Source organism: Ixodes scapularis, unplaced genomic scaffold (genome assembly GCF_016920785.2).
Source record: "Ixodes scapularis isolate PalLabHiFi unplaced genomic scaffold, ASM1692078v2 PGA_scaffold3__209_contigs__length_174095766, whole genome shotgun sequence".
Lineage (NCBI taxonomy): Eukaryota > Metazoa > Arthropoda > Arachnida > Ixodida > Ixodidae > Ixodes > Ixodes scapularis.
In genome coordinates, this window is record NW_024609868.1 from 173,797,994 (window position 1) to 173,870,082 (window position 72,089).

The 72,089-nt window shown below is 47.8% G+C and overlaps 1 protein-coding gene across 1 annotated transcript; it reads left to right on the forward strand.

The window, feature by feature from the left end:
• Positions 1 to 6,701: 6,701 nt before the first annotated feature.
• LOC8035450 lies at positions 6,702 to 30,773 on the forward strand. The gene is made up of 5 exons (XM_042292674.1): positions 6,702 to 6,797; positions 13,618 to 13,633; positions 23,735 to 23,879; positions 26,601 to 26,985; positions 30,382 to 30,773. The coding sequence occupies exons 1-5, from the start codon at positions 6,747 to 6,749 to the stop codon at positions 30,700 to 30,702; spliced, it is 918 nt and encodes a 305-aa protein (XP_042148608.1). The 5' UTR covers positions 6,702 to 6,746; the 3' UTR covers positions 30,703 to 30,773.
• Positions 30,774 to 72,089: the final 41,316 nt, after the last annotated feature.

A 72,089-nucleotide genomic window follows, 5' to 3' on the forward strand; every position in this document is an offset into this window, starting at 1 on the left:
CTCGGGGCGGCCGCCCAGGGAGGCGTCAACACCGGGGATGGCCGAACGGCGGAGCGGGCCAGCGCCGCCCGGGCTCCGCAGGTACCGCGAGCCCGGCAGCCGGCAGGCCTGCGCGGCACGGGGCAGGGCCGTCCGCAGCAACATCGCGGCACCAGGCAGGGCCGTCCGCGACGGAGCCCCCGCACCACGGAGCGGGTCCGTCTACGACCGGGGGACCTGCCTGGAGTCGGCCCCCCTGCCACACCGTGGCCACGTGGACGGCGTGGGAGGAAGGAGGGGCGGTCCATTTCGTTTCCCGCCGGCGTTGGAAGCATCAACCCAGACCAACGCCTGGCCAGCCCGACCACCAAGTCCCACTCCCGTCCCGTGGCCACACGCAGCCGGCGGCGCCACGGGTCTTGGGAGCGCCTGACACCTGCTGACTGTGCGGGGTCCCGATAATACATCTGGAAACCCACGAAGCAGGTCGACTCCATTCTGACCTGCTGGAGGCACAGCCCCTCCCGGACAACGTGGCGGCAGCGGTCCAGACTCTGAGGGCAAGCCGCCCGGACCTCCTGGCTCCCGCTGCCTTGGCCTCCGTCCAGCCAGCCCGGCCTCCCGAAAACCGTGCCGCCGCACCGGCTGCCGCAGCCGCTGTTATCGAACCCGCCACCACGACGGCCCCCACAACATCGGCCGCCACCACATCTTGCGGCCCAAGCCATCGGGCCAGTGTCGTCCACCAGCCCCCTCCGTCCCCCTCGACTTCCGACGATGCCATCATGGCCGAGGTGGAACAACTCCTCGGCCAAAACCAGTGAGCACCCGGGGCCCCCCGAAGACCGGGCCTTGAGGGGGGGGAAGTGTGGGAAGCCGAGGAGGACGACGGCGCGTGAGGGGGCAGGAGCGGTGGCCGGCGGCCCGGTGCGCGTGACAGAGGGCACGAGAGATTCCTCCAGGCACTGGGGCAAGACACACGGACGAGGACTGCAACGGCAAGGCTACAGCAACCAGCCGAAACAGTAAAACGTTTTGAATTCATTCTTGCTCGTGTGACTTCTTGGGAGGGCGGACCAGGCAGGGACCGATTGGGCAGCAGTATAGTAGAGCGACCCACAAGCTTTAACTCTGCCCATGTGAGCATGATGCTGAGGTGGGCAGCTGATATGGCATGTTTGGGGTGTCGGGGTGTCGGCCTCTTGTCCGAGCCGCTACTGTCTCAGGGTGACGAAATTACAGTTAATTTGTCATCAAATAAACTTCTCTTGCATTGCCTGATACGGTAAAAATATAACTAAGTTATATTAGAAATTACCATTGAAAAAACGTAATTACTTACCACTGCAAGTTACTTCGAAAAAGTAATTAATTAACTTACCACTGCAACTTACTTCGAAAAAGTAATTAATTACCATTCCAAAATAGTCATAAAGTAACGAAATAACTATATATTACTTTATATAAAATGGAATAAAAAAATTAAAGGAAGATTCCTTGGCGGATCCTTAAGGAATGCGTTAGCAAGACCCTCGATAAACGCCACACACGTCCCACTTTAGGAAACGCTAACGTTGACCTCTTCACTTTTCTGTTGTGGCTTTCACTTTTGGAATTTTTTTTTTTGGCTTCCTTTATTCCTTGCTGCCTCGTTTTGCCTTCGTTATGGGGTCAGTGTCAACGCTTCCCAAAGCGGGACGTTTTGGCGTTCGGAAGGGCCACGCTAGCGCATTCCCTGAAGATCCACCAGGAGATCTTTTCGCGTACCTGGGGTAAGGCAAATGCTCGGTTCACACTCCATCTTGTAGCACAAAAGACGGCAGACACGCTCAGCACACCTGCAAGTTCAAACTCGTCCCAGCACCCGCTCGCACATTGGCTTCCGCATCGTAAAGTCTCCTCTCTGTCGCCTTTGACCTTCACTCATCTGCTCCTCTCTATACGGTGCGCTTTCCTTTCCAACGGTTTGTACACAAACGGGCGCTGTCACAATTTCCCTGTCATGTAAACCTACGCTAAGGCATTAAAATATTTTCTTAATATAAAAAAAATTATTTGTATTGGAAATACTTTCAAAGGATCAGACGTTGTTTGAAGTATACCATACCGCTCCCGAAGCATTGCGAGGTTGATTGTGAAGAAAAAAAGTGAGTTTTACAGGAGAGAAATGTCGGAGTTCAGCTTTTTCGGTAATTGATCCACGTGTTAAAAATATATGATGTTTAAAATTTGTAGAGTAGGGGCGCTTGCCTTGGTCTTTTTTTCCATTTCCCACGATTCTCCCTTCAATAAAAGAAACAACAAATTTACAAGTCGCGCTACTACTAAAGCAAGAGTGGACGTTTTAACGCCACAATCGACCACATGTCTGGTTGGTGGTTGCCCTATTCTGAAGACTTTTTATCTGCAACCTCTCATACTGCACCTTACTAATCGTCTTGTGAACGGTTGATCATGTTCTGGGAAGAGAACGCGCAAATGTTTCATTATATTAAAGGCGTACTCCGGCGATTTTTTAATGGTCGCTGGTTTGCCTCAAAATTGGCTCAACACATCGATAGACATGACTCTACGAGTTCCCCAAGTATTTTCTGAAAAGAAAAAAAAAATATTCGCGAAGTTATTGAATTTTCGAATTTCGATTTCATCGTGTTTTTCAAACCGGGAGTCCCTACTGGCAACATTGAAGTGTGACGACAGAAATGGTGCAAAGTGGGCAGTAAGCCATGTTCTCAGCTGATTACAAGAAGTTTGATTGTGGGAAAAGAATGTTTGGTAACTGATTCACTGAGAAGCACGCAAAAAAACAGTCGACATACTTTGTTTAACTTTGTTTAAAACTACATACACGACCTGAAAGTCTGTATCATGTGTGACGTCGCACCACTGAAGAGCGCGTGAAAATTTCAATGCTGGTTTCGGCATCATCTTCACTTACGGTTTTCTCGACTGCTATTTTGAATTTAGAGAAACTAAATAGCATACCATGACGACTGAAGTCCGCGTAGTGAGGAAATTCAATTTGTTTAGGTAGCTCAAAAAAGCCGGAGTACACCTTTAAGAAGACCAACCTCACAAGAAAAGCACCATAATTGTTTCGGGAAAACAATTCCTGCCTCCTTTTGAGGTTTTTCTTTCATTATAGTCGTAGCGTTGGAGTGATTCTCATCTATTGCACGCTTCAATCAACTTCAAAATTTTTAATTCGCTAAGGCGCGTCCATGACTAGATTGGTGATATTTCTTATTAGAGGATCCCCCCCCCATTGTGTCCTTTTAATCGATGTTGAAGTTTGTATGCACTCGGACAAATATCTGAAACCAAAATCTTAATTCAGTCTTTTCATTGCCCTTACGATTGCAGAGTGACAAATTGCATTACGAAACTAGCTACACAAAAACAAAAGAATTGCATTGCTATATCGCAGGAAAGAAAATACTTGAATTACTGTAATTTGCTACAGTAGTTCCATTGCTGCGACCTCAGTTGCGGAAACGCTGACTCGCCTTCTACAAGCAGTTCCGCTGCCGCTACTAAGGCTCGCGCTCGTTAGCGGGGGCCGTCGGCAGAACATTTGTGCCCGGATTGTGATTATCAAAGTCTATTTCACGATACATATCACATTAGATGCGTGATAAGCAACTTAAACTGCCAATACACGGCGTTGGCCGTCATATCATTTGAAGACGTGCAGCCTCCGCTGACGTTAACCCATCGGACCATCGGACGCACAGAGCAAAGATAATTCGTCGTCATAGAATGCGCAATGTGCGCATATTGAGCGATAAAGCAGATTAGCACTTGAACTTGGTGGAGTCCTATATTATCTTGTTTGGTCAATTTCAGCTTTGTGGTTATCTATGCCAAAGGCTGGAAGAAGAAAAAAAGAGAGGAAAAAGAACAACGATTGCATCAAACTAAAAGGGCATTGGATCAAACGACACCAGAATTGCCGCGGTCACTGTATCGTATTCTTTTATTTGTACTTATGCCAATGTCCCCCCTATAACACAGGACTTCAAACGTAGCTCTGACATTGTGTTTTCGCCTCTCGTAACTAGAAAGAAGGAAGTGGCAGGAGCCGCCGACATTACATTATCAACATTCGAGTGAAATTCTATTGACGACTTGCCTGTGGGGCCCAATATTAATAAATGACATGTGTTGATGGCACCGTCAAGGCTTTCCGTGGCGACTGAGTAGTCAACTTTTTTTTTTTGTAATTAATTAAAGAAAAACAAATTAGAGGACGACGCCTAAACTTCGTCTTTAGGAGTAAAACGCGAATGCTAAACATATGAACCCCCGCTCGTTCCCAAGCCGTACAAGCGTGTCTGAGTGGCCTAGTCGGTAGCGTGTATGACTCGCAACTGAATGATTTGTAGATTCAAATACCGCCTAAAATTCTTTGAATTGTTTCGTGAAGGCAAATGAATTACTTTATCAGGGGAAACCATTTGAGATATGCGGCGACTTTTATTTCGCTGTACATGTCACGTATTTATCACTTTCATTGCACGCGTGACGTCACATTTCACGTGAGCATTGTGGGTTGTCTGAAATTCCCGCTAGAGGTCATTTCGTTGTGACGTCAGGACCCTAGCGACCAATCAGTAATTCCCTTTCCACGCCACTGACGCCACGCCGCTTTGTTTGACGACACGAGAAATCTAAAGTCTCTTTAAAAAAGCTATTTGTTGCAATCGCGTTGAGCCCGTGTTCCTCGGGCTTGTCCGAGTGCACTGATTTCCGTTAAAGTAGACTCAGTGTGGTTGCTGACCTCTGAATATTTGGTACATTTTGTACTCCCGTGCGTAGGGATAAACTTTGCCAATGCCTCGCCCACATTACGGGGACAATTGGGAGCGACCCAGCTCTAGGTACAGCTGAGTAATGCTGATTCACGGGCGATTTGGTACCGTAACTTTGAGAACATAATAGCGTTTCAAGACAGGGACGAGAGTAGGAACGAGACAACACATTGCGCTAACTTCAACTGGTTTAATCGTCAGAAAATCAAAGGTATAAATACTTTGCATCATTGTACCATTCAACCGATCTTACGCCACGCCAATGTTCGCAAGAACTGTGTCTCTTTGTCGCCCAAATGGATCGACGCCATGGTGAAACATCGATCCTCGTAGTTTTTTTATCAGGTCTGCCTCTATAATTTCCCTATCATGTTCTCAAAGTCTATGTAGTGGTTTGACCCGCGGGACGCAGGGGCATAAGGTTTATCACAAGCAGGAATCTTGAAATGTGTGCTTGTCCCCGCTATCTCCGAATGTTTGAGTTAAGATGTTTTACGTTTTACCCTGCTTTGTCATAATTTCAAGCGCATTTAAGTGCACAGTTATCTCTCTTAAATAAATCTAGATAGGAGACATGTACAAGGAACTAAAGAGAATATTCCAAGGGATTAAGCAAGCGAGTCACGTTGTGTTCGTTCTTGGGGTTTATAGGGTTCGAAAGAACTACTCGACTATATGGCGTTAAATGGACATGATTAACGATAATTTAGAATTACCTTGTGCACATCTTTTTTTTTTATATCTGGGCGTTTCCTTCGTGAATGTCACAGTCGCGAGCTGGCATGAGAACCAAGTTTGATATTCGTGTTGTGCACATTCCTCTCCTGAAATAGCTCCATGTTGTTACTTGTTAATTAATCAAAAAGTTACGAAAATAAGCTATTCGTTCCTTTTTGTGTGTACGTGGAGCACCACTACCAGTCTCACTCTTGGTTTGCACTTCTCTGGGACAACAGCAGTCTCCCGAAGACCTTGCAGCAGTGATTCACCCACTCCTGTAAAGAGTGCAAATGAATAGCCCCTTTCTTCAGCGTCTTCGCCTGGAATGTGAAACACTCCATCATCCTGTGTGGACCAGACTTCGCCAAGGATTCTCTGAGACAGGTAAAGATTGTGGTGCCCTACGTACACAAGGTCAGCCATAGGAGTACGAAGGTGTCGGAAAGACACCAACTCCTGGTTATTTTCTCCGCTCCCATGAAACTGAAGATGTTGTGTGGTAGAACTGCTAGAAGAGCAGCACACGTCACGTGATGCGAAAAGAAGGATTAAAAGTATTTCGTAGCGTGCGAATTGGGAATAGTGTATAGAATACGGCTATCGTGTGGCAAACAGGTATATTGGACAGTCTGGTAGATGCGTCAACGATAGACTGAGGGAGCGTGCATTATCTGTGAGATCATCCCATGCCGGTCATTTGGCGATTAATTGCGACAGGTGAGGGTGCACCCCTATGTTTCAAGAGACAGTACTTAATAATAATGCGGCACAACAACAAAAGGACGAGGAAGATAACAGAAGCATTTTACATACTACGATGTAAGGAGGCCACGTGTGTCAGTGCTCCCTTTGTGACTCTCCATCCAAAAGAGATACGATATATCGGCTAATGGGAATGTGGTGTTGTTTTTTTTTCGCGGCCTTCATGTTATTTCTTATTAAATTTCAGTTGCAAGTCAGCGCCTTCTCTGTGTGCACACTCTTCTTCTGACCCGTCGTCTGTTTGAGCTGTATTCTTGTTCCGATGCGTCACCAACTGGCCCAAATTTCTACGCTGCTATATTTCCGAAACGACGCTTAGCAATAACCGAGGTCAAAATGCGTTCCACGTTTTAAGTTTATCTGTCAGTGGCGCCAATATACTTATCTTCTGCATTGGCGAGCAATCCCCGGTATAAAAGGGACTATCCTATCTGCAGGGTTTACACGCGAATCTCATTCTCCAAGGTATCAGATATGACTCCCTACATCTTGCTTCTTCTGGCAACATGCTGCTACTCCCGTTTAGTAAGTTTGCCCTCTCTATATGTTGTCTTCTCACACTTCTCTATATATTGTCTTCTCGCACTATGTCTCCTAAAAAAAAAAAAACAGAAATATTTTCTTGCTAAAGCTTATATTCGTACGCTACGTGTTCTCGCAAAAAGATGCAGTTACGTTTCAACCGCGGTAACGGACTATTTTGTCGCTAGCCTCAAAGAACAAATGCAACACAAGACAGACCACAACATGGATCAGTCTGACTGCGCATGATGTTAGAAGTTCCTAAGCGAACGTCGATGGGCGCCATGCGCGATGCTACGATTCAAGCTTAAAGTGATATATAGAAATACATCAACATTATACAAATAAATGCATCTGGAAATGCAAACTCCAAAGATATAATTTTATGCAGAGCGAATATTTTTACGAATAGAATCAGCAGATGAATGCAAGATAAAAGATAAATGTTTATTGAGGTGAAGAGGCGCCTCGATCTAGAACAAAGAACAACAGTACATTCTACGTCGGCGATAAAAGGGCGACTGGTTTGTACTTGCTGTACTATCGCAAACAATATGAGCGTGAACGCGCCTCCGCGTGTCGCAGCTACCTGAGGCGCCGCAGGGCGGCGCCTCAGGTAGCGGCGACTCAGTCTCTCGACTGAGTTGCGGTGAGCGGACGTGTTTCCTGGTTCTCCTCGAGCATCCGAAGCTAAGTGCCAGTTTTTCTTCTTTTCTCTCTCTTTTTTTGAGAGTTGATTGGAAGTGACTATGCGGTAGCAGTATTAGGTTTGAACAGCAGCAGTTAACGTTAGTTTCGCAAAGTAGGCTCTGTTTGAATTTTTGGCGGGAAGGGACGGTTTGTTCCCGGACTAGACATGGGTCTAGATTTGGGTCGGCATGACAAGGGTGGGGACGAGTTGGTGCAGTGCGAGGGGTGTGGGAGGTGGTGTTACCTGGAGGAGACGGGTTTCGGGAGCCTGGAGGTGGCGGCGGAGGTGAGTTTCGAGTGTCGGCTTTGTGTGAAGCTTCAGCAGGTAACTGGGGAATGGGAGGGTAGAGTTCGGGAGATTGAGGCCCAGCTTAAGGCAGAAGGAGAGAAGCGGGTGGGTCTCGAGGCCCAGGTAGAGGAGCTGACTAGGCAGCTTAATCATGAGAGGGAGCAGCGGGTCGGCCTCGAGAAGCAGGTGGAAGAGCTGGGGGAAGTATGGAAGGCGGGTTTAGAGGAGCGTAAGGGAGTGTGACAGTAGGGTAGAGCGCCTGGAAGGGGTAATTCGAGCGAGTGAGAGTAGCGAGGGAAGAAAGGAGGAAGTGTCAGTTCTAGCGGGACGAACCACCAGTCTGCAGGCTGGGGTCCCTGGTGGTCGGGAGTCCGGCCTGTTGGCAGGCGGGCTCGACGACGCTGGAGAGCTGATTGAACCTCAGCTCAATGGCGCCTTCGAGCAGCAGGCGTCGGGCAGTGAGGTGACAGGAGATAAGTCGCAGGACAAAGGCGCGCAGGCACCAGGGGGATCTAGGGTACTGGTAGTGGGGAGCTCTAACGTAGCACGGGTTAGAAGGGGTGTACATAACAGGGTGAAGGGAGACCAGAGGGTAACCGTAGAGGTCCAGCCAGGGAAGTGTATGGTGGATGCTATGACCGCAGCACGTGAGGGGGTGTGGGATGACCGGGAGGGAAGGAACCTAGTAATAGTTCATGCGGGGCTTAATGATGTGCTGAAGGGTAGGAGCCAGAACCTCGGAAAGCAGCTAAACGTGGGAATACGTAAGCTGAGGGACGTGTCTGAGAATGTGCATGTGGTTGTGTGCACCATTCCAGAAGTTCGGGGGCAGTCCGGGTTAACGGAGAGGAGGGTTGTCGAAGCCAACGGAGTAATTAAGGGTATGAGTCGACAGCTTCGGTACGACGTAATGGAAGTAAACAGAGAAGTGTACGAGGCTGGCTCCCGCCCTTTTGCAGATGGCATTCACTACAGTGAGGCCACGGGTTACAGGGTGGGGGATAGGATGGGCCGCACGGTGACTGCTTTTTTGGGGGGACCGAGGGCCCTGGGGGCACTGAAGTAACTGAAAACCCAACAAAGTCAAGAGAGGCACCCAGGGTTAAAAAGAGGAGAAAACGTAAGAACAGGTATAAAAAATCAGCACAATCAGACATTGGATATATTAACATGCAGGGTGGTAGAAATAGGTTAAAATGGGAAGAGGTAGAGGAGCAACTAAGAAAGGAGGATTTAATGGTGTATGGGTTTGTGGAAACACATCTCAGAGACATGGAGCAGCCACCTTGCAACCCTGACTATGTGTGGGAAGAATGCAACAGAATGGAGGGAACGAGGAAGGGAGGTGGAATTGGAGCATTCATTAAGAAGAATATGAACTTTCAAAGGATCAGAAAGGAGTGCGCCGAACATTTGTGGCTGAAAGGAAAAGTCGCTGGGGAATCAACAGTCCTTGGAGTGGTTTACTTATGGACAGGGACAGGTGCTAAAGAGGAAAACAGAAAAATGATTGATTGCATATCAAGAGACATTAGTGAACTAGGGGAAGGCTCCGAAATAATTATTATGGGAGACATGAATGCCCATATTGAGGGTCTGGATGGGTATACGGACTCAACTGGAAGCATATTACTAGAACTGGTGGAAAAACATGACTTAGTTTTATGTAATACCAGCCAGAAGTGTGACGGGCACATAACTTGGGAAACTGGCAATCTGCATTCAACTATAGATTACGTACTCATGTCACACAAAATATATGGTAAGTTACAAGTAATGAAAATAGATGAAGAAGGTTCCAAAAGTCTTGGTAGTGATCACAAACGTATTAAGCTGAATTTTGCCAGAGAAGTAAATGCTGAAACTAGACAACATAATTCAAAGCAAACTTTCTGCAGCGACAAAGAGTTGGAAATAGTTGTTGAAAGAATAGAGGCAGCAGTTTCAGGGCAACGGCATACAGATTGGACCTATGAGAGCCTAACTAGGCTTTTTTCTCTAGAACTAGACAAAGTTAAGAGTAAACGAAAGGGGAAGCAAGGACATAGACCAAAAAGTTGGTGGGACAAAGAAGTGAAGCAAGCGATACAAAAACGTCAGGAAGCCTCTAGAGAACACAGGTATTCCAAGCGTAGTGGGGAGTCCGAAACGGAAGTGAAAAGAAAATGGGACAATTTTGTAACATGTCGCCGAGAGGCATCCAGTTTGATCAATGCGAAAATTCAGAGAAAGGGTGAGGAATGGATGAGTAATGTAAGTAAGAAAGATAGAAATGCTGCCAAGAAGTTTTGGGAGCACTTAAACTCACTCGGTGAAACAACGCAAGCTAGACAGAGGTTTATACTCTCGCATCAGGGAGATCAATTAGAGGGAGATGATGCGATACAATATATAGGAGCAGTGATGGAGGAGAAATTTCGGGAACGGGTACATGTGGAAGATAGGAGAACCGAAGGAAGTAGCAGTCCAGTTTGTGACATCGCGGATTTTGGACAAAGAGAATGGGAAAAGGCGGAACGAAGAGTCCCTAGTGGCACGTCGACAGGCACAGATGGTATCCCTATCAAGCTGGTGAAGAATTTGGGTCCTAAATCTAAGGCAAAACTAAGGGAGGTAGTGAGTACCATGATAACAAAAGGAAATATTCCAGATGAATGGAGGCTTAGTAGGATGAGTATGATATATAAGGGAAAGGGAGATAAGTCTGATATTAGGAATTATCGTCCTATAACCGTGACACCGGTTATTTACAGGTTGGTAATGCAGATTATAAAGAACAGACTGGAGGAATGGGTAGATTGCGAGGGCATACTGGGCGAGTTACAGAACGGGTTTCGAAAACAAAGAAGGTTGGAGGACAACTTATTTTCTCTTACACAGTGTATAGAAATAGCGCAAAAAGAAAACAGACAGCTCTGGCTGGCATTTCTGGATATCAAGGGTGCCTATGACAATGTGAACCAAAGAAACCTGTGGGACATAATGGAGAACTTAAACCTAGATGAAGGACTAACAGCACTATTAAGGAACATTTACAAAGATAACAAGGTGATTATAACATGGGAAGGAATGGCGACAGGGAAAATAGAGATAAGACGAGGCCTTAGGCAGGGGTGCCCGTTATCGCCTTTGCTGTTTATGTTGTATCTGAGAGGATTGGAGGATAGACTAGAGAAGAGTGGGCTTGGGTTCAACCTTTCTTACAGTAAGCTAGGCCAAAAAATTCAGCAATCCTTACCGGGATTGATGTATGCGGATGATATTGTACTAATGGCTAACAACAGGACAGAGTTGCAGGAATTAATGAGCATCTGTGGTAGGGAAGGAGAGGAATTAGGTTTAGAATTCAGTAGCGAAAAATCGGCAGTCATGATTTTTAACGAGGATGAAGTTGAGAGGCTGAAGATACAGAATATTACAGTTGAGAGAGCTAGTAAATACAAGTATCTAGGAGTATGGATATGTGATGGTGCAGAATATCTCAGAGACCATGAAAAGTATATAATAGGTAGGGGCAACAGAAATGCAGCTGTAATGAAAAATAGAGCACTTTGGAATTACAACAGGTATGAGGTGGTGAGAGAGATTTGGAAAGGGGTCATGGTGCCTGGCTTGACTTTTGGAAACGCAGTGCTATGCATGAAATCCGAAGTGCATGCGAAACTAGAAATAAAACAGCGCGGAGTAGGTAGACTGGCTTTGGGGGCGCATTGCAAAACGCCAAACCAGGGAGTACAAGGAGACATGGGATGGGCATCATTTGAGAGCAGGGAAGCGGTGAGCAAGGTAGAATTTGAGGATAGGTTGAGGCTAATGGATGGGGAGCAATGGGCACGAAAGGTTTTCAGCTATTTATACATGAGGAGTGTAGACACGAAGTGGAGACAGCGCACTAGGAAATTAAGAGGAAGGTTTTTGGGCTATAGCGAAGATACAGAAGAGCAAGTCTCAGTTAAGAAGAAAGTTAAGGCCACAGAAAGAGATCGGTGGCTAGAGGGAATGCAGACAAAGACTGCTCTGGAAAGCTATAGATTAAACAAAAGAGTTATTGCCAAAGAAAGCATTTATGACAATTCTAGGGGAAGCTCATTGCTGTTTGAGGCAAGAACGGGTGTTCTGCGAACCAGAACATACAGAGTGAAGTACCAGGAAATTGATACAGTGTGCACTGCTTGTGGAGAGGAGGACGAGACGGCTGAGCACTTGATACTCTACTGTAAAGGGCTTCACCCTATGCCTACCGAAGACAACATAGATTTAATAAAGTCATTGGGTTTTAGAGACAGCGAAGGGAGAGTGGATTTCAAGACTGTAGAGATTACCAAGCAAAGATTAAGTGAATGGTGGCAGAAATCGAGAGAAAACTAGGTATTTTCTTAATCACTGATGGCAAGGGGGTTTCATAGCCTCACTTTCTTTGCACTACGGAGTGAATATAGATTTCACATTTAAATATTCTAAGCTTAAATGGTAAAACAAAATGGCTAGGTGGCGTAAGCTACCGCCCGATCCAAAGGGCTCAGCCGTATTCATCCATCCATCCATCCACACGCGGAGGCGCGTTCACGCTCATATTGTTTGCGATAGTACGTTCAGGGAAGTTCTGAACTGGAAAGCACGGTGTCAACCGAGAAGGATCTGGAACTTTACTGAGGAGAAAAGATCGGGGGGGGGGGGGGGAAGAAATGATGAGCCATTGCACTCTCTGAAGGTGGATGAGCAGCGATGCTGCTTAGCACACGACACAGACCCGCACCGAGGAGCCGGAGGAGACTAGACACGCGCGACTGGACCGTTACCATGGGAAAGCGGAAGGAGAGGAAACTGGTGACTCAAGCGCTTGGAATGGCGATAAAGAGAGGGCGGTGCGAGCGTAGGCATAGCGGACACTGGTCGCGCTGCGCAAAATCTTTAAAAAAACTCGATTATCTGCGTAAGAGTCTACTGATCACGAAAATAGTGCCGATTGATAAATCCACTGAAAACACCAATTTCTGAAATCAATGAGAATGCAGGGAATGGTGTTATACGCACCGCAGTTGCCGGCGTCTGCACGAGTAACTGTTCTAAAGCAAAAACACAAAATAAATGACAGCTTGCACGCGCTTTTGTGAAAGCTTTATTTTGGTTATTTACTCGGAATATTTTTTACAGGGACCGCGTGCGCGTGCGGCGGTACGAGCGTAGAGATTTTGGATACGAACACCAAAAAACAACGAAACCCAAACCATAAACAGCTTCGCTGTGAAGAAAAAATACCAACAAAACCGGGTTTGAACTTTATTCTACGGTGTGTGGCAGCCGTGTGGGTTGCCGACTGCGCCAAGCAACGCGGCAGTATTGATTATCAAGTTTCGTGCTTTTGTCACCTGTTTTTAGCTACCTCATAACGATTCAGTATATGACTTGCACGTGACGCCGGTCTTCCCTTCTTTCTGGTGGTCAGAAGCACCTCGATAACGCAGCGAAAGCTGCCCTTTCATGCGCCCTTTTCCCCCAGTGGCAAGACGCGTATTGCTAGTGCACAGAAGCTAGCCTGTCACGCGCCGTTTTCCCCTATATATCTGATCAAGTGACGTCAGTGCAAGCTTGTATAGACGTTTTGCCTTCGAAGACAATGTGCTACTCAGAGATTTGTAGAGCTTCCCTGGAATTGCTGACCACATCTCGTGTAACAGATTACGTTCATCTTTTTTGCTCAACGCAGCAAAGTGGGGAACATTAAATGTGGAGTAAGGGTAATAAAGTCTCGTCAAGATAGAGTTCTTATTTGCAAAAAAAACGCATATTATTTGTTGTTCCATATGGTGCGTCTAATTCTGTTGTTTCCCTTCGCCCCCACAGGTGCTTCAGGACGCTGGTAAGCATAAGAATCCCATATCTAGTCACCTTGTTCACTAAAGAGTCAAAAGTGCAATGTCGGTTTTCTTAAAGAAAAATCCTGTTAGCGTACTTGTCTTCAAAACTACAGCGATTCAAAATGAGAAAATGAGAGGCAACCTAAGGAAGGTGGTGAATGCTTTAGGCCATCTATGCTCACAGGGAAGGGGCATAGAAACACTTGAAGGTACAGCGAATCCCCAAAAATTTTAACTTCCGAGATAGCGCAAGTCCTATACTATCACAATTTTTTTATTCCAAAGTTATATATTTGTCTTCAAATTTAGAGTTTTAAAAGTCCCGAAAGTGTCAAGGTAGAAAAAAACTTGTCTGACCAGAGTCTTGGTATATTGGCCTCAATGTGCCAGACAGTCGCCAAAATTGGGCTTCACCGCTGGTTCTTTGGTTGACGTTTTTGGCTCAAGTCTGCCACCTTGCAAAGTATATGATGAGCCAGAGAAAATCCAGAGAAACGCCGAAGGAAATTATTATGCCACTAATTAACGCCTTATTGCAAAATCGTGTTACTCTAAGTTACACCCAATGGAGGGCTACTCTTGAGCCAAGTTAGCCGTTTCTCTGGCGTGATGGCTTGGACATGTAATAAAAAACATGTCTAAAGAGAAGATAAAAAAAATAAACCCATTTTTTTACTTCGCGAGCCACATGTTGAATAAGAACCGATTCCGAAACAAGTTTCTATTTTGAGACCCTGAGCCTCGAGAAAGAAGCACGTTTCCGAATCGCTCTTGAAGCAGAGGACTGCCCCGTCTCCCAGAAAGAAAAATAACTACTTGGATGGGACACGTCTGTCACGCAATAAAGAATTGCCCTAGAAATAATTGCAGAACAATGTTTACATTTGTTTTATTCTTTCCTTAACAGTGTATGAATACATAACGCCAAATTGTGTTGTTTCAGGGGTTGTACTTTTTGTGGCATAACAGTTCTATTCGGCATACGTTTATGTGTAGACACGAGCAAAACAAACTTTTAATTTATTGGCATTATCAAAAACAAATTTATTTTTGGAGTTCAGTAGACGAGGGATGAAGGAAGAGAAGGTAAATGGGACGAACGCCAACTTTGCAATGCGAAATGCACGATGTGTTCGTAGCTTGGGGAGAAACCTTCTAAATTAGGCATTTGGGTCAACGTCTGCATGCTTCAATCCAAAGCGCTTAGGCGGAAAAGAGCGGGTTGGTGAAAATACAAAAAATGAATGAAAGAATAAAAACACGTGTGGTCAAGACGGTGCAAACCAGTTCTTTCAGAAGAAACAGCACCAATATTTGAAAGAACTGAGCTCTCTTGCTCTCGGTCCTTGCCCCTAAGTGTTTTGTATTCTGTCATTGATTCTTGTATAGGAGCGGAGCGGAAGCACCCAATGCAGATTCACAGATCGGCTTCAATCACGACTGCGCTTGTAACAACATTAATCATTGCAATGACCACTGAATGGTGCTCGTGAAAGTCGTCGCGTGAGCAGAACTACTGAGCTTGTCAAAGTTATTTTTGTAGCGGTGACACGAAGCGCCATGTTTTTTTCATTTCCTCGTGTCTAAATACTTTTACGTTCGATATTCAGCGCAAGAGAGCTACAGCGCATGCGCAGAACGCGGTCCAGGGCTCAGTGGACGAATATTTCAGAGCGCCGAAGGCGATTGTACAAAGGGTCTCCTGAACTAGTCGACATTATCTAGCGGAGCGGTCCTTGTAGTTCAGTGAACCGACTGACCCGAAGAGGAGACGTTAGGCAACTTAGATACAAGCTATGGACCGACAACGTTGTCTGATAAACATGACATTACGCTAGAAGAATTGCAAGCAGGCCGATAGTCGGAACACCACCTGCATCGGAGTGCGTATCCAGGAAGGCGTGCCTCCGGGTTATCGGTACCCCCGTACATTACAAATTACACAAATTAAGTATACAAATTTTCTAGTTCTATTAGAGTAAAAGTATATTTTAAGTATAGATTAAGTATCTGAAGTATAAGCTTAACATAGCATTAGACTATTTTGTATTTTAACGCAAGGGTCCGCGCGCCCGTGTCTACTCGCTTGTGATTGTCCCTTGTGTCGCGCAAAAAACCTCTAAACAAAGAAGTAGTGTACAATCTAGTGTTTAATTAACTAATTGTTTTTTTTTTCGCGCACGGAAACAGCTGATACCTTGCTAACCATGCAAAAGAGAACGTTATCCTCATACACGCTTAGTAATTTAACTAAATCTATATATACGTTTAGTGCATTACTTTTTACTAAAGGTAGGCTTGGCCCGCACACGATGAAGGTAGAATAAATCAGTCACCCTTTGTGCGTCGTATACACTCCGTGCGGGAACTATAGGGGGCGCTTTGAAAAACGCGCGCAGCGCCGCTAGCGGAGGAGCTGGCGTTCGACAGTGAGGCGCATTCAGCAGCCTGCGGCGCCTTTTCGCATGCCAAGCTGTGGCGGCGGAAGCGCGCACGGACGAAACTTTTGCTTTTTGAGCCGATACGTTGAGGCTGACGTTGCACGAGTGCTGGGGCAGAAGGGCATTTAGCTGTTCTCTACTTCTTATATATTGAGTTTGAGTCGTTACTAAGGGTAATTTCTCTAGTTGCAGCCGAAAAAGGACTTGGAGCAATTTTCCGAAAAGCAAGATGGCCGCCACCATAATTGCTCTGAGTGGGAAATTTATTTCGCTCGTCGCTGTAAACGTAGGACTGTTGGAACGATAATATTGGAGGCGAGTGAGATGTTTACTAAGTTTGTGCACGAAGTGTGCCAAGTTTCATTAAGACAGCAGGTGTGAAAGTTATGTTTCTAACGAATAAAAAAATAAAGCTGTACGGGATATCCAATATTGGACCCAAAATGTTGTGTTATAACCGGGCTCTGCGAAGTGCAGATTTGGGCACACAGGTGCTTGGACTTGACAGTAACATGATACAGCACTTATTGTACCAAAAAGAGGTGGCAGCGGGAACCCAGGAGGAAATTTGGTTTGGGCGGCGTAACTCAATGGTAACAGGTTTTGACCATGAAAGGGCTGTCAAGAGAATACCACTCGTTGTTGGAGGTGGAGACTTTACCGGTAGGAAGGTACTAGTGGACTGTACTCCCAATTGAAGCAACTTTACGAAAGGTGGTTCCAAAGCCGAGAAAACAAAGTTGTCGGCCAACAGACGGTTTGGCCGCCAAGGGCTTTTGCGGTCAGCTGTTGTGTAATAACCTGTTGTGCGAGGTGCTGATTTTCGGCGCACAGGTACTTTGACATGACCATCACTTGGCACAACACTTGTTATAACAAAAAGAGTTGGCATAGCGAAACCTGTGGCGGCGTAACTAAATGGGAACTGGCTTTGACCGTCAAAGGCTGTCTGATAATATCACTCATCGTGGCAGGTGCACGCTTTAGAGGTAGGAAGGGACCAGTGGACGGTACTCCCAGTTCGAACCACTTTGCGATAGTTGGCTCTAAAGCCGAGAAAAAAAAATGTTGTCTACAGAACTGGGGATATCAGCGTTTCGTCATCTAAAAGGAGGCTGATCAAGAAAGAAAGCACACCACATAAACTTCCATACTCAAACGTCGATTCTCCAGTGATTTCGAGTTTCATTGTTGTTTTCTTTAGACTTATATTTGTCACTTTTTTACCGTTCGAATCTTTCTTCATGAAGTACAGATTGCGTGCCATACTTGTCCGGAAATATCATCGACACGTACGATGGGGACGAAACTTCTTTGGGGGGCATTCCTCCAACGAAATTGGCACTGCATACCCGCGAGTGTGGGATGGCATTTCAGTTCGTCCCATCGGCGCTGATACATGTAGGCGTTACTGGTACGAAAACAAACGCAGAGCGCCAAGCGGCAGTGTAGAATATGTCAGCCGTGCCGACACAGTGGCAGACATGATCGAGAGACCAAATTTCTCGCGTCGTACGGCACGGCTCCATCGTTGTCGCTGTCCCACAAAGCCTCGGCAAGCTAAAAAACTGTGAAACTTTGTCCCCACGAGATACGACGCATAACTATTGAAGCACTTAATGACGCAGCACAGGCAGCACTTCATGCTGTGAACCCAGCGCAACCGCACCGATCCGACTTCAACGCGTACCAACGTGCGCGGCGTGGTTTCGGTTTCGTTTTCTCTGGGGTTCTCACTGCCTACCTTCGGTACCGGCCGCGCGGCGGCGCGCCAGTCGCGTCGCACGGAGTGTATATGAATATTCCTTTGTGGAGGAACTTAGCCTGCTTTCTTGAAGTTAAGGTATTCGCACGATGATCTTTCGTCATATCAAGGCCACTCTACAAGTTTAGGAGCATAATACAAACCAAGCTTTTCTTTCTCTGACCACCGAGGAGGCCAACACTGAAAAATACACTCGGTTGTCTCTCGGCAACGTTCTAATAGACCAAGTCAATGACAACTAGCACCAAGAGGCAAACCTCCTCTGCTCTTCCACTTTTAGCGATAGCAGGCCGTTTACTGATTGACAAATATAAGAAGGGGGAATGGGAACGGGAAGTATAGAGCGCCAGCGTCTATGGACAGTTCCACAATCGAGTTGCTTTCAGCTCCAGTGTTTTCAGATTTTTTTCTGAAGATTCGCAGTCGTGAAACTATCTACTAATTGGTTTCTCGGGACATTTTTATTGAAAGGAGAAAGGGGGCCAGGAACAGAGACCTTTTGAAGAAAGACAACAGAAAAAGAAAGTCAGAGCGAACGAGGCGGGGCGGAAGGAGTGCGGGTTTAAAAACCAGACTCTAAACAAATTCCGCAAGTAGCCTTTCCTACTGGACGCGGAGGAAGACACACCAGAGCGAGCAATGAAGGGTCCCAGCAAACACGAAGCTTAGAATTCGATTGAATCTGAAAAATGCCATATGCGCGCAGGGACAATGAGCGAGTCAAAGGTATTGCTTATCATCCATGGGGCACATCGCAATTTTAGGACATAATTTGTTTTATCAGCCGATTTTCATGAAGTTCTGTAACCTATGGCTTTAGCATCGAGCTGCAACGAAAAAGCGACACCGAAAAGGGCTATGCCCACAGAAAACCATACAAAGCCACCTCAGTGCCCCGGCAGGATTTTAGCTTCAGGTTGTGAGCCGAGTGCTTCGCCGATTCAGCTATCTGGTGTCGGGGATCCGGGCATATATAAGATAAGTCCCTCGCGCGAGCACGCAATCTTGCGTTTTGCGGCCTTTCCTGTCACGCTGCGCTATCTCACGGCGTGTTTCAGAAATAAAAGCGCATTGTTCTTTGGCGCTGCCGATCAGAGGTCATTCCATTCTCATTTGAAAGGCCTACCCACATTCTATGCTTACCAGTAGCTTTGAGCATGATCACGCTTTCTTCCAAGTTTATTCGTATTCAAAGCTTCGTCATTCGCTCAGGTTCGTTTATTGCTCGCAGTGATTGGCTGCATACGTGTTCTGCAGGAAAGTCAGCTCAGTTTATTTTTTATAGAGAACAATGCTAAATGACATTTGTTCGTGTTACTTGCGAGATGGTCAGGTTAATTTATGGAATCGACCGTATTTTCCGTAAAGTGCGCCGTCACTGCACTTAACTGATAAAGAGTTTTTCTTTTTGAGCCAACACCCTGATAGACGGTATTAATAGTCAATGTTGTTTTCAATAAACCTTCAGTTGTGAGTGCGCTTCGTCTCTGTCCCCTTCTTGGTCCTTGTTTATTCGGCGCTTTCCATTCAATTTCCGTAAACCTTTGTTTTTTTTGTTTTTTTTCTCACAATATACCAAAAATATTTCTTAGCGCATTATCATCGCCTGAATGTAAATTAAATTTGTGGACTAATTTTAGATATAGCCGAAAAATAACAGTCCTTTCTTACTTTTTGTTTTCGTCAAAATTACACACCAGTTGGTTTCATTAAAAAAAAAAAAAAGCGATCACATGAGCGGAGGCTAGTAATTTGCCCGTAGGTTACTGGGCAATAAACTATGGAGTATATCCCGCATCAATATACAATGGCATCCGACGTTTGGAAACATTCAGATGCTATTCCAAAAAGTTTAAACGCTGCTTGCCTCTCATAAAGATGTATACATGATTCGGGTTCATTTACTTCATCGTGGTTCTTGCATCTTAACCACTTTTTATTTTTTTTTATTGTGGAAGAGATCGGACTGAGACATCAGTTACTTTGTGAAAATTCACACTATTGGACTCACCTTTTGTTCTTACTTGTCGTAAGGACATTTTTTTAACAATAAAAACATATGGAATTCGCAAAAAAAACAAACTTCGATTGCCATAGTCTATCAGTGTTCTTAAAACAGGTTTGTGACACGTATTCGTCGTAAAGAAGAACTCCGCCGATTTTTCGGTGGACTTGGATTTTGCTACAAATTTGCAGACAACTGATAACCAAAATATTTTATAAAAATGAAACTTTTGCGTGAAGTTATTGAATTTTCAAGTTACGCCGGCCGCGAGGGTTCCAGGAGGCGACTCTCCACTGGCAACAATGAAAAATCCCTGCTTTTCCCTACCCGTGTACGTCATCGGTGGGCAGGCGGAGGAGCGACTCGGGCAGCCGCCAAGTAGCTTTCCGGGGGCCAGAGATTTGTTTTTTTCATCGCAGTTTCAAGGTTGAAAGTTTCTTTGCAATGGACAGTAGTCTGTGGTCCGCGATAGGTTGTAGAAACAGTGCCGGGAAAAAGCTTTTTTTTTTATCCTTGTTTTCGTTGAGGAACAAAAAAAAAAAAAAAATGCGTTCTCCGCAGCAATGGAGGCCAGCCACATCAAGGTCCTTTTGGGCGAGCAGTGTGCCGAGAGAACTAATGTCACGTGAAACATTTTCACTTATGCTCGGAATACTTTATAGCCGCGTGCTGCGAGTTGAGTGTCCCACAGCAACGGGAACAGCTTCAAGAGCGGCAAGCGCAAACTCAAGCCGGTTGTGACCGCTACGACATCCGTCCAAAGGCTCATTTTCGTCTTCTGCGCATGAGAAAGGGAGTAGCAGTGACGTCAGAACGCCGAGCCCTCATTGGCTGATCGCGACTCCCTATCTGAGCGTCGTCTGCTACTTCGCAACGTCGTCTGCTCGCAGCATCGTCTGCGTCTATCTTACCTTTCTTGCGACTTCCGGAAATCGAGCGAGCTCGACTTCGCCTTTTAGAGAGGGCAGACGAAATAACTCGAGCGGTACGTTGTTTTTGTCTAACAACTAGCAGGCGCGCATTAAGGAGGGAAGTCAAAGGACTCACTGGCGAGGTGTCCCGAGGCACCGAGGTTTGTTTGCTAAGAACCGAGAGTGAGCGTGTAAGTGTCCGCAAGTTCCCTCCCAAATGCTTTTTCTCGCCTTTCGTGTGCGGCGAGACTCCTCACTGTTTAACGGCGTCGGCGGGTTGGCGCAGTTAACGTCGTCTGCTAGTCAAAGCGACGGCTGCTTTACCCTTCCTGCGTCTGTCGGAGCTTCACCGCTTTTTTACCGGCAAGAGTCACCGTTGCCTCGGAAAACAAGGAGATGACAAGAGGAAGAGATTGACCTCTTAATATAAAATTGAGGTCAGCGATCAAAGTGTAAGACGGGAAGGGTTCACAAGGGTCGCGCGAGCATATTCCATTCAGCACGCCAGCCGGTCGTGGGCAGACGGTCACCGAGTCGGAGTGCCTGCTAGGCCTATCTGCCGAGCTCACTTGGTCGTTGCCGTTGGAGCTTTTCCCGGGTGTTTGTGGGTCCAGCGTTCTTGTTCGTCGTGGTTTGTTTCAAGTACTTTTTACTTTTTTCTTGCTGCTTGAAGTCGAAACGCGTGAGAAGCGCGCGTAGAAAAATAACCGTCCGTTGGTCGTCGCGACCGCGACACTGTCTGTCATGATGATTTGATCGTAAGAAGTGCGTAAGACAGCTTCGGAGCTGTCGTAGGGTTTCGTCGTAACCTGCGCAAAACTTGCGAAAATTTTGTTTCGTGAATACGAATTTGTTCTCAAGTTTTGTCTTACGCATATTTTTGGCGTAAGATCGTTTTGTGAACCTAGCCTCTGGCCTCTGCACTTCCGAAAGTCGAAGGAAAGGTAAGACAGACGCAGACGACGTTGCGAGCAGACGACGTTGCGAACGAGCAGACGACGCTCAGATAGGGCGTCGCGATCAGCCAATCAGGGCTCGGCGTTCTGACGTCACCACTACCCCCTGCGCAAGAAGCAGACGAACTTGCCCTCCGCATAGCTTGTGCTACTCTCGGAGTTGCACTCGCGCAGCCGATATGTTAAAGACGAAAAGTGAAACGTCTAAACAGGGTTCAAATCTGAATTTTGACATTGTCGACAAATTGCTATTCCTGTCTGCTATTACAGACGTTTATGAAGCAGATGTTGAGCTCGATAAATATATTATAGATCCTTTGCCTGGTTTGTAAAATGGTTGGCGTGCAATGTTCTCTACAGAAGAAGTGATAACGCCTTTAATTTATTGAACTGCGGAGAAATTTAACATAGGGCTGAACATATTGATGTGGTTGAAGGGAGGAATGCATTTTACGGCTGATGAAAACTGTGCTATGCCAAAACTTAATTAAAAAGAAATCTGACATAAAATTACCCCCTTCCCATATGCTCTCGTGGAGGGGTGTTTGAACGTGTTGCGTTATTATCAAGAATAAATAAAAAGGTAAAAAAAAAATGCGGGTACATATTTTTCTTTGGTAACTTTTGTTAACTGAATGATTTTGAATTAAAAGTATATTGACGTCTTTCTGTACCTTACGCACTATTGTATCTTCAAGCAAATTTTCTTTACTGGAAGATGAAGAGTGTATTTCTGTATTTTACACGCATTCAATTGCAGCTTGACGTTTGGCTTGGTGGTTCCGGAGTTCTTTAATTGTCATTGTAACACGATCTTCATTACCGGTAATGAAGATCGTGTGTGTGGACCATCTGGTCCACACAAATTCAGTTAACTTCGTCCTATACATTTCATTGTTTATTAGACTCACAGTCTACATGTGTTAGTTCCCAGCCCAGCGTGTACATGTTCGTCGCGGAGTTCCCCTTGAAGGAAAGCATATTTTTTTATTTACGCCCTCTCATTGTTTTTACGAAGGCCTGGACCATTCGGGTTTACATTCCCTCAATCGCTGAAGATGTCCGCTGCTGTGTTCAAGTCCTGAAAACGGCAAAGGGAAGGATACGAGGAATTCCTGGGAAGGGGTGGGGGACAGGCAACGTGCACGCCGGGCACACCATCGCAGGTGTCATGCGACCTCAAGTTTGAGGAGCACCGACGTCAAGGAAAGAAGGCAGTGGAGGCGAGGAGGAAAACCGTGCTGTTTTCCTGGCGGATGTCCGAACAGGAGACAGACATTCGGACTTGAAATTTCACTTCCGATGGGGAAAAGTGTCGCTTCACGCATTTTGAGAGTATCAATGTTTGGCCACACCTTTACAATCGTTATAAGTTTTAGCATTAATCGAATCACTGAAAGTATAAATCTGCCAATATAAACATGAGCGAATCATGTTGAGAAGTATTGAATAGTACAAATATTTGTTTCCGGCGCTTATGTTTGGTCGTGCCTGGCCAGGCTTACGAGGTGACCCCCTATTAAGAAGAAACTTATACCAATTTCTTGAACTTAAAGAAAAATATTCAGCCGTCGCCGTTTGTTTTAAATAGTGCCTCAATGTGAGCTAGATACCTTAAGACAGAAGATAAAAGGCGGCACTCTTTCGTTCACACCGGAAAAAATTGTAAAGTAAAAAAAATATAAATAACAAGTTGCAGATATTTGATCATATTTTTGTGTTAGTCCTTTGCACGATCGAACACAACACACTGTTCGCTGAGGTGCCAAAACGTAGCAGCATCTGTTCACAAAACCAAAGTGTTCGTGAAGAAGGTGCACTGCGGAGAACTGCTCGGATCGGTAAAACGCACGTACGTTTAGTTATATCACTGAGCGAACTTATTTAGTTGAACGTGTCTACTGCGTCCAATGAACGTTACTTACGCTGCGCTTTCCTCAAGAACTCTCATTTAAATGATCTCAGAGTGCGGGATAATTTCTTGTTTTGTTTTTTCTTGTGTATTTGTTTGCATTGCACCAACAGCGGCTAACCCACTCCTATTCGACCTCGAGGAAAAGATTCAGGCGTTTGTGGACGCACTTTCGGTGAAGCACGGCGTCAAGGTTTCCTGGTGGGACATATACGGGAACAACTCGGAACTCAAGTGGTTCAACGTTAGAACGCATCCGTAAGTTGACAGCACGCCTATCTTGCATTTGTTTGTTCAATTTATTGATTGAGCATTACGTCTGTCTCTATGTACTTAAAGATAATTAATCAGGCATTTCGACACCCCGACGCTTCGATTTACTTTTACTATAGGCGATACTTTTCATCGTAATCCAGCTCAGCGGACAAAATGAAAACGCTCGCGCTGCAGAACTCAGATATCAAAAAACGGTGCAGAGCACCCGTTTTAATCTGGACGAAGATCGTACCGGAGTGCGATTGTATATGCTACTGCCATAGCCTCCTCTATACTCACCAAACCTGGCAGGTCGACGACGGAGCCATATATATGCATAGAGTGTGCGGTCGCAAATTCTGAGAGCGAGGGTCTTGGAGCAACGAGCATCAAAGAGCCATTTCTCGGGGAGCCTGGACGTCAGCGCACAGCTTTTGCACCGGCGAGGACCCGAAACACATTTGTTCGCTCGGGAGACGTGTGTTTCGGCGTCTCGCCGCAGCGAGGCGCCAGCCTTGTGGCTCTCCTCTCATTCGTTGTCTGCCGCTCCACCTTTCCTTTTCGGCGGCCGCTTCTCGTGGCGATCTGGCAGGCTTTGTCAGTATATAAGAGGCTATGCTACTGCCTAATGCACGTCCATTGCTAGTGCAGTAATGCTGCCAGTCGTAGTTCACTGTCTAAATCTTTCTGATGCAACGGTGACACCAGACGCACATTGAGGCTGACTAACTTGCTGCTGTGTAACAGCAAATGTACGTTTACATCAATATATCTTTTATGGGCTCTTCCGCCACTCAAAATGCCGATGTAGGAAGAAGTAGGGCGTCCGTTGCGTGATATCACGGCCTCAGGTCACAACACGTCGTCTGACGTCGGAGTCACGGGTCGTCACGAGGCGCCACGGTGTCACTTCACGCTACCATGTCCCAGGAGGCCACGGTGTCACGTCAGGCTCCCACGCGAGACCGTGATGTCACGTGACGCCATGAGATCGCGTGACATTATGATGCCATGCGACATCGCGCGCACCCACACCACAACACGCGCACAATCCGTTAGCAACGGAAAACAACAACAGTAAGAAAGAGACTGGATTTGGAGTCCGCTGTGTTTCTCATTAAATACAATTAGGCACATGACGGTTTGAGCAATCGCAAAAAAGCAGCAATTTCGGGAGAATGACATCGCCAGTGCCACTCTCCGAGCGGACATTCTTGACAGAAAAAGCGAAGCGCGAAGCCTGACTTGCCGCTGCAGCGATAGCGTCGGGCTTATACATCAGTGAAAGGATACATACTTAAAAGTCGGATAAGGTGTCGGTGGATTCACACAGGTCTGACCTGTTTGTTTTTTTTTTTGTATCAGATTTGCTGAATTGACGCGGCACCGCACGGACGCTCCTCAGAAAGTTTCTAGTCCAATGTCGACTGAAAATTAACTACAGTGCCCATGCTATAAGTTCGCCTAATTGTACTGCAGCGGACAGGAATAAAAAGAAAGAAGCTCGGTAATATTTTCAACAATGTTGCGAATGAACGCACATAATCAGATCAGAAAGTCACCAGTAGTCGGCGAGAATAGTTGTTGGGACGTTGTAGTCATCTTAAGAACCCTCGGACCGTATTTGAATAGGCCGATCTCATTAAGCGTTCGCTGTATTCGAGACGGTTTAATTCACAGGAGGTTGACAGAAGTGCAAGGGAGGCTTCCTGTTGTCTCATGCTCTACACGTGCAGAGCTCCGGAGAAGTTGCGGCGCGTCTAAGAAAAACTAAAGTTCCCCGATTCATTGCGGTAGTGGTGGCGTAGTCAAACTGGCGGGTGTGATCGGCCTATTAAAAACTTGCAAATTTTCAAAACCATTCTCCGTAGCATTTTTCAGTCTTTCTTTTGACCCGCGTGCCCTTTGCTGCAAGGCTACAATCTCGACCTCCCGAATACTCTCTTTAGCGAGAAAATGTAACTATACAAGACTCTTTGACCAGCTGTTTTCCCACAGTACATGGTGTTTAGTATATCCAACGAAAGGCCTGTAGACCAGACTCTTGACGTCATCTTCACGATCAAACTCACAATACAAATTGACAAAGGATGCTCAGTCAGCTTTCTGCTGCCACTCGTGTACTTTGGTTCACATTAAGTTCAGATGCAGCCGCCGCTGATGCTGATGGAACTCTTCAGCGTCAAAAGTGCACCAGTATGGTGCTCGTCATGTTTCTACACGGGATATATAATGGCCGAACTAATCACAAACAAAGCACACCTAGTGAATTTCGCTTCTGACGCTGCTTGATTGGTCCCATTAGCCCGTAGCGCGGGCTGGGCCTGCACTTAAGCTGAAACGAAGTTTTCTAAAAAAGTGCTTCACTCACTCAACAAGATCCTCAGCTGAACGCTGTCGCAACTTCAGCGGGGTGATGCGTAGACAAGTCGAACAAGCAGTTCATGTTGTTTACGTCCCCATGGCTTTGGTTCTGAACTTGGCCTCTAGGAACGCGACGGTTAGAGATTCTCTTCCTTGAATACGGTCTATCTTAAAAGAAGGAGGTTGCCAGACTCCCCTTTGTTTCGAATTTGCCAGACATATTATGCTTTTGTATTGAAATAAATAGAGCGGAGATTTATATGAATATTTAGAGGCTTTTTTTTACTGACCTTACTTTAATGAAGTCTACCCTCGACCACCCGCAAAGTTCTTGACACATTGGTAGGTGCCATGTTGCAGGAACAAGATACTCGTCCGAGCCAGTGCCATCAAGTATGGCGAGGTGAAGATAAATTCCCTCCAACCAAAGGTGATCTACACAAACTGGGCCCACAACGAACAGCCCAACACCTCAACGACAACCACGGTGAAGAGATCCACGATGCACAACACGACCCACATGCACAGCACTGAGAGGGCGTTCAGTTGCGGCTTTAAGTTATCCGTCGACGCCAAACTCCCCGCATCTGCGGGCATCACCGCCAACGTATTCACAAATTTCAACCTGAGAAACCTCAACAGCGAATCTCACACCGAGACCGAGAAGTACTCCGTCAAGCAGGTTGTCACTGTGCCTCCGATGAGGTCCGTGAAGATCGAGTGGCTGATCACCGATGTTTCCAGGGTGAGTGAACGAAGTTTTAGACTTGTCGCGTAGTTTTTAGTCTCGCGTGCCTAGTGTCAATATGTCTTTTCAATATGTCACTGACATATTGAAAAGACCCGGGCGTCTTTTTGAGATGCCCGGCCTTCAGCAAGCTCACGTCGTCTTTCGCCGTGATTGGGCTCTGCATCCACGATCGAGTCCTTACAAAAATATTTACCCACTTTCTACAGAATTTCTATAACAAATAGTGTATACAAGTTATAAATATAAAGAAAGTGGATCCATTCTCCTATCCACTGTCTGTAGCGTTCTGGCGCTTCTATGGAAATTAGTGTATGTGCGAAGATTGAATATATAAATTGTATAGAACGCAGATAGAGATTCTAATGGCAACTAACGAAAAACGGAAACAGGTCAGTTTTGTTACGACAAAAACCATAAACAAACACTGAACAATCATTCGAGTTTTGTCATGATACATATATAGAAATATGCACTCGCCACTTGCCGCGTGAAAGTACCCAGAGATCACAAATAGGCACGCCACGAAGCACTAATAACACTGGTAATTCGGTGGCTTTGACTGCTCCGCGTTTGTATGTACTCAGCTTTAAAAGTAATCATTTGACCGACGACCATCCCGGAATTTAAAGAAAAAAAAAAAAACGATTACATGTAGATTGCTCTTTTTTTTTTGTCAATAATTTATATGAAAAGTAATTTTAAGTGTTGTTGAACTGCACGTACAAATATAAAGCATTGCGAGAGGTGATAATTATTTGACACAGTCGAAACAAAAACAGCCTCCGCAAGGAGGCTCGAACAGGGTGCGACCTGTCTTCACCGTACTGTATTTTATTATTCTGTCGAGTTTAGTCTATAATAATTCTATAAAAGTATGACGAAAAGTGTATTTAGTCGTGGCGATAGAAATTCGACACAATTTTTTTTATCTTCTGTACTCGATAGATTTGGGTTGAAAGTAAGCCTATAGAAAGTGTTTAGAAATTTGTCGGTACGACGCGACTGGAACGGAAGTTGAAAGAGTTGTTAAAATGTGAATAGGATGTCTATAGGCTGCCAGAAATATTTTTTTTTTGTAAGGGATCACCTGCATGTTGTCCCCACCCTTTCGGCGACAATCGTCAGTCGATGCCAGTGGCAGATTAAGAATAACAACTAATCGGGCAGCCAAAGTTTAATAAAAGTGCCGGGGAGGTACCAGAACTCCGACGCGCATTGTGGAAAAATTTTGCACGCTACTAATTCAAACGAATGACAGCATGGAGGGGCATTTTGCAAAAACAGCTTACATTTATTTAACAAAATGATCATATTTCTGAAATTTTATGTTGCTCTCAGTGTGTGGTTCGCTGAGTCGATTTTTCAGTTGTGTTTGGCACAAAGCGCGACACACGCGTAAACAAAGGAAGATCTTTTCTTTGACGTGATAGATTGCATTGAGAACGTGTAAGGTATAGTAATGATCTTACATTGTGCGAGAGCCTGGGAAGCAAACTTTGGTGTCGAACACTGGCTTATAAAAATATATAGAATCAGTCGCTGACGTCCTGTTAAGCTGACTGTATCACGAGGCAACTGTATCAACAGCTGTTGCGTGCTATCTCTATTGGCTAGTTCGTAGGCTCTAAAAACTTTAAGAAAACATTAATAATACTACTATTATTATTACCCTGCCGCATCCTATATTCATATGCTCGAAGATCAGCGACGGTTCAGGAATATGCAAATCAGCACAACCCATATAGAATAAAGGGGACAGTAATTAGAGTGAATGCCAAGTAGAGAATAAGGCTGAGCTTACCCCCCCCCCCCCCCCCGCCCCCCGCCCCCCTTTTCCCCCAAAAGAAAAGTAAAAAAGAATATTTCTGATAGTTCTTTGCATTTCCAGAAAATCGGCGTATGAAGGCTCACCCATTATATCCATAGTTTTCTCTGACATTTAGCCAGCGAAAGCATGTATGACCCCGTGTCTTAGGTATATATTTAACTTACATAAGAAATTTCGTATGATTAGTGTTTAGCAAAGTTTAAAAAATGTTTCTAATCCTACTATGGTCACTCCTAAAAGCAGGTTCGAAACTCAAATGTTCATTGTTTTGCCCAGTCGGCTGGTATCAATTTAACGGAATGTCAAAAAGAAGCCGTGTAACCGACTTTACGGTCAAGCCACCCCACATGGTAGTCGATATTGATAGTCAATCCTTCGCTGCGACTGGTCAGATGTCCTTCGTCGTTTTGGCAACAAAACTTCGACTTTCACCCGTATTCACCAGGCGCGAGTAGGGCCTGTTTAACCACCAACTAACGACGTCGTCGACTAAAATGATCACGTGGCGTGCGATAGTCGCCGCTAAGTGAGCGCTTGGTATTCACCGGTCATGTTTAGGTCCTAGTCGCCCAGCGAGACTAAGAAGTCGACTAACAAATTTTAGTCTTGGAGTAGGGCTAGTTTAGCCGGTGTTACGCGGGTGACTAGCCGCTCAGCGTCATGGCCGCCTCGTATCACCGCTGACCGCCAGCGCTAACGAAGCACTTACTTTTTTCTGAACGCTGGGGGACACATGTACAAAGAATTGGAGGAGCCAATATTGTGTAACTAGCCATGTTCAACGGCCAGAGATACCACTAAAGCGATCTCAGCAGGGCGCCGGACGGCGAGAAAAAACGCATTTACGGGAGCTTCCATGCTTGTTTATGCCGCTGGCAATGCGCCTTCCGTATTTCTTCCTTGCGCTTCTTTTAACTTCTCTTCGTAAAACTCTGTCTCGGGCAATTAGTCTCTCATTGTAACTTTTTTCTTCCTGATAAACATTTATATATTGGCTTTTATACGATAAAATACCCATTTGCGCAGCGACGTTCAAGTACGCGTGCGCGTGACATCTGTTTTTATGTCATTTCCGCTTGTTAGTTCTGACTAGATAGTCACCCGCTCGCTTCGCGCTCGTGAATACCACAGAACTAGTCGATCCTTAGTCGCTGATTTTTTCTCTTAGTTCGAGACTAATTAGTCGCGATACTAACTTTAAAACAACGCTAGTTAGTCACGACTGATGAGAACGAATGTTTGAGTTTTGACATGCTAGCGTGATTACGATGATCGGAAACACAATTTAAATACTTGTTTTTTGGCTTTAACCAGGATCATTCAGAAATTTTTATTTGCAAAATTAATCCGCTTTTAACTTTTTCCGTGACAAAGTAACTGACAGCTTGAGAAAAGCGGGACGTGGTGAGTCCCGAGTTGTCTGAAGACTGCTTCGTATTGCGTAAAACTGCGGCACTCGCCGATGAGAATGCCCGGAGACGAATCACCGTGGAAGAATCAAAACTGACCCTGCGTTCCTAAAGCTGTTTATGTCTATATTATACAATGTCTTCTCCTTCCAGGAAATCCCCTGGACGGCCGACATCAAAGTGACCGGATCTTTCGGGGTTCGATTCGAGAGGCGAGTCAATGGCGAGTTCCTGTGGTACTACCCCGTGACCAGACTGCGGGATCCGCTCTTGAAGCGCATAGGACCGAAGGTGATGCAATTCACCGCCAACGGAACCTTCGCCAGCGTCTACGGCGTCGACGCTCACCTCAGAGTGTCCGAATACGAGCTGATGGACAAGAACGGGGAACCCTTGGTAATCACCAACCGAACACTACCTCTGAATGCACGCCAAGGGAACGCCGCTGCACCCCATAAATTGTTTTATTTTTGAGATGTCGACGATGGTTATCTTTTGAGTCACGGACAAGTTAATAAACGCATGGCGTGGTTTTTACAGCGAAATCGGGCTCCTCCTTCCCCTCATTCTGATGACGTAGGCGTTTATCATCGAAGGCCTCAAGTGACACCGTGACGTCATAAAGTCAAGTGACGTCGTTACCTTCATGACGTCGCGGTGTAACGTAACATTAGTGTGTCACGTGCCATCCCACTGTCACGTGATGTCACGTTGTTACGTGTCTAAACGGTGTCACGCTGTCATACGACTTCAGGCTGTCAAGTGTCCTCGTAGTGTTTCTTGACGTCATATTGTCCAGTGTTGTTATGATGTCCGATAACGTCAAGGTTGCTGCGATGGGATGTGACGTCATCATGTCGCGCGGTGTCATGATGTCAACAGCACGGCGACGCTTGGCGAGTATCGTACCAGTGCTGTCCATAAATTGGTAAAAATTCCGGCTCAATGTCCAGGTTTGCACTGCAGCCGGCAGGTATTGGCGAACCATCGCTTCGGCCCCGGCCTAGTATCGGCCCGATATCATGCGAGTACTTTACGTAACTTCGAATCGGACTGTCGCTCACGTATCGACCGGACGTTGCATATACAACTTATATGCATCTGCGGTTACATATTAATCGTTGCATATCAATCGCAAGAACGGACAAACGAATTTGTTTTCCATCGCAACGAACCGTTTATTAGACTGCAATCATTAAGCACAGTCATTTCTCGATAGATTTACGGAAGTAATACTGTTCTGTGGAACGGAAAGCATTTTATTGATTACAATTACACCAATCTCAAGCAAAGCAAAGCTCATAAATGAAACACCAAGTACCGCGGAGATTGCGAGGTAAGCAGGTATACCTTCAACAAGCATGTTTGCAAAGTAGTTAACAAGAAACCGGCGATCTTCTGTAATCCGTGATAGATTCAGTAGCCGACTTAGACAGTAAAAAAAGAACGAAAACAAATGGTAAAAAAATTAAAAAGGTCGTTCACTCTCAACAGGAATGTCACTGGCGACTATGAGCAGCTCTTTGTTGAAGCACGTTCATATATAAAATAATAAGAAGGGACAATAATAATAATACTTTATTTACTGAAAAGAAATATTTTACACAAGATAGCGTACTGGCCCGCGAAAGCAGAAATGCTTGTGTGTGGGTCCAGGCAGCCAACAAAACACTGCATACATCATTACACATAAGGAAGAACTGTGCACTATGCAAACGATATCAACCTTTTATCCACAGGTATTACAAGCGAGCGTTTGACACCATTTTTTTACTTTTAGTTTCACCGCGCAAATGGATGTTAAATTACTTAAAGTTTCAGGCAACGCGTTAAATAATGCAGGGATGTAATATTTCCTTTCTTTTTTATCATAATTTGTTAGAACTTTCGGCAACATAAATCTCTCTGTACGCCTTAGACTTCTTTTCTTAACCTCGTATTTGAAATCATTTTTCTAATAATTACTTGTTATTGCTACATATTTATGAAATTGATCGAATGAGAGTATGCCAGGCGCCTTCATTTTTTCTTCCAGTTCTAAGCCATCATGGACTGAACCATATGAAACGTTATTCGCAATATGCTTTATGACCCTGTCAATTCCATTTCTTTTGTACCCTGAACAATTCCCGTATATCGTTATTCCATACCGTAAGTTTGACTCCCCTAGAGCTCTGAAAATAGACTGTCGTAATTTTACACAGCATGCACTTTTTAGTTTGTGTGTAGACGCTTTCAGCGAGTCAGTTACTCGAGCTGCCACCAGTCGGCGCGCCCTTCGCGCGCTCTCCGGGCCGCCATAGCCGACCTTCAGTTTCTCGCCGTTGCTCCGCGTTGTGTGCTACGCAGGCCACTACCGGAGCTTCTTTTTCGTGTTCATTTACGTTCCGCGTTGAAATCTTGCACTTTCTTTGGGTCTTTCCTCTATTTAGAACTTTCATTTAATCATTTGATATTTATATTTTGATATAGCTCTTGTATTTTCTTATTTATGGAATGGAATCGGACAGCAAATGGGTCGACGATACTTATGAGGCTTCAATGACCATGTAAGTTCATCCCATTCTTACGTTTTTGTCGCTAATAAAGGGCAGCCAACACTATTGCGACATATGTGAATTGCAACTGACGCAGTAAGGCTATCGCAGTCGTGCTTCTCGCTGCATGTGCGCGCTCGTTTACGTAAAGCCGACCCGCATGTCAGCGATTTAGCTAGCGTGCGACAAAACGAGCAACGGACATTCTTTTTTTTTTTACTTGCAAATACTGTCGCCTGTTGCTTCGCTCGTTTTTTGGGGTTTTTAGAAAACGTCGCTCACCGTCTTGGTCGCTTGCTCCGTCACTTCCATGCGGTTTTCCTCGTCGCGCGACTGACAGAGCGACAGCAAAGCGGGTCGCCGTCGCTTATCTGGTCGCTCGCCAAATCGCTTACATGCAGTTTATACTCAATTAATTTCCATGCACACAGCAGTGAACCATTGGCGCCTCGATATTAAGTATAAACCGCGTGGGAGCGATTCGGCGAGCAACAAGACAAGCGACGGTGACCCCCTTCGCTGTCGCTCGGGCAGTCGCGCGCCGAAGCAAACCGCATGGAAGCGACGGGAGCAAGCGACCAAGACGGTGAGCGACGTTTTCTAAAAACCGAAAAACCCGAGCGATGCAACAGGCGACAGTGAGAAATCTTCGTCGCTGACTGTCGTCGTTGTCGCCGTCGCTCGTCTCGTCGCACGCTAAATCGCTTACATGCGGGTCGGCTTTACGGAAACAAGCGCGCACATGCAGCGAGAAGCACGACTCGATAGCCTTACTGCGTCAGTTGAAATTTGCGTATGTCGCAATGGTGTTGACTGCCCTTTATTAGCGAGAAAAACGTTAGAATGGGATGAACTTACATGGTCTCTGAAGCCATAATCGTGTATCGTCGATCCGTTCGCTGTCCGATTCCATTTCATAAATAAGAAAATAAAAGAGATATGTTGAAATATAGATATCAAATGATTAAATGAAAGCCCGAAATATCGAAAAGACCTAAAGAAAACACACGATTTCAACGCGGAACGTAAAAGAACGCGAAAACAAAGCTTCGGTAGGGGCCGGTGCAACACACAACGCGGAGGAACGGCGAGAAACTGAAGGGCGGCTATGGCGGCAGGGTCACGTGACGCCAAGATGGCGGCGCCCATGAAATGTTGCCTGAAAGGGTCTATATACGCGGATACTAAACGGAGCCTTTTAGTAATATGTTCTAACTGCTGTTTCCAATGTACGTGCTCATCAAAAAATATACCTAAATATTTGACTGAAGACTCATATGTTAATGGGTTACATCTGCAGATTGATTGATCTTGCTCATGAAGGTGGAGATATATGTTTGTCTTAAGTTCAATGCGCTTATGAGGGTTATGAGGGTAAAGAAAACTGTCATTACCCGAGCGTTCAAAGTTACTTGGATCGTGGTGGCTTGGTGCAGTAAACTTGCACTTGAGATTACGGAGCTGTAAAGCGCGAAATATTTTATATCGAGCGCCGATTTTAAAGAGCCGCAATTTAGAATGGCGAACTTGAAGGAAATTGGAATGAACGGAACTTCCTTTATGACGAAAAGGCACGGTCGCGACTGCAACGCACGAAAGCAGGAGAACACTTAAACAACGCATGCCGAAGACCGCGCTTATGTCTCTCTCTACTTTTTACCGAAACTTGGCAAATGGCGAAGACTACAGTCACAGCCCCAATGCGACGAAGGGAGTCACGTGACCAATATTCACCCAAGCTGTATGTAGTGCGAATAGCTGCCAGGTGTGTCGCTCCGTCCCTCTGATTTCCTCACAACGAGCGTCACGCTCACTCACTTCCACACGAAGATACAAATGATGGGGCGCAGTAAAAAAGGGGCAAGGCCGGAGAGGGATGAACAAAACAGCTGAACGTCCTCTGGTTGCTTTGTCTGCCCTTCTCGGAGTAAAAGCAAGCGCATGTTGGTTTTCCTACTCTTTTTTTTTCCTCATTTATTCAACTTTGGTTTTGAGTCTGACGGGCAATGGGAATACCTCACCCGTATAACCGAGTCTCAAGAGCCACTCAGGTGACTCAACAAAAAAAGGCTGAGGATACTGTATGTCAGATGGCGTCGGCGCGACCTATCCATCACATCACAAATGTCGGCTGCATCAAAATGGTATCGGCACAAACTCTCCGAAATGATGCCAACATCAGCGTAATACTATGCTGCCTGGCTAGGATCGGCATCATTCATCATCACCGTGACATCTACCTATGGTTGGTGAGGAGCTATGAAGCCAGCGACGAATGTTCCTCAAAGGGATCCCTTCGCGAGTCAATCGTCTCTTATATTCTTCGCGTCACTGAAGTCAATACTTGAAAAACTGTATATATATATATATATATATATATGTTTAATTTGGCAGCTAATGCGGTTACGGATGACGAGGGGACTCGGGAGCATAGCAGGTTTCTCGTAATTAATTTACAGCTCTTTGCCTTGATAAGTTTACGTCGAGAAGTTCCACCGGTATTCGCTTTTCTTCGTTCTAGTTTTTTTGTGCGACCACGTGAGGATCCAAGGTCGTATCGACAACGAAGCGTGCAATGTGTTCGTCAACAACGATGCCTTCCTTCTCTTCGTAGGTTTGATGCTGACCCGTTACTCATGAAATTGTACACAGTGCTTAAGTATTTGCGCTCGTTAGGTCTAGGGAGACTTCATACAGACAAACGTCATTTTTATTTTGATATATAATGTCCGGATATTGAATAAACTAGTCCGGGGCGTGTTTACGAAACTGCACACCGAATCACGCCATTGTCAATGGTTGACATCCTGCCGCTAGGCGTGACGTAACATAAGGCATAAGTTCGTCGGCTAGGCAGGCGCTTCATGAACGCGGGCGTTGAAATATGTTCTTCGATGAGTGCTTTGTATTTTATTTCTTCTTATACTCTATTTTACGTTGTTCTGAGTTCAATAGAGTTCCTTGTCATAGCAACAAGAAAAAAAAAAGTGACTTTTATTCCAAGATGGCCGTGAGCATGGAGCAACTCTCCGTACGTTCCTCAGATTGACATATCATTCTTTGTAAGGAGTTACCACACCTTTGCGAAAAGGATTGCCGAGGCTGTCTATGTTTCTAGTGGTATCTGTAGCCGAGCATTGCCATTAATAGTAAAGATAATCCGCAATTCCAAGCCTTTATATGTCTGGCGGTCTCAGCGCTGCGGAAGTGTTCAGGGAACGTTTTGTGACTATGTCGTGGGAAATGTGGTCTCCGAACGTTCGCGTAACCGCCTTGTATTAACGTTTATTTCTGAAACAAATTTTGGGAACCGGTAACCTCCGGGGGAGCCGCATTTGCCCAAAGTACACGTTATTCACGTATCACGTTTGTGACGTCACACCAACCCACTGCAATGTTTACGCAGTGATGTCGCTGATCGACTCTGAATTGAGGAGGACAAGTTCCTCGCTTGTAGGTTTTGGGGAATGTTTAGCGATTAAAATCTTTAATTTTCTTAGAAACTAAAACCTTCAAAACGCTAGAATGGGAAGTGCTCTTCAGACCTCCGGAGAGCGCTTCCCTTACTGTCCTTTGGAACATGAAAAATAGTTTTCTTTGAAACTTGATGGTTGCTTAAGCGTTCCACAAGCAAGTTGTGAAATGAACTTTTTCTTTACATATTTTCGTGGCTGGAGGACTTCAATTTTTAGTTATAAAGTTAGACATGATGTTGATCAGAAAATTATATGGCTGAAATGTTCAATGTTCCAGCCCTGATGAGTTGTATCGAAAACAAAAGTGTTGAAACTTGACAAATATGACGCTGCCTGTTAAATAGTTCCCAAGACGTCTGAAATGTGGGAAAATTATTAACACCTGTTTGTTATAGGAACATCAGCATGCCTTCAAAAAATAAAAAAAAAATATATATATAAATAATGAAGGGGCACACCAATTAATGGACAATGTAAATTGCAGAAAACCATGTCAGCCAGGCCAAAGGCCTTGATTCTTCGAGCGTATTGAAGGGTAAATAAACGAACGAGATGCGCTCAAAATATTTCCCTCGGCCTTGCTTACTAGCAGGCGTACTTGCAAACCATATAACTTAGTGTTGAGTACAAAGCTGGAGTCCACAAGATCAGTCACATCGATTAGAGTCATCTCTGTGGGAGACAGAGGATTGAAAACATGCTCTACCGTCATCGTAGACATTTGAAGGCAATGTCTTGCGAGATCATGGGGAATTGAGCGTAGAGCAGCCGCTCCACACAGAAAAAAAATGTAAGCGGCGTAACTAAAACCGAAACCATTTTGCATACGAATAGCATCAAAGGTGAGCTTTATCGTGAAATTAGACGTTTACACAATTTAAATGCCTTGGAAGTTCCTGAAAAATTGATGCTAGAAGAGCAGTTGTATTTTTAAAATATATTTATGCGGCGAAACCGAAACCAATGTGGACCCTTCATAGGTCACGGCCACATTCGCACGCGGACAGCTCGATTCTTTTTCACTCGGCGGCAGGTAATCCTTTGTCTACAGTCGGAGGGTTGTTTCAACCAATCCCACAACAAAAGTACCCTTAAATCCACCAAGATCTAGTCTGACAGAGCAACAAGGGTAAGCGAATACAGTTACTCTTGTTGTTACAGTGCAGTTACAGTGCAGCAGCCGAAGACATCCCAACGCGGTTCTGTTCCTGATGTTACGTCAGAGCTTGCGCGGTTGCCAATGTTGCCAACGGAAATGCCATTTTTTGAGGACGCGTTTCGGGAAGAGTTTAAAATTGAATTTCTCGCGTGGAGGAAGATGAACAATTCGGATATTGCGCGGAGGGTGTTCCTAAACACAGTTAAAACAAGATTTAAGTGTTTTCTTGCATACAACAATTGACCGGACAATTACGATTTTGCTAACTGATCCACGCCTTCTATATTATCACGAATGACAAGTCACGAGGAGATAATAACTGAAGAAACTAAACGTTTAATGGGACAAACTTGTGCCCAAAAATAAAAAGGAAACAGAAGAAAGCAGAGCGTCGCGGGCGTCGAAGTCGGCGTGACAGCAGAGTCGAACGATGGAACGAAACTGACTCCGGCTCGCCACGCGGAGCCCCTTTTGTACCTGCGCGGGCTTCCGGAACATTCGGCCTAGAAGATTCGGCGCGCAGAAGATTCTAACCTAGAACAAGCCCAGCACGGCTCTCGAGATTCCCAGAAATCTAAATTGGAAGAATAAATAAAAGACGCGGCGCTCCCAGGGATTGAACCCTGGGCTACCGCGCGAGAGTCAGGTTTAAAAAGGCATCGACTCATCGAGACGATGCCTTTAAAAAGCATCGTCTCGATCCCTCATGAAAACCAGAGCCAGACGAAGAAAAGAAAAGGAAAATACGGAGGCTGGCAGAACACAATCCCAACAAGCGTTGCACACGATCACAGTTCACAGCCTTATCGCGCGTAGTACGGCTTGAGGCGCACGACATGGACGACTTCCGGTCGTGGAGGGCGGCGTGACGAAGTCGGTGTTCCGTCAGGCATCACCTCGTAGTTCACATCCCCGAGCCGAAGAAGCGCTTTGTAGGGTCCGAAGCAGCGCTTCGGGAGTTTCTTGCTTAGACCGCGTCGTCGTATCGGGGTCCAAACCCCCACACAGTCTCCGGGCTTGAAGCGAACGTCGATCCGGCGAAGGTTGTTCCCGGTAGCGTCGACAAGTTGTTCATCTTGAATTCGGAGTCGTGCAAGCTCGCGAACTTCTTCGGCTCGTTGAGCACCCACCTTTAAGTACAGGTGAACGGTGTTCGATAGCCACAGCCAGTAGTACTTTTCTCGAATCCTGGCGAGCGTCCTGCTGTAGCCAAGGTGTCCAGCCGTTGGGTCGTCATGGCATCCTTGGATGATTTTTTTCTTGAAGACTGGCAGGAATAACCAACAGCCATGCTGTGTTGTTGTTGACGAAGTTCTCCTTGTACGGCACCCCTTGTCCCATGAAGAAGGTACGCAGGATTCTTAAGAACGCACAGGGAACCGTAATCGCTTGTCCCTTTAAGTAATCGATGAGCGGTCGCAGTTCAGGCAGGCCGGCGCAGCCGTAGCCTTGGCTATTGTAACCAGGGTGTCGAACCGAAATTTTTATCGGTTCGGTTTTAGTTCGGGTTCAGGGCTTTTGGTTCAGCTCCGGTTCAGTTCGGAGAAGCAAAAAATAACGGTTCGAACCGGTTCGAACCGTTTCGAACCGGCTTGAACCGCAAAATTGAGACTATTTTCCGCGTTTTTTTGGCCGACAGGCACTAGTTCAACAGTAGAACAAGTATCTATATATATTTTTATCATTCGTAGTACAATGAAATTGCCTTATTTAATTTAAATGAAAGAGTAAAAGACTCCTGGGGTACATATATGACTCAACATGCTTTTTTTTTTTACCACAGTCGCATATATTTTAACTGAATCTATAGGTTATCAGTCTGGTAGGTCGCCTAGAATACCCGTTAATGCTACAACTTTTCGTCGCAGTATTAAACGTCAAATCTTACTATGCTCTTGAACTTACGAATTAATTACAGTGCATAAATTCTGAAATGGGAACATGTTCACCTTATACTGTATATTTGCGTTTGTTCCCGAACGCCGAATTCGCGAACACGCCCGCTTCCACATGCGATCAAAACATAACTACAAGTCCGATTCGATTGAAATTTCGATAGTAGCCGTCTACGAGAATGTACTACACGACAGTAAATTTCTCTTGCGACAGTGGCGCCATCAGGCGGTGAGGCTAAGTACTTATTGAAACGCCCTAGTATTTATATTTTAAATCACATTTAGACATCGGATTGCACGAGCTCGAAACTTCGCAGAATACATTCTCGGGAGGCTAAATTTATAATCGGTTTTACGTGTTCTTGTTTTGGGGGCTCATTTTACAACTCTGTGCCTTATCAGTCATGTGCGCTGTAACATTTTATTCGGCTGCCGCATATCATCGCGAGACTGCTACACTGCGCAACTTTACAATTTGGACATGCCCTTTTGCTATACTTCGTTTCAGCTTAAAGGGACAATACAAAGGGACGAAGTTGACCAAATGCTGCATCGAAAAGCGTGCCTATCAGTGTCATACACGAGCGTTCTTTGACGACATTGGTCTAGAGCATCAGATAATGACGACATAGAATTTGAGAGGAAGGACTGGCTGAATAGACGCAGGTAACCTCTTCCAATCCCTTCAAGAACGTGACTCTCACTCAAATGTTTACTCGGAACACCCGTTAATTTGTGGGGCGTTCATATCTTCATAAGTGGATGTTGATTTCCAACATTTAGGAAGATCGCGCATGGTTGTTGTACGCTCTTGTCGTTTAGGTCGTCTGTTGGTTCAAACCAAGTACGTTTTACACAAAAGAAATTGTGCTCCAAATTCTTAACTTATTTCGCCTATTATGTGAAAAATACGTCAGACTTTTTTTTCTCTTTATTTTATGTTTAATGTGTTGCTAGAGTATAGAGCCTCTCGCTAGTTGAACGAACGCGATGCAAAAAAAAAAAAAGGCCAGACTTTTTGCAGGGCCTCTTCAAGCCCAGACGCAGCCGATGCTACAAGCGCGATAATGTGGTCCTGACCAGTGCTTGCACTGCACAAGCGCGCGTTCTTGGCAAGAGCGCTGAAAGTCCGGAGCTCGCTCTTTTAGCTACTGCTACGCTCACACTTGAAGTGAAACCAAGTATTGTGTTGAGAACATCACATTTCACCAGAAAATTAAACTGTTTAACATGGCTTGCACGTGACATCATCGTACCATATGCTAGAGGTCAGAGATTTCTTTTTGCTGAAAAAAGCTAATCCCGTGGTGCACAATGCACGCTGGAGATGGTTTGCGCTCAGTGCAACTAATGGATTCAGATACAAAAAATTATTCTTTCTTGGTGTAGCGTCGTCAGCAACGGCGCGAGTGTCTGGCACGACGAAAACGCGGTTTCTGGCAGGAGGGATCTTGCAAATGAAGTAGTTTTGTGGGATCACGCAGTCTGGTCTGCGCCCAAGATGCGGAGCAGAAGAACATTTACAACACATGGTGAATTCGGGTGGTCGCCTCTCTCCCCTGACCTCGATTCAGCAGAGCGCCCCCCCCCCCCCCCCCCCTCGCCGCCAAAGCTACTCGGGATCCTTTTCAGCCGATCACAACATCTGGCTTCAGAGGGCTCCGAGATTCTCAGACCAGTCACGGAATTAAAATTTCTGGACATTGGTATTGCATTAAAAACAACACGATCTTACAGCATACGGGGGACGATTAAGCAAAATTTACGCTCGCAACGTGATGAAATAACGGTTTTGACTTAAATTGTTTTACTCATCGGCATGTTAAAAAAGAAAACAATAGGATGCGGATTGATTTTTGCAGAACGGAACAAAAGCCAACGCTTGGAAACAGTTGTCAACTCATCGCGCTTTCGACAGTGCACGCGCTGCGATAACGGTCATGCGTACGACTAAGCAGGCGAATATAAAATGGCTAATAAACCGCATTTTTCTCACGGCGCATTTTTTTCACGGCAAGTATCGCAATGCGAAACAAATCACAGTGCATTATATTCGACTCTCCCTTTATTTTACAACACAAACCCTTGAACGCACTTTTACCAAACCGCAAAAATTTCTTGAAGCGACTACAAAATCCAATAAAACAGCGGCGAGCTCTGCGAGCTGTTTCGTCGTCGGTTAGGCTTAGTGGATTCACCGCCATGAGATGAACGGTCTTGTGAAAGCACTGGGAACACTTCACACGTCGGCTTTTCCTGTTACGGTCGCAAACGAATGTCGTGCCGTCCGTTGTAATCCTCGCAGCGTCGAATGCACAAGCGCTTTGTAGAACCACACGTCAATCACCTTCATGCCGGACCCCGCACACCACCACAGACCGCTGCCGGCCATCGTCAACAAAACCACGTGATCACTGTCCAGCTACCACGTGACGCCTGCGCCGCTCCGCGCTCCGACGGCTACAGACGGAGTGCCAGAGAGCGCTCTGAGAGGGAGAGGCGCCCTCGGAATGAACCACCCGATCAGGCAACAGCACTCCCTTTCAACCACCCGATTTCGCGCGCTCTGGAAAGAGCGCTCGAGAGCGCGCAGGAAGAACCACGTGAATTCGCCAACAGTGTGTTTGTAACCCCTCCCCCTTTTCATTGCACGATGTTATTCCAGCGAATACTTTTCATGTCCGAGGGACTCCCTCCTCGGTTTGGGGGTGCCAATTCGACAATTATATTTGTGTAATTTGTTAACAGTAATCCTCCATTTATCTTATTTTGTACCCAAAAACTGTGAAGTTTAAACAAAACTGCGAGAATTTAAGCGGCTGCCTCTATGGCCACAAGGATCTTTCTTTTAGGTATCCCTGCCAAACAAACTTCTAGTTTTATTCATCGTCAGATTAATAAGCCACATTTAGTCCTTCCAATCCTTCTATTCTCAGGGACAACTTTCATGAGAGAGTTCAGCACAACGAAAACATGTTTAGCTGCCTCAATGATGTGTACATGTAAAATGGTTCATGCAAAAACGTTTGTACATTTATTAAATACCACTAAGAGCTAATCCCTGACGTTGATAGCTTGCAAAAACGCCCATTAGTTTTTCTCCGCTCAATGCCAGACGTAGAGAAAATAAAGGACAGAAATAACTTTCCCCTCCTCAACTTGCTATGAGAACAAGCGGCGATGTGATCTGACGCTAATTGTATACCGCCGCTGTTAGAGTTCAGCTATTCTTATCTTTGATTGAACACGAGCCATTTCCCGAATGTTTGGCGATGGTGGTTGTAAAGAACCCGAGCACTCGATTCGGGCTCATGGCAATCAGGTACGTCATGGTGTCACGTGACTCTCGATGAGAAGTGGTGATGGCATGTGACGTCACGGTGCCAACAACACTAATACATCCATAGTTCGTTGCAACTGAAGAATGTAGCGCGAGTGTAAGGAAGGCCGGGAGCAAGAGGCAGACGGAACGCTGGAGAAGAAAGGGGTAAACCACCTTCTTTCTCCAGCGTTCCGCCTGCTTCCTCCTTCCCGGCCTTCCTTTCCCTCGCCCTACCTTCTTGAGTTGAAACGGACTATAGGGACGTACTCAATTTAAGTCGACTTCACGCGGTGAGTCACGCGACTACGTCACAAGGCCACGTGACGTGACATTATTTCGCAGCACATTTTGACACCATGACGTCACGTGACCACCTGATACATAATTAATCGTAGTGGCAATACAAAAGCGCCACGAAAACCCATATTTTTTCATGCATTGCATTTCGGTAAGTTGTCACATAAGAATGGGGCATTTTTAGACTCCGTTCGATTAGTCCAAATAAAGATTTATTAAACAACTGACATAACGTTAAAGATTAGAATACACAGATCAGAAATGAGACTTTTGGGGGAAATAATTTTAACCCAAGGAAACTTTCCCTGCCGTCCTCCCCGACCACACACACCCTCAGCGGAGGCCCCGACCACAGCCAAACTCGACAAAGACAGTTCCACACAAAGGCGGGCGAGGCGGACTCCTCTACAGCCGTAAGGGGGACCAAGTTTGCGAGCTAGCGGGCGGACGGCTCCACAGCCGAAGGGGGGTCGGACGTGCAGGTTGGTTTCCCAGAGGCAGGGAGATGTCCAAGGCTTAGTATCCAGGAGCCAAGTGCCTTACGGCCCCTCGGTGGGCGCTTATATTGGATTCAGCAGCATTGAGGTCCTCTATTCCACCAATCAGAAAGTTTTGGAAGGATCAATCAAGAGGGGTTTTCCTAGCACCAATCAAAAGGCTCGGAGCCCAAAGCAAATACGAACATTCCAAAAACAAGCGCGTACACGAGACAGGGCACATTCCAAACGAAGCTCACAAGAGCAGCCATAAACAATAGAAAACACATTCCTAGACACAGAAGTTATACATACGCAGAACAAAACCACCTTCGAGTAGAGATCCCAAATTCAAACATACACAAGACAAAACATTTCCAACGCGGGGTTCTGTAAACAAAGTGGTGTTAGAGCGTGCGTTCACATTCGCCTCCATCTGGGGTGCCCCGAACCCGGCAGAGGTCATGAGCCGTGCCGTAAAGACGAGGGAACCCCCGAAGAAGGCTAGAACAAAGTAAAGCTAGACTAAAAACTCGCGCGAGCAAAACTTCTCGACAATATGACAATTCGATCACTGCATAGAAATACAGCTACCAATTTTTACTTGTCAAACACTTATTCTGTAATAAAAAAAAAAAAAGATCCCCGTGAACCGTTTTGTACCGGTTACCGTTATATTTTTTTCCGGTTCAGTTCCGGTTCAGTTCCAAGATGGGGGCGAATATTTCGGTTCTGTTCAGTTCCGGTTCGGCTAAAAATAACGGTTCGGTTCCGGTTTTCGGTTCGGTTCGGTTCCGGTTCGACACTCTGATTGTAACGCGCTCCGGGCGCCCGAGCGAGCGAAGAAGCGAGAAAAGAGCGACCGATGAGCGAAAAAAACGAGAAAAGTAGGATGACGTCACGTCGACGTCCAATATGTTGATCACCCACTCCGGCAACTAGGACGAGTACAGCCGTTAACATCCATGTTCCCTCGGGGCGCTCTTTCTGCGCTCAAGCGTAGGGTTCTTGTTCCCGCCGCCTCAAAACGTGGCGTTATAATCGCCGCTTCTACTGCTGCCGGGCCGCCCCTACTTGCCCCTAGATGGCGCAAGTTGTCCTGTCGCGTCCTAAGCGGCCGGTTCGCTGCCGCTCGTACCGCCCCCCACCCCTCCCGGTTTGCTTGCCTGATTTCAGTTCTCCTCGATTTCATTCTCGTCTTCTGGGGCTTTTATTTTATATCTTTTTGCATAAACGACTGTAATGCAACTCCAGAGAAGCTGCTCCTCGAGTGGGTAGAAGGCAAGGAGCACGCATTTACTTTTCCTACATTCTTTATTATTTACACAGATCTCATACACAAAATGGAAGATGTATACAGATAATACAGTTTACGGAACTATAGAACATATGGCACGAGAAGTACGTAAGAGCGCAATGAAAGAAATATACATTTATAAAAGATATCACAAAACCAGTTTTGATCAGCAGAAACTTTAATGTTTTGCACACAAAAATTATGAATTTTTGTTACTCAGCTGATAAATGACTTGTTTTACGGTTTTTTCGTGTGAGGGCCGGTGGTAGGCCCCAGGAAGGAAGAACAAGTTTAAAGATTAAGATAACTGTTTATTACGGGAGAAGGAAGGTATGTCTGAGTCAGTGGGTCTGGCGGAAGCAACTGGAAGAGAAGAACGCAGGCTTGGAGAATCTTGAGGCGAAGAGGCGATGGCTTCGGGGCAGGGGCGAGGGGGAGGCTAGTTTATGAGGTGAGGGGTAAGGTTACAGCTGCGGCGAAGAAGTCGGCTGCCGGGGCTTGCGAGCAGAGTCGACTTGGCTGGTGTTTACATTTGGGCGATGGGTAGAACTGAGGGCGAGAAGAATGGACGGTGGTTTGAACGGCGACGGCTCGTTGGCTCTAGAGAACTCGGGCTGCAAGGAGCAATTTGGAAGGAACGAACGGAGCGGGGGCGGCAGAGGGGATGGAAGAATAACAGATGGCTACGGTTAACATATATGCTCACATCCCACCCCACTTCTATAGGCCACGTCCTCGTGGCTATGAATATAAAACAAATGGCTAAGCGAAAGGCGCAGCTATTCTAGGGATGCTTGTATAGAAACGTGGCTATAAGGCTATAAAACTAATGGCAAGCGAAATGGCGAAACTACTCTGTGGATATATCAAAATCTTGAAGGCGCAAGGGCAGAGTGCGTGTTCGGCGGGGTCGGCGGAATGTGGGGCGCGGTGACTCAGCGGCGGGTGTTTCGCAGCTTGATGAATGGTCTTGTAAGTTGTTGATGTCCGGGCAAGGCGCGAGTGTGGGGAGTTCTGGCTCCTGTTGTGTCGGGTCAGGAAGGGGGGTTGGCGATGGCGCTGATACATCACCGACATGGGGGTCTGTGAGAGTGGGATCTACGTATGGTGGCGAATATTTCTTCACCTGTGAGCGGTGAACCGTGCGTTCGTTGGTGGAATTTGTGTTACCGAAGGCGGGCAGTTGTCGAACGCGGAATGTCACAGGCGTGGGCTTCCCAATGATTTCGTAGAGGCCCTTAAACCGGGGGGACAGCTTTTCCATTCCGTCGGGCACGGGTTGCTGGCGGCGAATCCACACGATGTCTCCGGGCTCAAAGTCTCTACCATACCTGTGAGAACGATCATAGATAGCTTTACGTGAAATTTGGGCGTCTTCACTGCGCTGAAGTGCGTCTGTTCGGTCGGCACATAATCTGAGCAAGCGCTCGTGCATGGTTTCCGTGTTTTTGGGCTGATGCTTTTGATGAGGCATTTTCGGGACGTAGCCGTGGAGCAAGGCGAAGGGTGAAAATTGTGAAGATGCGTTGTGGGTTGTGTTGACGGCGAAGGCTGCTTCCTCAAGGCGTGTATCCCAAGTCTGGGGATCCGACTTGCAGAGCTTCCGAAGTACGGCCACGAGCGTGCCGTTGCTACGCTCAACCAAGCCGTTACTGGCTGCGCGGTAAGCCACGGAATGGTGAATGGTGATGCCATGGAGTCGCATGAAGCGTAGAAACTCGTGCGACTCGAACGCGCGTCCGTGGTCTGTGAGGCAGTGGTCGGGCGCTCCGTAGCGGTAGAACACCCGGAGGAGGTGAGCGATGACCTCCTTCGTAGATGTCGAAGTAACTGCTGCTGGAACCACAAATCGTGATGCAAAGTCGATCAGGTTGAGCAGGTAACGATGGCTACCGGTGTCTGGCATGGTGACATGGTCCATTGCGATAATCTTGAACGGGGTCTCGGTGGTTGGCATGATGGCCATCTTCCCCACCGATTTCGTTGTGGGTCGATTGCACGCCTGGCAGGTCTGGCACGCATTTACGTATTTGGCCGTCGTGCTCGGCATTCGGGGCCACCAATAGCGCTCAGCGAGTTTGGCCAGTGTTCTGGTGTAATCCATGTGGCCGCTGCTGTCGTGCATCAGCTCGAGTGCTTGGTGTCGCATTTTGGCGGGAAGTACGATGACTGACATCTGGGGCGACGTGCTGTAGTAGAGTACGTTGTCAATCACGAAAAAGTCTGGTAGAGAGGATGGGTCATCTCTAAGTCTTTGCCGTATGTCGTGGCATTCGGCGTCTTCCTGTTGAAGCTGGGCCAGGTGGTCAGACGTTTGGACAGTGGCGCAGGCGAGGCGAGACAACATGTCGGCTACAACGTTCTGTTTCCCCGGACGGTGATGGACCGTGAAGTCAAATTCCAGCAAGTCCATCAACATGTGCGTGAATCTCCGGGATGGCTTTATGGACGTAGTTAGGCACGTGACGGTCCAATTGTCTGTGATGAGTGAGAACTTGATGGAGAGAAGGTATGGGCGGAATTTTTGCGTGAGCGCCCAGTGAACAGCAATACATTCCCAGACGTTGCTGTGGAGCTTCTGTTCTGCCGGGGTCAACGACCGACTGGCGTATTCGATTACAGTTTCCCTGCCGTCTTGTTGCTGAGACAGTACTGCGCCGATTGCAGTGCCGGAGGCGTCAGTGGCGACGGTCGTAGGGGCACTGGGATTAAAATGACCCAGTATAGGCGCCGACGTCAAGGCAGTTTTTAGGGCTTGAAAGGCAGTGTCGCACTCTGGTGTCCACTCGAAGTTGCCCGTGCGAATGATGTTATGAAGCGGAGCAGCGATGTGCGAGAACCCGGGGATGAAGCGTCGGTAGAAGTTGGCAGCTTGAACCCATGAGAGCAGGGACTTCGCGTTTCGCGGAGTCGGGATTTTCAGAAGAGCGTCCACCTTCTCTGGGTTCGGCAGTTTTCCAGACTTGGAGAGAATGAAACCCAGGAACTTGATGGATTCCATTCCAAAATGGCATTTTTCTGCCGACAGCTTGAGACCGCTGCGTTGGAGAAGCGTCAAGACTTCGTCAAGAAGGTCAAGAAACTCGGTCATGTTAGTGGCGAAGAGCAGCACATCGTCGAGGTAGACGCGAACACCGCATTTGAGGTGGCGTGGTCGGAGTTCTTGGAAGACGGTGTTCATGGCTTTCTGGAATGTGGCGGGCGCATTTTTGAGGCCGAAGGGCATGCGTGTCCACTTGTAGGTGCCCTGATGAGTGATAAAGGCGGTTTTGTCTTGATCCTGAGGTCTTAGCAGAATTTGCCAATAGGCAAACTTCAGGTCTAGCGATGCGAAAAGGCTACAACCACCGATGTCTTCCATGATGTCGTCGGCGCGGGGAAGGGGTTGTGCGACGTTTACAGTCATTTTGTTCAACGGAATATAGTTGACGCAAAGGCGCTTTTTGGTCTGTTGGCTGACGACAACAACTGGAAAAGCCCAGGGTCCAGACGACGGGAGGATAATTCCCTTCTGCAAAAGGTCTTCTGTTTGACGTTCTAGAAATCGGCGATCGTCAAAGGAGTACCTGTATGGCTGGCGGCTGTATGGGGTGGCTCCAGGAACCAGGTCGATGCTGTGTTCCGTCCCCATGTAAAAACCGAGGTCTTGCTCGTCTGTGGCGAAGAGAGGCACGTGGCTGTTCAAGATGGCTTGAATTTTGTTTCGGTCAGTTTCGTCGAGGCTGGGCCCAATCAATGGGACAAACGACGAGGGCAGAGCTGACGAGGACGTGGCAGAGGCAGGCGTAGGTTGCTCATGAGGCTCGACGAGCTGGCGGGTGGCGGTGGCGCAAAGGGTCGCGACGTGCGAAGCCTGACTGGGCGCGCTGAGTGGCGGGGGCGTGGTGGCGGGAACTTGCAGCGTTGTCCAGAGAGGCTTTTGGTCCTCTAGGATAGGTTCCAATTGGAGCCCAGTTGGCGTTGTCGGAGCAGCGTGACACCTTCGAATGGCAGTCTCCTGCAGGAGCACGGCGTTCGCCATCCGAGGCAGGGTCTTCTCAACACATGGCACGACGAGTTTTCGGTGCGGCTGGTGAATTTCGGGGAGTCTTGGTGGCTTGACGTGAAGCTCGGCGCGAGCAGCGCAAAGCCAGTCGTCTCCGAGAATCAATGGGAGGGGGTTGTTTTCAAGCACGGCGGCTTCGACAACTCCAGAGATGTCGTTGACGGAGATGCGAAGACAAGCAGATCCGATGGGCGTGATCGTACCACCCCCGACGACGATGAGGGGAGCTGCTGTCCACGGGAGGAGCTGTAAGCCGCTGACATGCTTCGCGGAGATGAGGGTTATGCTCGATCCGCTATCGGGAAATGCATCAAGATGTCCTATACCACGGACCTCGGCGGTGACCATGGCACATGCAATTTTTGAACCACTTAGTTCAGAGTCTCCAGTTTTGCACGTGAATGTTCTGTCGGAGCGAGGCGATGGAGCCGGCGGCGGCGGCGGCGGTCGGGGTTGTTGGAATTCGGGACACTTGGCAGAAAGATGACCCTTGTTCCGGCAGCGAAAACACACTGCGTCACGTATGTCCTGGCCAGATCGATAGGCGGGAGCGTTGTATCGCTGGGCAATCGCGTCATAACGCGCTTCTCGTTCAGCAGGCGGAAGGTGTGAAATTCTGCGTGGGAAGCGGTCGGACGACGACGGTTGGAAGTCGCGAGGCGATGAAGTGCCTTTTGAAGTTCCGGGCATTTGTGCGGGAGGTGGTCGTGAGTCGGAATTGCGATTTCCGTCGCGTGTGAACGGGTCACGCGTCCGGCGAACATGTAGCGACGCGTTGTCCAGTTGTGTGACAATCGCTATGAAGGCGTCAACACTTGGAGGGCACTGGGCAGCAATAGCATTGGTGACTTGCCTGTCTGCGATGCCCTGGATGATATATTCGATCCGCTGTTGGTCAGTGAGCAGCACGGGGCATCGGGCGAGAAGTCGCAATTTGGCGAAGGTGTATTGATGAAGCGTCTCAGTTGGAGTTTGGAGGCGCTCCATGACACGTCGTTGCCACTCGATAAGGGTGAGTTGGTCGCTGAACTGCTGGAGGAGGGCTGCCTTCCAGTCAGTCCATGAGGCATGGGCTTGGCCGGCTGCGAGGTGCCAGTTCTTTGCGGTACCTCGAAGCTTACTGATGGCGATCGCTCGAAGGGTCGAATCGGTCCAGGCGGCGAGCTGTTTCGTCTTCTCTAGTTCTTCCAGCCAGAGCTTGGTGGAGGTAGTTTTCGAGTCCTCAAATGTTGAAATGGAGGAGCTCAGATCTGGAAGTGTCGCAACCTGTACTGGACGGCTGTGCATCTCGGCCAAAAGCTGGGTGTTTTGCTGCAGGCACGATGCCAGGAGTTGCATTACGTCGGGCGTGGACACGGGCGTGACGGTAGGCTGTGCCGTGTCGCCATTCTCGGTGCCGGGAGGCAACACTTGAGGCGCGGGGATTTGGGGCTGAGGCGCTTGTTGCTTTTGGTCTTGAAGAAAAGAAGACAGGCGGGCGACCAGGTCATCTTTGGATCCCGAGGAATCCAGTCCTCTGGCATCCAGTTCGGCGCGGAGGAAATTGGCGGTGAAGGCGTGAAGGGCGACTGGAGTTGCTTGGTCCCACTGGATCATGGCGAGGGCGTAGGCGATGGCGGGTAAGATGGCGAAGTAGGCTTACCGAAGGTCTAGAAGTATTCCATTGTTTAGGAGGCGAAGGCGATGAATATTGAAAATTGAGGTTCGAAGGGTCGACTGCGCCAGATGTGAGGGCCGGTGGTAGGCCCCAGGAAGGAAGAACAAGTTTAAAGATTAAGATAACTGTTTATTACGGGAGAAGGAAGGTATGTCTGAGTCAGTGGGACTGGCGGAAGCAACTGGAAGAGAAGAACGCAGGCTTGGAGAATCTTGAGGCGAAGAGGCGATGGCTTCGGGGCAGGGGCGAGGGCGAGGCTAGTTTATGAGGTGAGGGGTAAGGTTACAGCTGCGGCGAAGAAGTCGGCTGCCGGGGCTTGCGAGCAGAGTCGACTTGGCTGGTGTTTACATTTGGGCGATGGGTAGAACTGAGGGCGAGAAGAATGGACGGTGGTTTGAACGGCGACGGCTCGTTGGCTCTAGAGAACTCGGGCTGCAAGGAGCAATTTGGAAGGAACGAACGGAGCGGGGGCGGCAGAGGGGATGGAAGAATAACAGATGGCTACGGTTAACATATATGCTCACATTCGCTTTCCTATCAGCTGCAGGCCTTTTCAAATGAGGTGTTTGCAGATCTCTTCTTTTAAAAGGCGTAAATATACCAAGGTTCATAGCAGAACATCTGGAGGAAATTCTAGCCGATTGCTGGACAGAGAAGGTCTCTGACTGTTCTGTCAAAGCACTAAGATTTTTCATCACATTATGCTTGTATACCAGACTGAGAATGCACGCCAGAAAGCACTCGAGCTTGCCCACAAAAGTAAGGCAAGTGTCTGTGCGCAAAAAGAGAACACCAAAAATGCCTGTGTCGTCCTGTGCGCTTAGCACGTGGTACGGTTCGATCTGCCTGCGAACATCGGGTGCAACGTACGTACGAAAAAACGAAAACAAACGTGTGTTAAAGGGGCACTCACGTGGTTTTTGAGTTTGTGCTTTGATGCTGACAACTGAATTTAGACGGCCTAGGTATGCCTAAAAACCAAAAAAATAAAGTCATACGGTGATTATTTCTTTAATAAAAATGTAATTGAAGGCCGCCAGACCTCGGATCCATCCGAAAACGAAACCACTCTCATTGGTCATCGCACGCATACCAAAACGATCTCGGGCCAATGGCGTTGGACGACGTTCCGTCGCGCAGTGATCCCGAGGTAGCCGCACCGGCCGAACATTGTTGCCAGTTTGGGCTATATTGGGCTTTATTTTTTTTCTAGTTGACGTCAAAATTTCGTAGTTGGCTATGTGGCTATTTTGGGCTATTTCTAAGAATGCGGCGAACTTTTGTCGAACCTCAGGTTCGACGCCGAACTTTGAGGTTCGGCTAGTTAATTTTCAAACTTTTAATCAGTTTGGAAACAAAAAAATTCTATTTTGGCTAGCCGAGAGGAAGGAGAGGAAGGAGAAAGGCTTTAAACTTCTACAAACTTTGGGGTTTTCGCATTACGCAGTGAAGCAATGCTTGCAGAGTTCAAGCGGCCTTCCTACAGCGCAGTGGAGCAAACGAAACAGATTGCACTATTACCGCAGGCCCGGTAGTGCGCCTTCAACCCGGACGCATATGGCTCTGCCCGGACGTAGACTGAACTCTGCGAACAGTCGGAGACCTTTGGTGCGCATTGTGAGAATCCTTTGACTCCCAGGTTTGCAAAAATGAGAAGTCCGCAGTTTCGCCGCTAAACAATTGACTATACCTTCTAGTCGTTGCTCACTCCAAGAAAGGACGACACAATCAGAAATAGTGTGAACGTGAAGGGGTGACACTAGCATTCTTCACAAAGAAAAGACAGACGGGGTGATATTAGTAAGGACCTAAAATATTGGGGTTTTTGTTTCCAGCACCCAGTGTTATGACTGTTCTGCTTCTGTATTTTGTTCTTTTATTGTATGATCATATCTCCCGGGCTTCACAATAAACCTGTCTTTGTGTGTTTTGTACTTCTGAAAACCTACGAAGCAAGGGCCAGTTTTGTACGGATATTCATCCTTCCAAAGTTTTTCTTTAACATTCACAAATAACATAATGTACACATAAGGTGGTGCATCTGAGGGTTGAAACAGAGATTGCAACACGTATTGTATGAGCGTGAGAAATTGTCAATATAAGGCTAAAAATTCATTGTTTTAGTCTGGGCTATTTTGGGCTATATTGTTTTTACGGCCTTGGCTATATTTGGGCTATACTACTCAGTCGTTTGGCAGTTTTTTGGTGGGACCATCTGGCAACACTGCGGCCAAACCTTTTTCTCATTCGAGCTTCGTTCATGACGGAGTTCTCTACGCTCGAGGACCTGACGCCGTTAAAGGTTGACATTCTTCGGCAGAAGACGACCTGGGCATGATTTCCTTTGACGCCACTCCGACGTGCGATGTGGACGATAGCAGCGCTTCGGAGTCGTCTTCGGGTTCCGAGGACGACGAAACGCAGACCTTTTCGGGCGTTCTTCGATTTGCGGTTGGGGCAAGACGTAACCAAACCAACGTTTGGCATAGCAGCGAACGTCTGGTACGTGATGTCCAACGATGTCGCCACGTTGACTTTCACCTTGGGAGGACGGGGACGGCTGGTTCAGACATATCTGCAGCGAGCGCGTCCGTTGCAACCGGAGCGACCGGAACGACCGCTCTGCGCCGCGCGTACACTGTTAGCAAGTCCCGTGTATTTGGCGAATATTTGGGGTGAAAAACACGCTATTTACACAAATTACCATAAATTGACACGATGAGTAACGGATAATTCGTTCAGAAATCATGCGAGGTTGTAAAAAACGTGTTTTGGTTCGGTCATACACGCATAACCGTGTAGCCGACCTCGATAACACGCATCGCCCCCGGCGACGACCGCGGCATTGCCGGCTATCGAAGCACCGGAATGCTTGGGGACACACTTAGAAAGGACCGTCGAGACAAATGCCGCGGAAAGAAGCATGTCTCGGAGACAGATATGCACCAAAAGCAATTGCGTCATGTCGCAGGGCGTTGGCGAAACGCGCGCTTACCGTGCTCGCGCCATCTTCTGGTCGATGGCAATGCGGCTTCCCTCATGTCGCCCATGTTTGTATTTAGTTTAGGGGTCCTGATAACAGTTTCTTAGACACCACAAATAAAGCCATGGGTCTAATTATTCGTTCCAAACAGTTAAAATGGATATAAAAAGCGTGTCCTCGATGTGAACACGTGACATTGCAGTTGGTTTCGTTTTTGCTTCAACCTTCAACCTCAAGCGATCTGGCCACGGCGCAAGCGCAACGCCGATGTACGCTGGAAGCAAGCGCCGGTGGCTTTCGTTGTTTTTGTTTGACCGGAGAAAATCTGGCAAGTACGCATGGCGCCGCTACTGTTTTGGTTTGACGGGACGCGAGAAGCTTCGCATAGAGCTTCGGAGTTTGCGAGCACATAGTGAAGACGTGACTGGAGAAGTGCCCCTGTGATGTTCCTGGAAGACGGAAAGTAGCATTCGTAATCGTCGTGTGCGCTTTGAAAGCGAAGGGAGTCACAGGGTCCACGAGTTCGCAACCACAAGCCAAGGTTCACGACAGCGCGGCGTTGACTTCGGCGATCTCGTTCTGTTTGGTGCAACCCGGCGATGCGAAAAAGAGCTGAAACATTCGTCGTGTGTGGTGCGGTGCTTCGTATTCCGGGTCTGTTTGAACCACGCTTTTAACACGGAGCGCAAATTGTTTGTTGCGTGGTGGAGGTTCAACGGGTACAGTCCCGTCGTCGTCAGCTGATCCGGTCCAGGTGGTCGGGGAGGACGCAGCGAGCGTTTTTAAAAGTAAATCTTCCTTCGTTCCGTTTCAAACTGTGGAAGTATCCTGACACATACCGTGAGTAAGAAGCAGCGGGCGTTTTCAACAAAATTACGTTGTTTTAATTGAATAATGGACTCCGGATTGTTGTCTTAAATCTGCCGTTTTTTTATGCTTCGTGTTGGACTGCGTTTGCATAGCGACGCACACCGCTCGAGTAGATGATTCGGTCCTGCAACGAGTTTGTTGCGCCAATCATGCGGCGTGAATAAATTAGGGCAAGGTTTCCTACCTGCCCACAGATGCATGTACTGAGACCATTTTTTATGTTGTGAACGTAGTGCTCTTTCTTTATTTTGGAAGACGTGTTGGTGCATTTATTATGGTACAATCACTTGAGAGTTGAGAAATTGGAGAGCGAGCAAGCTTTCTCAACTTTGTCTCTTTCTCTCTGGCACTGCCCTGTTTCAGTTTCAGTAGGCATATCTACTAGCAGGTACAAACTGCTCTAAAGCAGGTAAAAAACGGGAAGCTTAGGACGGTGCACACTCCGTGTTTCGCGCTTTTCGCAAGGTGACAGGTTAAATGCTTTTGTGAGATATGCGGAATATGCAAGCGATTTTGTTATGCCCGTCGTTTGCGTCTCTCCAGCAAAACGAATAAGATGATCTACTACAAAGGCGCAATCACAAGCCAAGATTTAAAATAGCAGTCGTTTGCTTCGGTGATCCGTGTAGCTGTATTTTACCCTGCTCTCTGCAACACCGTGTCATGACGAACAGCTGGAACGGTCACGGTTTGTGCTGGCCTCCCGGTTGACAGAAACCCGCGTCGCCCGCATCGGCACCGAGTGCGCTTGGGCTGTTGATGCTCAAGCCTTTCATCCGCGGCTTGTCGCCAGCTCATCCTGCTGCTCAACGGTGAGGAAGCGGCGAGAGTAACCTCGGAAGTGAATGTAAATCCTCGTTCATTCAGTTATCCGGTGTCCAAGTGTGGAAGATGACCAACGTGTACTGAGGGCGGGAACTACGAGCGTTTTGCCTTGCTTTTATAACCGAAACCAGACCAACGAGATAACTGCCTTGCGTACTCTAAAATGACGGAAGACATAAGTTTCAACAGGTCGAATACGTCACCGGGGATGTAGGCGAGAGTGCACACTGTTTAAACGCTTGCAGTATCCACGAGTGGTACCAGGAAAGCGACGTCAACAGAGAAGGAGCTCGCGATTCAGCATAATGCACCGCTACGGGCCTGTGTATCTTCGAAGTTCGGGGTGGCGGCAGTATAAAAAAAAGACGCATCAGCAGCCCACACCAGTGTTCACGAATAACACCGGTCATAAACTCCCAAGCCCCACCCTGCCCCACCGCTCTTCTCGACACCGACACGACATACGATAACAAACTGCATCAAAACGCCCCAAAAGTGAAGGCGTCTGCTCCCGTACTGCAACTGCTGCAACTAGCGGAAGTGAAGTGTTGGGCGGATGTCCGGATGTCCTTCACAAAAATATATAAAAAATGCTTTGCGCAAGGATCATTTTCATTTATTATTGTATACGTAATGACAAAATCCCAATAATTTGTTTTCCTATCTGACTCAAGCTAGTCGGACTGCTCATAACACTGGTTAAGCAAGAAAATAATAATAAAAACTTTTCCATGACCGGTTTAAGATTTATTGTTAATATATCGTTATTTATTGCAACGGACGAACATTATAGATTTTGCCTCCATACTTTTTAAATGCAAACAGTTCTAACACACGGCTGTCCATTGCGCTGTGTTTTGTGTATTCTTCTATAAATCTGTAATGGTCAGCGACCAAAGAGCTCACCCGCACATGTCAAGCTTATATGCGCCGCGGGGAGCAATGGATATCGAGTAGGAAGTGTCGGGCGTAGTGTCGGTTGTTGTGTTTGTGTACATGTCGGTGCTGTGTAGCTGTGTGCTGTGTTGCCTGCGTTGTATGTAGGGTTGCTGTGTAGTAGTGGTCGTTCGTAGGGGTGTCGCGAACTTTTGTCGAACCAGATTTTTTGGTCGAACTTTGGGGGTTCGACTCGGTCGAACCGGTTCGACGAACCTTCGAAACTTTTCACAAAATTCGACCGGTTCGACTTTGTGGACAGTGTGGCCAGACCTTAAAGGGGTACGGAAACCAAATTCTGGAGCTCATTTCTTTGTTTCAACACGACGCAGGTAGCAGCACAACCACAGAAACATAAATATTGCGCTAGAAAAAGCAAGAAAACATATTTTGAAGTGAATTAAACGATAATCAAAAAGCACCTGGTAGTTGGTTATGAAGCTTCAATGGAATGTCGTGACGACAACATGCCTCTGAAAGCAGCGCCGCAGCGGTATGTCCGCTCACTGGTATAGATTGCCTAGGCCTGAACGCAATACCGAGGCGTCTTGGTGGAAAGGGCCAAAACGAAGTGAGCCACCTTGGTTTCAGTTCTCGCGCGACGTGCAAACGCGTGCTTTGGTTGTTCTCAGGTTTGGTGCGCGTGCTGGCCCCGCGATATCTACAGCCCTTGGGTACTTCGACAAAGCGAGATTGTAACGCGTTGACGCCTCCAAGTGGCAAAACTCGTCACTACGGTACGCTTGGTCGTCCGAGGCATGATGACGTCAAGACGTCTGCCGGATCTCCCGAGATGCATCGCGCTCCTCCATGGCTGATTTTGAAGCGCTCGCCAAAATCGCGGCATTTAGAGCATAAAATATAGCCATCTGCTCAAAATACGACCGTGCGATTATTCATTACAGGCTTAGCTGATCATATTGAACTCATTTCTTGATGTTTTCTCTATATTTCAAGTTTCGATTCCGTATCCCTTTAATACAAGCATGTCTAGGTTGGGAGGATTGTTTTTTTATGCAAAGGGTTATTTTATTTTGTGAACAGCTGCAATTGAAAGAAACTAATTCTATTCACTGAAGAAGTTAATAACTTAAATTTTAGTACTGTATTGACTAAAATAGCGGATCAGCGCTGCACTTAATTAATCTCTTAGCCATTACCATCCAATCCGAAGCCAACTGGCCAGCCTGTCGCGCATGCGCACACGAGTCGAACCTCAATACAAGGTTCGACGAACTTTCCACTAAAAGTTCGAAAAAGTCGAACCTGGTCGAACTCGAACCGCGGCCGGTTCGCGACACCCCTAGTCGTTCGCAGTGTTAACAGACTCGTTTTTTTTTTAAAACAGGCTGCTAGAAATCTCGATAGGTGGCGTAAGTTACCGCCCGATTCTAAATAGTTTGCTCAAGTTATTTATCCATGTGAGTTCGGCATTCTTTTTTTTTTTTTTTTTGTTTAGCGGCTTGTTGAAGCTACCGACGCCGCCGACCGCCGACTAAGCACGTACGTACCTTTGCAAGTAGCGACGTCCGCCGCTTGGAGACTTTACTGTGTATAAAAGACATCGAACGAGAACTAACGCGCCCTGTGTGCTTTCAATTCGGCTGAAAGGCGCGCGGCTCGCTGGGCTCGTCTCTCGCCTGTTCTCGGCCGCTGGCCGCCATGTTTCATAAGGAACACGCTCGAAACGGTTTTGCGGAAGGCAGACACGGTGTAGCGTGTTAAGTTTACACAGCACCTCATGTGTAGACGAAAAACACAGATGGCCTCGTGTAAAATGAACACGTTTCGACGTGTCCGCTATGGGACAACGGTTTACACGTCTGGGCGTGTTATTTTTGCTAACAGTTGTGGGGACCCTCTCCCTGGCTCCTCCGCTCTCCGTGACCTTGCCGGTCCCCGCCGCCGTGCCGGCGGGCGCTCCTTCGTTCCCCGTGACCTTCCCGTTTACTGTCGCCGTCCTGTCGCGGAACGTCCGAGCTCTCCGGGAGGAACGGGGCAAGCGCCCCCTCACCCAGCGCTGACGTCGGAGGGTCGGCTCGCGGCAAGGTTCCCGATTGGACGGTCGGCGGGACAAGGACTTGGGAAGGTCTTAAAAGGGGAACGGAGACAAAGGAAGAGGGCTTGGGCTGCCGACTTCACAAGGGACCGGTCACGGAGGCGAGCTCGGGTGGCGCTGGACGCTGGCGCAGGGAGTGCGGGCACTACGTCGAGTGGCGGACTCGACAAGCGGACCGGACAGCGACCCTGGACGACGATGTCCCCATGACGCGGTGTGGACGACCACCGCTGGGACTCGGAGAAGCTGCTCGGGCAGCGGACTCTTCCCCGGCCTCGCTGATGACCGTCCCCCGATCCCGAAACCCCCCAAGGCAATGAGTGAGTGAATAAACCCTTTTGCCGAGAGCGAAGCATTGCAGGGTCATATTCATCCGGAGACAGGGCGTGTGGGAATCGGAGTTAGAGGATGCCCGCATAAACTGGCGCCGCAACGTGGGGCCTGATTTTTGATCAGGCAGGCATTCCGATTTCTAACCTGTTTCCGGTTGAATTGGGGCACTGTTTCGCGCTCTTTTTTGGGGGTCATCTTTGTCGCGGGAGCGCCGCACGAAGTTTCGTTGCGGGAGCGCCGCACGGAGGCCCTGACATTATCGCCTGTCTGACTGGGAGACGCGGATTTTGACCGCTGTTTTAAGGGATTAACCCTTTTGCCCAGCCTGTCAGGATTTTACTTATCCCCCGTTCTAGAAGCGCCATGAGTATTTGCTGTTCAGCGCACCGTTCGCTGCTGGCAGGTTGATTCTGCTGAGCAAGAGCGCTATGTGCGTCGAAATTACCGCACCCCTCGAGGCCTGTAGCGTCGGGCGTCCCCCCACCTACGCCTCCGGCCGTCCGCGTCCGCTGGGAAAGATGCCAGCTCACGGTTTGGGGGATGTGACGCGCCTAACCGCCTTTGTTCGCGTATCGATGTAATGGTTTGTAACGCTTGTTACTGATCGGACGCGTTAAAGAGGCATCGCTCCGGGTGGAGAACGCACCCATTGCGGATGGCGGTTGCAAGTACTGTGTTTGGAAATTATTCCCGCATTGCATTTAGTCCGTGAGGAGACTAGCGTCTCGGTTTGACCGCATGCTAGCTCCCAGTTGGCCTTGCTTGAGCTGTCAGCGCGGTTTTGAGCTTCGTTAGTTGACAGCGTCTCAAGGTACGGATGCGCTCTTGTGCTTCCGACCAAGATCGCTTTGAACGAGTACCTTGTGGCCAGAGGCTACATTTAGGGGCTAAGCCCACTAAATCGTGGCGGATACGCGATGTCTGGTGCGCAGATATTGGAATCCAGAAAGCCACAGAGTTTCCGTTTTCACTTTATCAGTGGCTGTGCGTGTGTAATGCTCCGTGGGGTCCAGTCTGACGCGATGGGCATGACCCGTGCGTTTCTGGTTGTAGAGTCGTGAGGTTGATTCCGTTTAATTGTGCGCACAGTTGGTTCCGGATCCTCACACCGCCATATCGAAGGTTGAGCCTCGCGGCGCGAGTTACTCTTTAATTTCGTTTTCTCCGTTTCCGGAGGAGCGGCGGTCAGCGCGTGCTTTGCGCTGCCGCCGGATGCAGTACGGTTCTCGGCCGTGCTTTGGTTCGTGTTGGGACGCGAGGGCGTAGAGAGCGTAATTGGTCGTGCAGAGACCTGGACTAGAGTGAAATTATAAATTTAGGGTAGAAAAGACAGCTAGGTGAGGAAAGAGCTGGGCTCGTGCAGTCAAAACCTGCACGAGGGGAGTGGCGGTCTTGCGATGATGTGACGAGTTGTTCATAGTTTTATCCTGTACAGATGCGCGGTTGGCCCGGGAAAACGTACGGTTTACGTCGGCGGGTACGTGCCCGGGAAGCCTAGAAATTATGGTAGCGGCATGGCCGTCGGCGGCCTATAACTGTTGTGCGTTGGGTCAGCCCGTCGCTGTACTAACTGCAGCCTTTGCATGAATGGGTAGCGGGTGTTGGAATGCGGCGGTAAATGCTGTAGACACTTCGACGCTGCGGAAACTGTTTATGCAGAGCAAATATAGTTTATTAGCTCGTCCATCTCCAAGACTGGCCGGTTAGATTATTTGGCATTTCGGTATCGCGCTCGTTGCGCGGAAGTTAAGAGGTGCGCGTGTGGGATACTTACATTGTTCGAACCCTGCCTGTCCTCACAGTCGCAAGAAGACTTTTCAGTCATGCGGCGTGTTGACTTGGCTGGGGGCGAGCGTTGTGCGTAACCTACTGCGTTTGTATGTGGACACGTTGCTCGATTCGAGAACGTTGAAGATTCGCGAGACGCGTTGACGGCGTACCTTTATTGCTCGATCTCGGCCGGCCTTGACATCAGCTGGAAGACTTTTTAGTTATGCGGTGTCGGGGTTTGGCCGGCGGAGAACTCTAACGTGCGTCGATGCGCTTGTCGCGGTTGTCGAGCCCGTGCGGGGTTCGGTGCGGACCGCCGTTACGCGCTCGTCGCTCCTGTTGGGTGGTCACCTCCGAGCGGTGAAGCGGTAACGTCTGGTACATGCCCAAACGTTACGGACAAAGCCGTGTAAATAGGCTGTCCAATGAGATCTGCTGTTCGCACGATCCAGGTACTGTTCCCTTTGTACTGGTGTAAGTGGCCGGTACCACGGAACAACGGCCTCTCAGTAAGGTGATTACCCCTTCTGATGAAGGCGTGCTGCGTAGCTTGGCTGTAGCGTGTTTGTAGCTCGGGTAGCGTGAACGCCGAGTGCATGAGTGCCCGTCATGGGTTGTTGGCAGCGTGTTCCTTCCGAGTCGCACCTCACGAACGGGACTGGATTTGTGACCGTTTCTGTTTTACGGGAGGTTATTGTTAGTTCTTGAGGTTTTGTACGTTCTTCGCGAATGTGTTGGAGATCAATATTGTTGTCAGAGGTGTGCGGTTCTGACGCTCTGGTGGATTGCTTACTGTTTTAAAAGAATGCGGTTGAGTTTGATAGGAGCAAATGTTGTATAGTGGGCGTATGTACGATTTAAGTATGCATTGAGTGCTCATACTTTTTAGTTAAGGAATGGTTTTCCACTTAAGTACCTCATGAACGCGCAGCGTGATGTTCTTGATGATTGCCTGCCTGCTAGTATTGAGATGAAAAGTTTTGTTTTTATTTCGTGGCATGTCCAACGATCGAAAGATTTTGGTTTCGTCTCGCTGTCTGATATAGCGTGCCGCTATTCGTTTTTGCGCATTTCGCTGTCTGTTACATTAGGGACGGAAGCGAACTTTAAGTGCCGGCGTGTTGTGTGTGCCTGAGTGCCCGTCCGTGTTGTGAGCTGTGGTGCTCCGGACCATTTCGTGGACCGTGCTCTGTCGGTCACGAGCTTCCCAGTGAATCAACGTTCACCGCTGACCTGCTTGGTTTGATGCCATCATCATCATCGAGGGTGCTCGTCGTCATCGGTGACACTCAGCTGAACGAGCTCCCTGCCAAGGGTCCTGGGGACCACGCAACATCAAGCCCCCCGGGGTCCGAGCCTTGAGGGAGGGGAGGTGTGGGGACCTTCTCCCTGGCTCCTCCGCTCTCCGTGACCTTGCCGGTCCCCGCCGCCGTTCCGTCGGGCGCTCCTTCGTTCCCCGTGACCTTCCCGTTTACTGTCGCCGTCCTGCCGCGGAACGTCCGAGCTCTCCGTGAGGAACGGGGCAAGCGCCCCCTCACCCAGCGCTGACGTCGGAGGGTCGGCTCGCGGCAAGGTTCCCGATTGGACGGTCGGCGGGACAAGGACTTGGGAAGGTCTTAAAAGGGGAACGGAGACAAAGGAAGAGGGCTTGGGCTGCCGACTTCACAAGGGACCGGTCACGGAGGCGAGCTCGGACGGCGCTGGACGCTGGCGCAGGGAGTGCGGGCACTACGTCGAGTGGCGGACTCGACAAGCGGACCGGACAGCGACCCTGGACGACGATGTCCCCATGACGCGGTGTGGACGACCACCGCTGGGACTCGGAGAAGCTGCTCGGGCAGCGGACTCTCCCCCGGCCTCGCTGATGACCGTCCCCCGATCCCGAAACCCCCCAAGGCAATGAGTGAGTGAATAAACCCTTTTGCCGAGAGCGAAGCATTGCAGTGTCATATTCATCCGGAGACAGGGTGTGTGGGAATCGGAGTTAGAGGATGCCCGCACAGTGTACTTACACCTGCAACCACTGCAACAAGCGTAGTGGGTCGTCAGCACGGCGACCGCTTCTACGCCGCCGTCTGCTGTTTCAGCGGCGCCTCTAAAAAGGGGACGCACTGCCACTCAATGCCGTAACAGAATATAGACAGACAGTTTTTTATAGCCTAAAGCTTTATTTATCTTTTTTTCATGATAGGCTTGCAGAGTACAGTGGATGAAGAAAAAAAAAAAAAAAAAAACAGAAAAGGATGCAGTACGCCGTTTTGGACGATCATGACTCTAATACACGACTTTGCCAATAGTAGTAAGATCGCCACACGCCTTTTCTACGATTATAAAAGACGATGTAATCTATGCAGCGATATAGCAACGTAGAAATATGATTTCGTGATCAGATAGACGTTGCGAGCGTTCAGAATTGCTAATACTAATCACTTTTTCCCGGTGATGAAAATGCGTGAAAAATCGCGTCCTTTATACGGTACGCGCCAGTAATACGTTGAACAAGAGCACACGCATGAAATGCGCCAAATAAGAAATCCGGGCGATGTTCGAGGACACAAATGCTTAGAAAGCGCCACTGTAGTCGAAGTAAACAAACAAGACGTCACGGGCGTTTCCTGTTGTCTTGCGAGTGCCGCCACGACATCGCCGCACGGGTAGGTGGATCTTCCCTTTTAGTACGTGCTGGGTTATCATAGCGACACACGACGAAAATTCACAGTCAAGGATAGCGCTTTTACGCGGAACGCTGAGCTTTCACCACGCCGTCCACGCCGACAATCACCACCGACGCGATGTTTGCGGATAGAAGGAGCCGGCCGGCGCGCGACTGGCACGACCGGCCTGCAACGCGCGGAGATACGTGCGCTTCCGCGCATCCCTGGGGAACGGGAAATTCACCTCCCGCGGAGGAAGGCGAGGAGAAAACGTAGTCCCTTGTTTGTGAAACGATAATTATAGTATCGCGTATTCGAAACTAGAAATATTTTACGTCTTGTGAAATTATCATGCACAACATATTTAAATGAACTGAACATTGTTTCTTTAGCGAAACTTTACAAAGACCGCCAAAATTTTCAAACATACGATAATTTCATTGGTCCTCGCAAGTACAGAAAAGAGTCCGCACGTATTTTATTCCTGCGTGATTAATAGGCGGTTCTGCCTTCTAAAACTGAAGATACTCATTCACTGACACTTCCTTAACATCGCACCAAAAAGTAGCTTCTGCAAAAACCGCTTGAGTGCCCCTTTAAGTGCTGTGTTCACGGGTTTTTTGCCGCACAAGACTGAAAATCGCAACCAGGATCGCACAACTTGAAATGGGTTTGAAACGAAAGCGACGAAAAACGAAACTTTACCTCTCGCTTCGGAACTCCTTTGGGAATAGAAAGAACGGCAACACTTTCGACTTGCTGGAGTTCCCGCGCCATTTTTCAGCGTAGTAGCGCCAAGGTATCCTCTTCCGAGAGCGCCAGAACTTTAGAAGTAAAATTAGTGCGGACCGAGCGAACACCACGTTTTCCGCAGAACACTCGGAGCAGACGATCACGCTCATCGGATGTCGGCGACCGTTGCACCGGTGGCACCGGGTGTACCGTTGCCATGGCCACCGGCCCGGCGGCAATGTCGATCGTAACGCCATATTTTGTGGCGGTAGAAACAACAGCCCTACGCTTGAGCGCAGAAAGCGCGCCCCAATTTGACACGGATGTTAACGGTCGTACCCGTCCTAGTGGCCGGAGTGGGTGACCAACATATTTGACGTCATCGTGACGTCATCCTGACTCTTGGCGGCCTCTACACACTAAACATTGTAACACCCATAATCGTGTAAAAAGGGTGTAAGAAGGGTGTAGGTTAGGAAAAATACCCTTCTTACACGCTTTTTACACGATTTCTGAATATCAGTGGGTGTAAAAACGGTGTCCTGACGTTTTACACCCGTTACACGCCCTCTTTACGCCTCACTTGCAGCGATGGTGTCTGAAATCGTGTAAAACGGGTGTATGGGAGAATTGTACGCCTTTCATCCACACGGTGTGAAAAGGGCGTAATGGTGATGCTGTCAAATACACCCATGATTTCATAGCCTTTCATATTGAATTGAATTGAATTGGTTTTTATTTAGACACTAGGTCAAGGGTAACAGGACAAAAGGCAGATTATCTGTGCCTGACGTGGTCCTATCACCTGTTTACAATGCAAGCAATATTTATTACTTTATTACAATACATAGCAATATTTATTGCTTTGGTGAAACTGTTGTTGATGTACGGCGGTACAAACATCGAGTATTATTAATCGCCACACGGAGTCGCGTATGATTAGGAAGTGCTAGAGAATAGTTTTTGCAACTCCTATTGAGCTCTTCGTTCGACACGACCCTAAAATTACGTTTCGCGCGTGCATCAGTTTTATCGGTTCAACCTTGATTATAAAAAAAAATAATCTCCGCTTGCGAAAAAAAAAAAATGAATGAAGACGTGTAATTATACAACCTAGGCAGCATACGCTATTGCGCTGCTATGGAATTAAATCGGAAAGATTGTGTCGATAATATTTTGGTCTAGCCAATATCTGTGAAAACTGGGATGGGTCGCGCTGACGCTATCCTGACACACCGTACGTGGTGCCGTTTTTGGTTGACTGTCAAGAGTGTCCTGCGTGAATCGGCTATGCCGGCGAGGTATTTCTATTTCTTGACTGCCTAAAATCCGACGTTAAAAAAAACAATACAAAGCAAGATTAACCGAAATAGAATCTGCTTACTTTTAACCTGAAGACTTGAACAAACTGTGGCGCCCTCATTTCGGATATTACAAACTCACCTGACTGGGTTTCGCACTACTTATAGCACTTTCACTGATACTTTATTTTGGAGTGTAGCTCTGAAGAAACAATGTCGCAAGACAATCGAAAGTGCCGGATTAATGACACCCCCAGGGACGCGACTCTTATCTCTGCGGATTGACACCAAGCTTTCCGACGCTTTTTTTTTTCCGGTTTTTCTTTGGTACACTTGAACCGCGTCTTCGGCGGCGTTAGAAATGGTTTTTCGTATGTATCTTGTTGTGACGATTCGTTCTGGTCGTCAAGAGAAAAGGGCTCCGAGCTCAGGAAAGACACGTCAACCCGCGAGATTCCATGCAGAACTTCTTTTTCTTTATTATTTCGATCTCCTTCTCTCGCGCTCGCACGCGCGGCACCGGAGCTCGCACGAGCCGCGCGAGTCGTCTTTTGCGGCTCGTCACATGCCGGGATTTTAGAAACTGCCGACCCGACAGTGCGCTTTCATGAGACAAAAACAAAACAACATTAAACAAATACCGCGCCTTGAGATATGCAAGAGAGTGAATGAATATGTACATACAAAATGCTAAATGAGAGGACACACTATAAACACGTGCACACACTATAAATTCCAAAAGTTCAGTCATCGGGTAGAGGCTGTGCAAATTCAGCGATTGGTGTAAGATACGGCTTCAGTTTCTCCGCGTGCACTACATCGCGGCCATTACCGTCCATGAGTTCAATCTCGTAGTTCACAGGAGAGAGCCGGCTCACAATTCGGTGCGGGCCAGTGAACCGTCGTGTTACCTTGAGCCCCACGGGTGGTGTCTTTAACAACACGAGCGCGGCCCTTCTCAAAGGTGATGTCCTTGCGTCCCCTGTCGAAGTAGCTCTTTTGTTTTTGTTGAGCGAGCTTGATGTGCTTAGCGGCCAGCTTCCGAGCTTGGTTCAGTCCAGACTTGGACGTAGTTCAACTACTCTACTCAAACTACTGTAGTTTAACTACGTTTTTGAGTAACTTGATAACTTTCAATTACAACTTGATTCGGGTAATTAGTAGTTTAATTTAACTACTTTTTTCAGGTAATTTCTACTCGAATTACTAACTACTTTCCAAATTATATAGTCCTAATTTTGCCCATCGCGAAAGTTTGAGCGCAGAAATGAATAAGGCGCCGGCAGATAAAGTGGCATTCCCGAACAAGGGGCCCCCTTGCTCGGGAAGGCGTCCTTGGGCCAAGGTGGCGACGAGCAGCCAGAGCATAACACCGGCACGCACGAACGCAGGAAGAGATGCTTAACAAGCCTTGGTCGGGTATTGACCTAATCCGGTAATGCACGCAGGCGCCGCTTTTCCAGCTGCTACCGTGAAAGGCGGGGGCACTCCGAGAGTTGTTGTTGTTTTCGTGTTGTCTGTCTTTAGTGAGTTCTGACTCAAGCGGTAGGTTCCACGGGAGGCGCCACTGGAATGACCTCGCAGCTGGGCGCCTGTTCCCATGGTCGCCTTGTCATCAGCGCATACGTCTTTGCAAAGCCGGACTCCCCCGCACACAAACCCTGGCACGGATAATCCGTTCATGGGAGCACGTTCTCGCTTGCAGCTGCAACTGTATACGAGCGACAATGCTTGTTCACGTAATCCTTCGCGCCCTTCCGACCATCCATGCCTAAGAGACCTCCTCTTTGTTAAAAACGATTTACTTGTCAGGCGTACGTGTCAGGCGCATCAGAATATTGTGGTCACCGGCGAGGATTGCGAGTTACCCTTGGGAGATCATTTTGTTGGACCCGGCGTCAGCGGCGAAGTATGCACGAACTCATCTCTGTTACGTCACGGCGCGGTGGTGGCGCGTCGGACGCACTTCCGGTCCGGGGCTGTGGGCGGAAGTGCCCATCTGAGACGTGTATTCCTGCGTTGTTTTGAAAGGAACCAGACAAAAACCTGCCTTCTTGTCCAAATGCTGCGACTGGGGCTGTACCAAAAGGGTCGAGAAAGGTTTGAAGGTCAGTTTTCATGCGCTCGGTTCGTCCGAGAACGTGGATATGTGCCATGAAAAGGGAAAATCAGACGCCGTCGGACCACGATTGCTTGAGCGGGAAGCATTTTGGGTTGAATTCACGGATACGTCTGGCCATCAGATTTATTTGTTTTGTTTCAAAATGGACACCGGAAAACCGTCAAGTTGTACGGACCACCTGCGGACTACGTCCAGTGCGTCTTCAAGTTCAAACGGTCGCCTGATCGTTCGAACTGTCGTCTGCTCTTTCAAACGTTTCTGCTTGTCGTCTGCTCTTTTAGAGGACACCGGCTCGTAGACCAAACGTGGGCCCGGTACTTTCGATAAAAAGTAAGTGCAGACCTCAAAAGACTTAAGTTTGAAGGTTGGAAAGCAGGCTCGACGTAAACAGTAGATACAAGGAGATGTTGATCATTGTTACCAGTGGCCATCACCGACTTTTTATGCCTGATTCACTTGGTTAGATTCTGCTTGCGATTTTCAGTATCGACGTCGACCATCTCAGCTACGGTTCACGCTTTTGCCGTCCGAGCGACGTCGCTACTGAAAATTGCGAGCGAAATCTCATCATGTGAATCAGGCTTTAGCGTACATTCTGCGGCGCCCACGCGGAATGAATCGCCACATGTCACGTTATTCACGCGAAGTTTTGCGGTGTAACGAGCCGCGTTAATTTCGCTGACGCCGCTCAAGTAGTCTGACATCGTTTGGAGGACGTAGAATCAACAATTCCAACGCGAAAAAGAGCGTGGGGACTCACACCGACGCCGACAACATCGCATTTCAATGGTTTGTTTATGGGCGACGGCGAGCTTCTTGCCCACACCCCCATCGCGCATGCGCGGCGCCGGTGGCGTCCGCTAGGGGCGCTCCGGGCGCTCCGGTTTGTTTGTAAACATGAGTTGGTGTATACTTCGGTTCATCTTCTGTTAAACCAAAACAATTTTTTTTTTCCGTAGCGTAGCACTAGCACTACAACGGGACGCCCAGTCGTCCGGATGATCTCATCGTCGTGGCGCGAGACTTGAACCCTTGACGGTCTGGTGCACTCGCTCAGCGTACTCTCAGAACGACGTCGGAGTAAAGAGGGGCCAGTCATAACAATCTCAACTTGACGAAGAAAAAAGAGAAGAGGAGGAAAGTTTGTTATAAAAGACCCTCTACCCGAGGCAAACCTCACATGTTTAGTCATGGACACCTAAGATGCCGACACTCGCTTACCCGACCCTGCACAGCCTGTTTCTCAAAATCAACGTCGCCGTTCCATCCAGCCCGTCGGTGGAACGTCTATTTAGCTTGGCTGGGGACGTCCTTAGAAGGAAAAGGGGAAAACTCTCCTATCAAGAACTTTGAAGGTCAATTGCTTCTGCGAGCGAATAAACTATTTTGGCGAAAACTCAAGCCATAAATAGACTGCATTTATTTTAGGCTCGCAGGGTTTTTCATTGATCAAAACTGCTGTTCATTCTGCTACCACAAAAATATAAAAAAGTAACTTCGAAAGTAACTTCAAAGTAACTCCCTACTTTTTACAGTAGTTAGAAGTTTACTCAATTATTATTACGAGTGCGTAATTTCTACTCTACTCCAATTACTTTTGGCCTCGATACTCAGTAACTTAACTACCTTTTTTGAGTGATTTGTACATGTCTGGTTCAGTCTCTCGTGAACAACGACTGAATAGTCCGATGCATCCCGTAGTTCAGCGAGCTCCTGGCGTCCATACGACATCAAGGGGGAGCACAGGGTCACGGCCGTAGACTAGGAAAAAAGGTGACTGACGAACGGTGTCCTGGAATCCGGTATTATAGCAGAACACAACGTAGGGAAGGACGTCAGCCCACTTGTCGCCTCCGGCTGTTGTCAAATTGATCATCTGCTTGAGCGTCTTGTTCGCCCGCTCACAGAGGCCGTTCGCAGCAGGATGGTACGCTGTCGTAGGCGAGTGCTGGATGCCACGGTGTTGAAGGTACGCCGAAGTCGAGCGTGCCATCACCTGAGTGCCACGATCAGTGATAATCACTGCTGGACAACCGTGCTTTAAAATGATTCGACGCTCGATGAATGTCTGTACCGTAACCGCTTCAATGTTCCGTACAGGCTTGGCCTCAACAAATTTCGTGAGGTAGTCGATGGCGACGATGATGTATTTGTAGCCTCGAGATGTCTTAAATGGTCCAACGATATCTAACCCTACCGTGTGAAACGGGGAGTGGACTTCAATCGGTTGCAACAGTCCAAGAGGTGCCACAGATGACATCTTCATATGCTGGCAGAGGTCGCAATGCGTGACAAAGTTCTTTACGTCCCTGAAGAGTTTCGGCCAGAAATATTTTGTGCGAATAGCTTCGAAGGTGCGTCTGATGCCCATGTGTGCGCCGTGCTTTCCTCCGTGGAATTCGCGCAAAACTTCGGCTCTCTTCGAGTCAGGAAGGCAGACCAAAAAACGTTGATTGATGGGGCCTTGATCCCTCCGGTAAAGGACTCCGTCATGAACGACGAACTTGTGCTGTGCTCGCCTCTGCTGTTTACGTGTGCCAGCACTTCCATTCAGAAGTTTGAAAACGCCCTGGCAATATGAATCCTCATGTTGGTCACGTGAAAGATCCTCAGCCCGTTGCAGGAAGGCCGGAGATGTGACACAGAGAACTTTGTCACCTAGCTCCCGTGTTGACTGCGGAGTACGGGAGAGGCAATCTGGCGCTCTGTGTAGAGCTCCTGACTTGTAGATGACCTCGAAATCGAACTCCTGCAGGATGAGCGACCAGCGCAGTAAGCGTTGGTTCCCCTCCTTGTGCCGGATCACCCAGCAAAGAGCATGGTGGTCGGTAACAACTTGAAACTTACGACCCATGAGGTACGGGCGAAGCTCATCCAGAGCCCACTTGACGGCAAGAGCTTCCATCTCTGTTGATGTGTAGTTGGACTCGGAACCTTTGAGGGAGCGACTCAAGTACGCTACAGGTCTGAAGTTTCCGTCTTCGTCCTCTTGCAATAGCAATGCTCCTAGCCCAAGCTTGGAAGCGCCGGTGTGAACTTGGACGCCAAAGCGTACGTCTTCCGAAAAAAGCTTAAGAAAAGGTGGTTCACACAGGGCATCCTTGAGAGCTCCAAACGCTGCATCTTGTTCTTCATTCCAGAGGATGTTTGTTTCTTTCTTGAGAAGTTCGCGCAAAGGAGCAGCAAGAACACTGTAATTAGGTACAAACTTCCGGAAGTAAGATGTCAGGCCCATGAAGGATTGGAGTTCCTGGATGTTGCAGGGAGCCGGAAACCTATGGACAGTTGCCAACTTGGACGGGTCCGGTAATACTCCATGCTTCGTGACAATGTGTCCAAGGTACTTGACTGACGTACAAAAGAAAAAACACTTTTGTGGCTTGAACTTAAGGTTCGCTTCGTGGAACCTTGAAAAAATGTTTTGCAGGTGCGTCACATGCTCGTCAAATGTCTTGTGGTAGACAACACAATCGTCCATGTAGACAAGTGCGTGGTCGTACTTGGCATTCTCGATGATAGTGTCTACCGCACGCTGACAGGTAAACGGAGCACCCTTGAGTCCAAATGGAATCCTCAAGAACTCATACAGGCCCCACGGAGTAACAAAGGCCGTATTCTCGACATCTTCTGGCCGCATGGCAATTTGATAGAAACCAGAAACCAGGTCCATGACAGAGAAAAACTTGCTACCCGTCAGAGTCTGCAAGGCGTCCTCAATTCGCGGAAAGGGGTAGACAGTGTCTCCAGTGACCGCGTCGATCCTTCTGTAGTCGACGCACAATCGTGTTGATCCGTCCTTTTTCGTGACTAAAACGAAGGGGGATGCCCACGGACTTCGCGATGCTTGCACAATCTTGGCATCGATGAGATCCTTGATCATCGCCTTGACGACATCACGCTGCGCCGGCGACAGTCGACGTGGTCTCTGAGAGATAGGTCTCGCATTACCTGTCGGAATGGAGTGCTGCTCAAGCCGACAGTTTCCAACGTCGGTGCAGGTTCGCGCGAAGCAAGCCATGTTTTTCGCAAGAAGCTCTTGAACTCTTTGAAGCTCTTCAGGTGCCAGAGTTGAACCAATGCTGAACGTGACACCCTCAACCGATAGCGGTTGATGTTGAGGGCCGATGATTTCCAAAGCGTTTGGGCGATCTAGGTCCTCCGACGAAGGCAGGCTTGAGCAACTTAAGATCGACGCAGTTTCGTCGTCGCTAAGCTCGATGTCTTCGGAACTTGTGACACCCCTAGCGACTCCGAGAGTAGCATCAGAGGGTAGAGCCACTGGTCGAGACGACGGGTTGGCCAGGAGCACGTAGAACGTGCTCTCGGTCTTATCCATAACCATGGGTTCAACTAGAAGGCAGTGGCGGTCGTAGAGCAATTTTGTTCCGCTCACCTCTATCGTTGTTGATTGCCCTCGGACAGGATTCTTCAGGCGTGCTTCAACAAACTTTCGGAACCGCGGAGGTATCAGCTGCTCCTTAACCAAGATGACCTTATGACATGTCGTAGGCGGAGGAATCGAGAAGATATTTGCACCCCAATCGATCACAGCCTTGCATGCTGTCAGGAAATCGTCACCAAGGAGCAACTTTTCTTCCTCCATATGTGGGACCACGATAAAGGCCTGGTTCAGCGTCTGTCCGTCAGCTGTCACTGTGGCAGTCACTTCGCCGAGGTTCGTGAGGAATTCACCACTTGCACCATGGACACGGATGGAAGAAGGTTGAATCAGAAGGTGCAACTGGTTGGCGATGGAAATGTTGATGAGACTTCTCATTGCCCCTGAATCCAAGAGAGCTGTCAGAGGCTGTCCGTTCAGCTGAACCTGAATTGTTTAGGTGCCCACTGCTGCGTCACATGGGATGCGCCGAACTACTGATGACCTCTCGCAGGCGTAAGAGGAATCAGCTTGTCGTTTCCCTGCGTCAATGCTGCAGTGGACTCGAAGCGCTGTTGCCGCTCCAAAAATTCTGGTGTGAGCTCCCGCCGACACTGCGTGACGAAATGGCCGCTCTTCTTACAATTGAGGCACAGCGGACGAACTTCCGGGTGACGAAACGAAGAACGCCGAAAATTCTGGGAAGCTTTTGACGGACTTTGAGGCGACCTGTGCTG

What these genes read in the sequence shown, in the direction of transcription:
- LOC8035450 (XM_042292674.1), top strand. Translation starts at nt 6,747, where the DNA reads ATGACTCCCTACATCTTGCTTCTTCTGGCAACATGCTGCTACTCCCGT. An exon ending in TTCAACGTTAGAACGCATCC is followed by an intron (nt 23,880 to 26,600) that starts GTAAGTTGACAG and finishes GCCATGTTGCAG; the next exon opens with GAACAAGATACTCGTCCGAG. An exon ending in TGATCACCGATGTTTCCAGG is followed by an intron (nt 26,986 to 30,381) that starts GTGAGTGAACGA and finishes TTCTCCTTCCAG; the next exon opens with GAAATCCCCTGGACGGCCGA.